The 72,089-nt window shown below is 35.6% G+C and overlaps 1 protein-coding gene across 4 annotated transcripts; it reads right to left on the bottom strand.

Moving 5' to 3' along the window:
• Positions 1 to 24,706: 24,706 nt before the first annotated feature.
• On the bottom strand, positions 24,707 to 44,856 carry LOC122041997 (EEF1A lysine methyltransferase 4-like). Of its 4 annotated transcripts, XR_006129133.1 has the most exons (10): positions 44,415 to 44,855; positions 36,185 to 36,298; positions 36,005 to 36,073; positions 35,876 to 35,895; positions 35,746 to 35,798; positions 35,588 to 35,618; positions 35,415 to 35,496; positions 25,408 to 25,463; positions 25,155 to 25,289; positions 24,707 to 25,051 (listed from the first exon to the last, which is right to left on the bottom strand). XR_006129133.1 is itself a non-coding variant. In XM_042601903.1 (9 exons), exons 1-9 carry the CDS (start codon positions 44,596 to 44,598, stop codon positions 25,035 to 25,037), a joined length of 705 nt encoding a protein of 234 aa, XP_042457837.1. In that variant the 5' UTR covers positions 44,599 to 44,856; the 3' UTR covers positions 24,707 to 25,034. The 4 variants fall into 4 exon arrangements, 3 of the variants coding, with proteins under 3 accessions (XP_042457837.1, XP_042457838.1, XP_042457836.1); XM_042601903.1 differs by lacking the exon at positions 25,408 to 25,463 and having other exon boundaries at positions 44,415 to 44,856; XM_042601904.1 differs by lacking the exon at positions 25,408 to 25,463 and adding an exon at positions 43,928 to 44,017 and having other exon boundaries at positions 24,707 to 25,289; positions 44,415 to 44,547.
• Positions 44,857 to 72,089: the final 27,233 nt, after the last annotated feature.

Below are 72,089 nucleotides of genomic sequence, written 5' to 3'. Positions count from 1 at the left end.
TTGAGAAAGACTGAATCCCCTACTTGGAATTGTCCATAAATAATTTCAAGTCCGAAATCTGATAACTCCTTCTGTTGTGGCAAGGCTAATGATGACAGGGACATCAGGGATGCACTGGATTTTCTGCTTAGTGCATCTGCCACTTTATTAGCTTTGTTTGGAAGCATAAGCTATAATTTTTTTTTCTTCTTGCATGAGTACAGCTCCTAGACCCATCTTGGAAGCATCACTGTAGATGTCAAAACTCTTGTCACTTTCTGGGACTGTCAGAATGGGAGTACTGATCAGTCTCTTCTTCAACTTTTGGAAACTCTGCTCACATTTATCTGACCATTCAAACTTCTTGTTCTTTCTGGTGAGGGCTGTAAGTGGAGAGGCTATTCTGGAAAAGTCTTCCACGAATTTCCTGTAGTACCCAGCTAAACCAAGGAAGCTTCTGATCTCCCTGGCATTCTTGGGTCTACTCCAGTTGTTGACTGCTTCTATTTTGGCTGGATCCACTTGGATACTTTCTTTAGAAATTATGTGGCCTAGAAATGCCACCTGATCTAACCAGAATCCTCACTTTGAGAACTTAGCATAAAACTGTTTCTGCTGTAGGGTCTGCAGGACTATTCTCAAGTGCGTGTCATGCTCCTCTGGGGTTCTGGAATAGATTAGAATGTTGTCGATGAACACAATGACAAATTTGTCAAGGTATTCTCTGAACACTCTGTTTATCAGGTCCATGAAAATTGCAGGTGCATTAGTCACTCCAAAAGGCTTGACCAAAACTCGTAGCGTCCATATCTGATCCTAAACGCCGTTCTGGGTATATCTCTTTCTTTCACCTTCAGCTGATGGTACCCAGATCGCAGGTCTATCTTTAAGAACATTGTTGCCTCTCTTAACTGATCAAATAAGTCATCGATCCTGGGAAGGGGGTACTTGTTCTTGATGGTCACTTGATTCAGAGCTCTGTAATCTATGCACATTCGCATAGATCCATCTTTCTTCTTGACAAACAACACAGGAGCTCTCCATGGTGAATGACTAGGGCGGATAAAGCCTTTGTCAAGCAGCTCCTGAAGTTGTTCTTGTAACTCGTTTAGCTCTGCTGGAGACATGCGGTATGGAGCTTTTGAAATTGAACTGGTTCCTGGTACCGGTCCAATTTCAAACTCCGCTTCTCTGTTGGGAGGTAGTCCAGGTAGTTCTTCTGAAAATACCTTTGGATACTCACAGACTACCCGAACATCTTCCTGCTTGGGTCTTTCTTGTTATCTTTGTCCTTCCAGTTCTGATTACTTGACTAGGGTCTCTATTTCCCCACTGTCTTGTCTTATATTTTGACTGGCTTGTATTGCGTTTGTTGTGCCTTGTTGCTGTTCAGATAGTGCTCACTAATGCCCTGCAGACCAACTTTTCACCAATCTATGGTCGGTGAGTTTCACTACTCACATTAGGTGTTATTTCTATTCTCAGCATTAGGAGCATCAGTCTGACTCGTTCTTTCACTGTACTTACTAACTCTAGGCAAAGGTGGGCTAGCCTATTAAATCTTTTAACCGCTTCTTCTACTGGTAGGTCACCTGGTCTAAATTCTATAACCTCCTCATAATGTTTATTGGTGATCCGTTGACGGAAGAACTCTTAGTAAAACTGTATCTCAAAGTCAACCCAGCTCATCTGGTTGACTGCTCTCTTACTCTTAACTCGCTCCCACTACATACAAGCATCTCCAGATAGGCAGAAAGAGGCACACTTAATGGTATCAACCTTCTCGACTTCTGGTCAGTCAAGAAGCTCCATTGTGCTCTCAAATGTTTTGAACCAAGCCTGGGTATCCCAGGGCTCAGTCGTACCTGAGAAGCTTTCTGGTTTCAGCTTCAGCCACTGGATGAGGTATGCTTCTTGTCTTTTAGATGCTGTGGCGACTTCCAGGACAGCTGATGGGACTTCAGTCACCACTGGGGTCTCCACATTAATGGTTGGGGGAGTGGGAGGAGCTGACTTCTGATTGGCCATTAGATTGGCAATCACTTGCTGCAGCTCGCTACTTGTCTCTGAAGTTGAGCAACAACTTCAGAGAGAATAGGCCCAGGGGTTCTGGGCTCTTCGTTCTCCTGAACTTGGTCCTCAGTATAAACGATACGGGGACGTCCTCTTCTTGACATCTAATTATGCAGGGAAAAAAAAAACTTGGTATCCTCTCTCTAACCCTTCTAATCATACATATATATGAATAAAGAAAAGGAAAACTAAATCTTCTATCTTACTTAAGCACTTATAAACAAATACTCTATACTGCAATTACTAATAAGGAAAGCAGAATAAAGAAAGAATTTAAATACTTTCTTACTTGGAAATGGCAAGGATGATGCTGATGTGTGTGTGATGCTGGAGAATGGAACATGGCTCTGATACCAACTGTAACGACCACCCTTCTTACTACTACTACTCTCTAAGAGTGACCGTTACCTATCTACTACTCTACTTAACCGGTTTATTAAAAATCTCTAGGAAAACTCTACCGAAAAATTTCGGCAGAGTCTCCCCTGTACCGGTGACCCCAAACTGGGATACAAACACTATATACACAACCACAGGCGGCTGGAAAATATTTTTCACAACCACGCAGAAATAATAACACGACACTAAAAGAAACTATTCTAGCAATAGAAAACTAGATAGCTCCAACAATAGGAAATAACTCAACTAACAATGCGGAATAGACTCAATTAATCAACATAGACAAAGGAAACAACTAATACAATCTCTATCAACTTAATAACTGAAAGAAAACTCAAAAGGAGTCTTGACTGTTTCCTTAGCAAACTCATGATCTCTCCATAGTCCTGGCATCACACACCGTCACAGCATCTCCTCGTCGCCTTCCTTCTTATACTTTAGCTTTCCTTTTCCTTTATCTGCAGTAGGAGGAAAGTAGTATCTATAAGCAAAATGCTTAGTGAGCGCTATCTAACTCATAAAATCACGATATGCATGTATATAAATAAAAACATGCTAAAACTGAATGCTAACATGTAAAGATACTCATGCTCATAAATAGCAAAGGAATCAACTAACTGAAAAGCTAACATGTATAGCTAAACATGCTCATCAACTAGCAAATCAATAACATGTAAGAAAACTAAACATGTAAAAGCTGCTAGCATAAAAGGAAGCTAAACTTACTGATCTTTAAAACAAAGCGAAACTTGTTTTACTTGTTCTAAGCTGATTCTTTTATTTTACTTGCTTAAAACTCATTCTTTAGTACTTTTATTCTTATGTAAAACTTATTTTTTTCTTGTTCATAAACTTATACTTTTAATACTTGAAAATAATAATCTTCTTTCGGGCCCGACATTGTACCACTTTGCGCGCATTCTTAGTAAGGATCGAGGTAGCTAATCCCGAAACTACTAAGATACTTCTAGGCCTTGTGCCTAGGGGCATCTTGGAGTCCATCCCTTGGACCTTGTGTCCGGTACATGCCATTTAAAAGTAAAATACTTGTTATATCTTAATTACTTCTTCTTTAAATGCCTTGGCATTTTAATAAGCACCTTGTGTGCCAAAAATCCCTAAAGTCTTGACTTTGGGATCTACTTAAGGCCTTGACTTTTCTCTTTCTTTTCTTTTTCTTCCTTTTACTTGTTAATACTTCTAAAAGTATTTAATAGGATTCTTATTTTTCCACTAGAATACATGGTTGTTCATGCTTGTTAAAATAGCAAATGAAAACTAAAGGAAACTGCTCACGTGTATCTAGTAGTAAAGGACTAAAAATAGGAATCAATACTGCTCATGTTAAACTGATAGCAAAGAAAATCTGCATGTCTAATAGCAATAGAAAAGAAGTCTACTCATACTTACAAATAGCTAAGGGGAAGCTAGAAAAGGAAAACTGCACGTCTATTACTTAGAGAAATCTGCACTGCTCTTCTTAATAAAAATCTGCACTCTAAAGACTTAATCAAACTTCACTATAATCTTTTAAAACTGCACTTTGAGGAGATCTAAACTACATTAAAACTTCCAAATTGATTCCAATTATCTCAGTTTCCCCACTCATCTAATATCAACCACTACTTTCTAAACTTTTTGTTTCATCATCAACATGATCTATTTATGATCAGAAGGATACTTACTCCAATTTTCCTTACTTTTTAAGTTCGTTCCTACTTCAACCAATATGAAGAAGTGATCTAACTGGAATTGTAACCTATGAATATTCAATCCAAATAACTTAAGTGCATATTGGAAAAATGTTTGCTTAAACATCATAAGTTCAGATTCTATTAAATCCATTCAATAGTCTAGGTGATCCACTAAAATGATCCTGCTCCTCTCTACTTGGTCTATCACTGCACAAGCTAAAGTCATTCAACATCTCTCACTTTACACTAAAGAGATTACACCATCACAAAGCTGCAGAATTCAAAATACATAAGCTATTCTCAATTATTCTCTAACCTCCTTATTCTATGCTTCAAAAGAGAATTGTTAACTTAAACACTCCCTAAATTGAATGCTCATGATGTTAATACAAGCAAAACCATATAGCACAGCAACAAAACTTGCTGCTCATGATATTTATGGGCTGTTCAAAACTAAATGGCACCAAAGAACTAGATCCGAAATCCAGAAATAAGGTTGTTCCTAATCAATGAGATGGCAAAGAACTAAAATGTTTCTTGTATTCTAATTCTTTTACAATAAGTCAGAACACGGTTCTAGAAAGAATCGCATCTATGATCTACAAATTCTGCTCAATGATTGAAATTCTGCATACATAACTCAAAGCTCAAAACTCCTGTTCAGTGCCACTATAAGAAAACAAAAAGGAACCGAGAAGGCTACATTCTCAAACAACTATACCCTTCCATGTTAAAATCCCAAACCTACTAATCTGGATTAGGTTTTCATGGCAACAAACTCCAAACAAACCGAACCACTACTCTTCCTCCTTTAACTGATCAGTACCACGGCAAGGAAAGAAAACAAATGATTGCTAGCTTCCTTACTATCCGAACATGCTTATTTAACAACCTAACCAATTCTTTCTAAAACCTCTAAACATCATAAGAAAGCAAGAACAACCTCAAATTCAAACTGTTGACCACTAAATCCGTTCAAGGGACTATCTGAAAACACAACCAACACAAGAGAGCATCATTGTTTCGGGTCACAATACCAAAATCATAGACAATAGAAGAACACATGAACTAAGATCTCAATCTTCTAATCTGCTTCGGAAAAAACAAGAAGAAATCATGAATCCAAATCCTCAATTCACGGCAGCAAGGAAAGAAAATCTCGGAGCTATCCTACCGCAGGTGAGTAGCAACTCACCTCGCTGTTCTTGAACTTACAACCGGAGGAAGATCTAGGGTTCGGATGATGTGAAGATCTCCGCGATCCCTTCCTATCCGCGTGTTCTCCTTGACGAGGAGACCACGAATCCGTGAACGGCTTCTGAAAAGAAGCCCTTGCCGGCCGCCGGAGAGGAACCCTAGGTCGGCTTCACCTTCCGCCTGATCTGCCGCCGTCGCACGCGAGAGGTGAGGAGAGGAAAAGAAATTTTAGGTTTTCCGAAAATCACTTTAGTCCTCACTTTATAACTAGGGTTATTTTCGGTTCCAACTATAGCTTAAATGGAATTTTTCTCCTTCTTTAATAACAAACGATCGCTAGCATAGTCGGTTGGCTGCGTTTTGCTTAAGGCTTGTGTTGCGGGTTCGAAACTCGGCTGCAACCATTTTCTGCCCATTAATTCTTGTTATTAACTTCTACTCATTAAATAAAATTCTCCCTTTATTTGATTAAGTAACAACTGCTAGCCCAGTTGGTTAGCTGGCCTTTTACCGAATCAACGAGTCTCGGCTTCAATCCCTCAGCCGCGCACTTTTAATTCCAATTTATTTTACTGTTCCTAACTACTACTTAAATATATATCGCTCCATATATGGTTAACAAATCGAGCGCAGCTCGGTTGGTTGGGCCGGTTTTGCTTGGGCCAGGGGTGCTGGGTTCGAAACCCAGCTTCTACAACCCTTTTTTTTTTTTTAGTTTATTTTTAAAACTTATTCTCCTTGGTAAAAATACCAAACGGACTCCAAAATTTGCATAAAAATACTCTAAAAATTCCTAAAAATCTTTAGAATATTTTAAAAGTATTTCCAAATATTTTTATGGACTTTTAGAACTTGAAATAGGGAAAATTGGGTCGTTACAGCCTTCATCATTGTATGATGTAAAGAAAAGCTTATGTGCATTAGGGATGCATTATGTGAAAATTCATGCTTGCCCTAATGATGGTATCTTATACCAGAAGGAGCATGAAAATTTGACTAATTGTCCTGTATGTGGGATGTCTAGGTGGAAGTTGGGTAAAAAAGGTACGATCAATGGAGTTCCTATAAAGGTCCTTTGGTACTTCCCGCCTATTCCAAGATTTCAAAGATTATTTTGGAACAAGGAGATATGTAAGGAGTTAACTTGGCATGCTTATAAAAGAGTACTTGACGGTTACTTGCGTCATCCGGCTGATGCGCCCGCTTGGAAAGTAGTGGATCACAAGTGGCCAGATTTTGCTGTTGAACCTAGAAATCTTAGATTGGCCTTATCAGCAGACGGGATCAATCCCCATAGTTTGATGAGTTCTGCATATAGTTGTTGGCCAGTTGTGATGATCACTTACAACCTTCCTCCATGGTTGTGTATGAAGAGAAAATTTATGATGCTGACTTTGTTGATTTCAGGTCCCAAACAACCGGGAAATGATATTGATGTTTACTTAGCACCTTTGATTGATGACTTAAAAAGATTATGGGATATAGGTGTTGATGCATATGATGGATGTCGAGAAGAGAATTTCTTGCTTAGGGTTGTCTTACTATGGACAATCAACAATTTTCCTACATATGGGAACATGTCAGGTTGTGTTGTGAAAGGATATTGTGCATGTCCTATTTGTGGTGAAGAAACATATTCGACAAGGTTGAAGCATAGTAGAAAAATGAGTTATACAGGCCATAGAAGATTTCTTCCTACAAATCATCCTTATTGAAGGAAAAAAAAAGCATTTAATGGGAGCCCAGAGCTTAACCCTGCACCGAAACCATTAACTGGGCATGAAATTTTGGATCGAGTTGAAAGAATTAATTATCGTTCGGGAAAAGCAAATGGGAAGTTTCAGTTAAAGCAAGGTGAAACTGTATCATGCTGGAAAAAGAAATCTATATTCTTTGAACTTGATTATTGGAAACATCTACATGTTCAGCATGTTCTTGATGTAATGCATATTGAAAAAAATGTGTGTGAAAGTCTGATCGGTACTTTGCTTGACATTCCTGGAAAATCAAAGGATGGAGTAGCTGCAAGACTAGACCTTGTGGAGATGAATTTGAGGATTGATTTGACACCAAAGATGGGGGAGAAGAGAACCTTTTTGCCAGCGGCTTGTTATACACTAAGTAAGGATGAGAAAAGAAAACTTTGCAAATCTTTGTTTGGAATAAAGATCCCCACAGGATATTCATCCAATGTTAAAAATCTGGTGTCGATGAAAGACTTGAAACTTATTGGCCTTAAGTCACACGACTATCACACTTTGATGCAACAATTACTTTCAGTCGCCATCCGTGATGTCTTGCCTAAACATGTTAGAGATATTATCACTCGATTTTGTGGCTTCTTCAACGTGCTATGTAATAAAGTGTGTCTCAAAGTTGAATGATTTGCAAAGAGAGATTGTGACAGTGTTGTGTTTGCTTGAAAAATATTTTCCCCCATCTTTTTTTGATATAATGATTCATTTAACCGTTCATCTTGTACGGGAGGTCAAATTGTGTGGACCGATTTGGTATAGGCAAATGTACCCATTTGAAAGATTCATGAAGATCTTGAAAGGGTATGTGCGAAATCACAATCGTCCTGAAGGGTGTATAGCCGAATGTTATATTGCTGAAGAGGCTGTGGAATTTTGCTCGGATTACATGTCTAGTGTGCATACAATTGGGATCCCATCAAGGTATCGGCAAGTACAACTTACTAGGCCTCTATCTAGCTCAATATTACACTCAACTTGTCATGATGAGTTGCATCAAGCACATCGTTATGTCTTGGAAAATGATGTTGACGTTGATCCTTATATCGAGTAATTCTCTTACTTATTAATATTTATTGCACTGTTCTTACGTTCTACTAATTAACTTATTAGTATTCCATTAGTTAACTTATCCCTAATCTGTTCATTAGGGAGCACCTGGAATTTTTGAACTCAAGCTTTCCTCATAAAGCCAAATCCAAAAAGTGGCTACAAGATGAGCATAACCGGACGTTTATTGGCTGGTTACGTGATCGTGTGAGAGCAGTTGGCAATTCCAGCTCTCAAATATCAAAAAGATTGAAGTGGATAGCGCGCGGACCTAGCAATCAAGTGTTGAAGTACTCTAGTTATTTGATTGATGGAGTTACGTATCATACAAAAGAGCGCGATGATACACGAGCTGTTCAAAACTCCGTAGTAAGCTTAGTTGCATAGACAATGTAAGTTGCTAGTGCGAAGGACAAAAATCCAATTGTGTCGTACATGACTTTCTATGGAGTTATTCAGGAAATTTGGGAACTCGATTATCACAATTTTCAAGTTCCGATGTTTAAATGTAATTGGGTTGAGAATAATACCGGTATTAAAGTTGATGACCTTGGTTTCACGTTGGTAAACCTCAACAGAATTGGATTTAAATCTGACTCTTTTATCTTGGGGAGTCAAGCAAAGCAGATATTCTACATTAAAGATCCTCAAGATCCTGCATGGCATGTTGTACTTGCCACTCCTACTAGAGATCACATGGAATACATAAATGGTGATGAGTTAGAAAATGCTACAATCCACTATCCAAGTTTCACAGGAGGGTTTATATCAATGGAATCAATGGGCGTTGACGGCATAGATGAAAATGAACCATCATGCGTTCGTGAAGACTGTGATGGGACATGGATTGACAATAATTAAGTGTAATCTATTGTTTAACCTGTGTGTAAATTTTGTTTGTTGATTTATTTTGTTAATATATTTATTCTTATTGTAATATAACTATCATTTGTCTTCATTCTTGCTTTATTTTCTCTATAATTTAAATGCCTAACAGGTTGATTAAATCAATTCACATCATAATTATTCACTTAATCCTAGAACAAGAGATCTACTCTAAACTAGGAGGATTGAACCACAAGACATTAAAATCTAAGCCAAAAACACCAAAACTCAGGAAAAGAAGGGAAGAAGGCTTATCATATATGAAGAGTGGTTTTTAGATCCAATCCAAGCTGCTGGAGTGATGGAGACACTGAATCTGTCTTTATAGTGTCCAAGAAAGTGCTGAAGAAGTCTAGATCTCGTCTAAGTTGGATCTCCCAATGGGGAGAACCTTCCTCCCTTGAAGAAGGGGAAGAACTCCCTTTAAATAAAGCTGGGAACGGGCCTGCCACGGCCCATGCCATGGTCGTGTGAATCTACATGGTCAAAAATTATCTTAGCTCTGGTCCAGTGGCACGGCTGTGTGGATTCATATAGTCGCAGCCTACTTCGTCTCTGGAAATTTCACACGACCGTGTGGATTCCACACGGTCGCAGCTTGCTTCTTCTCTGGTTCATTGACACGGTCATGTGGATTCCACGCGGTTGGGGCTTGCTTGCTCTACTTTGTAGCACGGTCGTGTGGGTTCACATGGCTGGAGCCTTCTCCTCCTCTGGGCATTTGGCACGACCATGTGGATTCCACACGGCTGGGCTCTTTTTCTTCATTTGTTCTTCGAGTCATCTACCAGCACCATTTTTACTCCAAAAGTGCATCCTGTCAATAAGAAAACACACAAAGAGCATATCTCTGACAAAGAAGGGTAATTATGTTGAAAATATAATAAGAGACATAAAAGTGCATAGATCAAGTGCAAATAAAGTACGTGAATGTGCGTCAAAACATGTATAAAAGTGTATATAATCTACGCACATCAACTAGCTCTATTATTTAACTAATAAGGGTTCCTATGTTTAATATTTTAAATCTTAGACTATTAGTTTTCCTATAATATTTGTTCTTATCCAACCGATGGTGTGAGAACTTTTGTCTATTTAATACTACACTCAAGTTCTCATGGAGTGTACACTACAATAAAAGTGACTTTCCATAGTTTGTCTGTCATCAACGACACATGGTTAGGGTGCATCGTTAATAATAGTTTTTATGGCATGACCAATTAAGTGTGTTGTAGATAATATTATATTTTTACAAATAATAGCATACAAAAATAATATGCTATCAAATATAATTTTGACAACACATAATGCACACTGTTAAAATTAAATATGATATGAATATTTACGTTACTATTACGTACCTTAGTTAGATGTTCAACTCCCAACTGAACCATCTAGACTTTGTTTGCCAAGACTCAACTCTCAACTGACTTACTGGGACTTGGATACCAAGACCTTAGCTCTCAACTAACTTTTTTTGAACTTGATTCACCTAGTTCCCAACTAGAGTTTCCATGTCTAGTTCTCATCTAGGTCTTTCGATTGCCTATCCCTTTTAGGACTTTGCCGGGTCTTCAGTTGTTTAGTTTCACTAGGACTTAGTTTTTACCTGGTTCCCTACTAAGACTTCTCCATTTGTTAAGTTACCCGCACCTGCACATTTGACTTAACTTCGTTAGATCACAATACAAGATAACTTTAAACTTAGCTAACCATACATCAAAATATGGATTCGATATAGTGCTCCCAACACCAACAATTTATAGATCTTGTTTCTTTCAAACATGTAAGTCTTGGCTCGTGTAATTCCATGGTAGAAAAATCTTCTAGAATACTTACCTTTAGATTTTTAGACATGTAATATGAATCCATCATTGGTATTCATTCTTAGGCTCTTAGGAAAGCATTGCTAGCGTATCTATAGATGTCGTGATTTGATAGTGTTTCATCAAGATTGCTAAGGTTGGTCATAATTTCTTTAAGTCTGGCATGGAGTTGTGCCTTAAATTCTCTCTTCTCTAGTCGGAGGTTGCTGAGTTGACTTCTTAGTAGATCACGCTTAGCTAACTTTGCCTCCAAGGTTCCTTTATAAAGTTTTAGAAATTTCTCCCAAAGTTCTTTGATAGAGTGGTAGGTTTCAATATTCTTTTTTTCCTACATAGGCAAAACACTAAGAATATGAATTCTATCTTACCATTGACTAGGAATTCCTCTCTTTATCCATTTGTGCTCCTTAGTTATCCTTCTTCATTCTTGGAAACTTACAATTGTATTTGATACATAAAATAATTTCAAAAATAATTTTAAGAAATACCTCTATCTTCTTTTTTATAGTGTGAATTCACCCTTAAATTTTGGCACATGTATGCTAGATCCAACCATTCTTCCACTATTATTAGGTCCTCCCAATCTAGGTGCTTAGTTAGCGATTAGTCCTCCTAAGTTGTCCTATTCTAATATCAAGTGTTAGTAAAGTGAGCACTAAGGATCGCTATTTGGGAGGGTGTGAATAACGAACTTGTAAATAAAAATGCTTCTTTCTCTTGCTAATTACTTAGCAAGGCCACACATACATTAGAGAAATAAAATGAACAAAACATAAAGAGGAGAGATAACATTTTTAGTTAATTCACAATCCCAAGGATTGCTGCATCTAAGGTCTATGCACACATCATTACCCACTATCTTTCTCCTTTTAGTAAGGTGTCAGTGGTGGAAAAATCTCTTATATAACGATTGTACTCAATTATTATATAACAATAGAGAAGTAGATACTTTTATAGGGAGTAGAACAACTAATTTCCGAGTGTGGTGTTTTAATCTTAATTTCCTAGTTTCTTTTATAGCATGTGCTCCAATTTGGTCAAGGTGTTTATGTGGCATGTTTAGTCTGCTACGAAGCTGCTGTGCCTAACAATTACTCTGAGAATTTCTGATCGTGGCCGACAGACTGATACTAACACACGAGTACTCCTACTTCTATTTCTAAAGTGTCGGTAATATTTCATTTGTGTACTTGATTATTGTAAAAGGACAAGTGCAGTGTGTCTAGAGGAATCATTTTTTTATTTTTCGCATTCTATTTGAATTGGTAAAAGTTTACCTATTCAGATAATTTTTCATTCGATTTTAACTTGAAGTTGGTACAACACCTCTCAAGTTCTTTTATATTTCTTTATCTCAAACTCTGCTAATCCAAGACCAAGTCTTGGCAGCTCTCTTAGTTTTCTATCTATAGCTGTGAAATGGGCCAAAACGAAGGATACTGTTGGATTGAAAAGCGCTAGAGGGGGGTGAATAACGCTCGTGGCTTTCACTTTTCGTATTCGAAAACGTATCGAGTAAATGCAGCGGAAATATAAAACACAACACAAAAGGACCCAAGTATTTTTACTTGGTTCGGAGCCTTGGGCAACTCCTACTCCAAGGCCCACACTCGTTAAGCGTTTACTTTGAGCAACAACTATAATTGCGCAAAATTACAAGTATGAAATACAAGTAAAACAACAATTATCTTATACCGACAATAGAAATAATAAATTTGAAGCTCCTGGTCGTCGGGGTGTTGCTACAGCTGTTCTGGATCGTCTCTTTAGCAGCACACGGAAGAAGGAACACTTGGAATGTCTTGATTCAAGCTGCTGGTCGAGACTACCTTATAAAGGTTGTTGAGGGCACCTTCAAGTCCCTTGAGGGAGCCTCCAATCCCCAGGTCAGCCGCGTGTGGATAAGGCTTGACTTCTTTGCCGCTTATCCTCTTGAAGGCACCTCCATACTCCTTGAGGGCGCCTTTAAGGCTGTCCGATGTGCCTCAAGCCTCCATGAGGGCGCCTCCAGCTCCGCTGTGCAGACTCCTCAGCCTTGCACCCGAGGCACCTCCAAGCTCCATGGAGGACGCCTCGAGTACTGTTCATCTAAGGCAAATCTTTATATTTTGTCCATGCAAGATATGTTAGTCCACAACACAACAACATATCCTGCAAAACAAACTTAGCACATAATCATAACATAAAAATAAAAGTCTTACAATCACTGGATTGTCCGGTTCTGACTTCAGATTTTCGACCGGAAACCCTAGGTCGAACCGACGCCTACTGTTCCCTCAGCGGGGAACGCATCCTCACCTACTCCACTCAGGAAAGCATACCTGTTAACAGACTGGTCCTCCAGACTGACTGGACTTTCTGCCTAGGGTTACCACCCCTAGGACCTAGGGTTACCACCCCCTAGGGTTTTCCGCCACCTAGGGTTAGCACCCCCTAGGACCTAAGGTTACCGCCCCTTAGGGTTTTCCACCACCTAGGGTTACCACCCCTAGGACCTAAGGTTACCGCACCTTAGGGTTTCCCACCACCTAGGGTTACCACCCCTTAGGACCTAGGGTTACCACTCCCTAGGGTTTTCCACCTGCCTAACAGCAGTTAGGACTTTCCTGCAAACCCATTCACACATGTTAGATAACAATACAACTTAACTTTGAAACCTTTGACATAATCAAAGCACAGGTTCGATCGTCGGATGCTTCCGGCACTAACAGATACAGCACCATCCGTCCTCCCCTCTTCAACGGCGATGACTTCTCGTACTGGAAGAAGAAGATGGAGGTGTACATGAAAACAGACTTTGACCAGTGGTTCAGCGTCACCAAAGGGTACAAAGAACCAATGGACATCGTCGGAATCCCAATGGACCCGAAAAATTGGAATCTGGAAATGAATAAAAAAACACAAATTGACTTCAAGGCACTCAACACAATCTAGTAAGGGCTAACAAAAGAAGAGCTGAACTGCGTCAGCCCTCACAAAAATGCCAAAGAGCTATAAGGCAAACTCATAGAACTACATGAGGGGACCAACGACGCAAAGGTAACGAAAAGAGACTTATATCTAAATAAATTATTTAATATAAAAAATACAGAAAGGTAAGATTGCCAGTCAGCTGCATGCGAGGATAAAGGATATCCTCAATGGACTTCACACCATCAGCCACCAGATGGAGAACTAGGATCTAATCAGGTATGCTCTAAACGCATTTCCTCATGCACGATGGACATCCATCGTGGATGCCTATAAGATTTCGAGGAACCTGTCTAAATTAAAATTAGATGAGTTATTTTGTGAATTAGAGTTGCACAAATAGACTAACACCAAAACTGAGAAGGGTATTGCTCTTATTGCATGGACATTAAAAGAAAAGTCCATAACCAAATCTGAACCTAAAATTGAGTCAGACCAAGACTCAGAGGATGAATAATATCTGGTGAACCTGGTAAGAGAGATAATGTTCATTAGGAGAAAGAAGAATTTCAGTAAAAAAGGCCTACAAAAGATCAACTCCACCTCCAATTCTAACAACAAGAATATGACCTACTTCGGATGCAACAAGAAGGAGCACTACAAGATCGACTACCCTAATCTGAAGAAAAAGAAGGTCCTCAAAGCGACGTGGGACGAATCATCCGGAGATGAATCAAATGGCGGAGAACCGCAACACATTAACTACCTCGCGCTGATGGCTTACAAATCAGAATTAGAGAATGAATCAGAAGACGGGTCTGAACCCGAATCGAGCCACGAGTCTGCACTCATTTCCGAAGGTTCCGATGAGATATACTCTAGTTTAAGCAAAAGATTTTCAAAATTACTGCATGTTTAAATAAGAAATTAACTAACTCTAAAAATGACATAAATGAACTAACAAAAGAAAATAACAAACTTAATAAACAATTAAAATCAACTTCAACAAATGAACCAATTCAAGCTAAAATCCCAACTCAAGTTCCAAAACTTGAGGAGGATAATCTCAGACTAAAAAATGAAATAATTGAACTAAAAGAATTACTACAAAAATTCATAACTTGATCCAAGTATCTTGACATGATATTAGGGTCACAAAGAGCTGTGTACAACAAGTTCAGACTCAGATACAAGTCTAGCTCAACCAACAAATCCTTTATATCATTAGTTAATCAAAATAAGACCCAAACTAAAGCTTGAGTTTCAAAAGCGTGTCTAACCACGCAAGTAGAAATCAACCAATATTATATACCTAAAAATGAGATCCATTATATAAAATCAAATCCAACTAAAACCTTAAATTCAAACCAAAACAAATCTTCATAACTAAATTCTAAACTTAAAAATGAAATAAAATCAAACAAATCAAATTACCATCAAGTCCACTATAATTATAAAGGTAATCGACACAAATCCAAAACTTAAAAATCAAACTCAACAATTTAGAGGGAGGCTCCAAATTAGTTGGCACCTCCAAAATAACAACTTACTCGACTGGGTAATTAGGACTAGCCAAAATAAAGACAACAGTTTAACTTGACAAATGTATTGATGAAGTTTTAGATAATAGTAGATTAGGAAAACTCTGTCTATGCATGTCTAGGAAGATATGGCTTCGACCTGATGCATTTGACTTAGTAGAACTAACTGAAGCTATCCTTTACGAATCCTAACTAGTTAGACCAAAATTTTGTACTAAGTTCAGTGGATAGGACTATTTAAAAAACTTCAAAGGCATGATTACTCTAATAATGTCCAGGTGACTCACCATAGCCTAGAAGTTTATCCAAAGAATGTCTATTTGTTGAACCCAAAGCTAAACCTGAATCTAACACAAAGTTAAACCAAATTCTAAAATTAAACTTAACTCATCTCACAAAATTATAGGATTCTCTGATTGAAAACGTATATCGGGTGAAATGACTAAGGACTTAAAATTTTAAAATTAAAAAAAAAAATTAAACTTAAAATTTAAATTTTAAAAAATAAAAATAAAAAATTAAACATAAAATTTAAAATGAAAATTAAACTTAAATTAAAAATTAAAAATTAAACTTAGATTTAAAATTTTAAAAATTAAACTTAAATTTAAATTTTAAAATTAAACATAAAATTTAAAATTAAACATAAAATTAAAATTAAACATAAATTTAAAATAAAAAATAAACTTAAAATTTTAATTTTAAATTTTAAATTTTAAATTAAAATTAAACTAAAATTTAAAATTTAAAATTAAACTTAAATTTAAAATTAAAAAAATAATAAACTTCAATTTAAATTTTAAAATTAAACTTAAATTAAAAATTAAACTTAAAATTAAAATTAAACGTAAATTTAAAATAAAAAAATTAAACTTAAAATTAAAAATTAAAATTATATTTAAATTTAAAATTAAAATTAAACTTAAATTTAAAAATTAAACTTAAATTTAAAATTTAAATTTAAATTTAAATTAAAAATTAAAAATTAAAATTAAACTTAAATTTAAAATTAAACTTAAATTAAAAATTAAACTTAAACTTAAAATTAAAATTAAAACTTAAAATCTTAAATTACAAAAAAAAAGGCGCCTCCTAAAGGCACCTCCGACACCAACGGAGGCACCCTCAGGAGAGGCGAGAAAAATCCCGCCTAAGCAGTGGAAGGTACCTTCAGACGTTTGAAGGCGCCCTCCATAACCTATGGAAGGCGCCTTCCATTAAGCTTGAAGGCACCTTCAAACAATGTTTTTCCAGCGAACAAAGGGCTTTCTGTTCGTGATCTCAGATGTGACAAGGTGCCTTCTAGCCATGATTTCTCAACGTTTTCATCCCCAAAACCTCAAAATGCCTCCTCGGTATAACCTCAACTTAGTTTATCTTGTCAATCCTTAGTTCTTATGTGTTTTCTTTGTCAATTTATGCTTATATGCTTGTATAAAATTAGGAAAAGACAACATGTTACCCCTAGGCCTAGGAATACTCCATCTACTAATGTCAGATTCCCTACTGAGCAGCTTAGATTATCTTTTTTATAGCATACATATGTTGTCCTAAAATCTAAGTATTACGCGTCTATCACATAGATTATTGAGCACTACCAGTTAGATAAACTGGTTTACTGTAGTCATGCAGTAAATCTCGATTTGTGTGCTCAGTTCTATAGCAACTTAGAAAAGATAGATGACCTGACCTCCACCAGAGTTTGTGGAAAGGATTTTCACTTTTCCCCCACCTTATTATATGATAGTTTAGGACTTAGGAAATCTGCATGCATATTTTTGTGCTACCCTGGTAGGAATCTACCATTTGGCGAGCCCTACTGCCATATTACATTAGATACTATCTATATGTATTTTTTTTGGAGGAGAGACTACCTACAATGACTAACTTTAGGTCACTCTCCCTTAGGGTCTAGGACTATATCCTATATTGAGTCCCGACCACATGCATTTTGCCTATCACATCTCGCGATGTTGTGATGATGTGACCCTCCCACTCTTTCTTTTTGTATGCTCTTTGTCAGCATCTAGACATTGACATTGCATTACATATATTTCATAATGTCATACATGCATCCAGTCTCATCATTAGGCATCAGGTTCATATGCCTTATTGTCACATCTTGACATACATATTTTCGACCATAGGAGTAGATATGACCCAGGGTACATCTAGTTCTCTTAGTGCATATGACGAGTTTGGTCAGCGTCAGCTAGCTTTAGTGCATATAGACATCATTGCTCAGGGGGTTCTAGCCAAGAGAGTTGGGTCGCAGCCAGCCATACCAGTCGAGGCCAAGGATGATTTTTCATCGATTTTCTAGCTGAGGAGTGGCCAAAGTTTACGGATGAGGAGCTCTTTAGATATACTCCGACTCCAACCCAGCCCTCGACATCACTATCCATCAAGGATCGACTCACTCGATTGGAGGAGTCATCCACACACCTTCGGCAGTCAGTCTCGGATGGATTCAGCGCACTCCGGGGGGAGGGGGGTGGGATGACCACCGGATTTACTTCTCTCCGAGATGACATGACCTCTAAATTTGAGCAGATACTTCAGGCTCTGTGAGCACCTGAGCGACCTCTACCTCCACCACCTGCCGACGATGATCAGACCTGATCACATTACATGCGCTATTATGCATTGTATATTTTTGACTTGCTATATATAGTCATTTTTTTATTTGTTAAAATTAGGAATTTATTTAATAGACTAGGACACTATTTTTAAAATTATTTGCAAATTCTAGGGTAAAATTTTTCTTAAAATTCCCTTATTTTTAGAATTTTCAAAATCAATTTTAGCCTTAGCCTAGAGCAAATATATAGAAAGCATGTTCCTATAAATTTAGGACTTGAGCATCTTACCAACACATTAGGACTACCTTATTTGTGTATTGCCAAACTTAGAAAGGGGTGAGATGTATAGGTAGATTGCCTGAGCTTAAGATGCATATATCAATGCATCAACGTAAGTTTGGACATTAAATACCAAAACTTATAGTGATCATGTTAAGTAATCCAGTTTAGTCAAACACTAACTGGATAAAAGGACTTAACCTGACTAACCAAGTGAACGCTGCTATCTTCTGATAGTTAGTTAGTAACTAACAGTTAGATAGTTAAGAATAATTTATAGTTGATTAGATGATTTTGAAATAATCTCAGGTTCAGGGGAGAATTGATTTTCAAATTTTTCTAAAAATTGTTTTTAAATCACACTTATACTTTTCATGAATCCACCTTTGAAAATATGTTTTGGAAAATTCTGTTATTTCTCAATTCATAAGTTTTGAAAAATAAATTTGACAACTATTTTAATTTTTTTTAAACTAATTTAAACCATTTTTTTGAAAATTGTTTTTGAAGAGTATTTCTTAAATTCTTGGAAAATGACTTTTATTCTTTGAAAATGATTTTTAAAAGTTTTGTTGCAAAACCTAGCATTTTCAAACTTTTATTCCTAGAAAGCTTATGTTTTTCCTAATAGTTCTTTTAAGCATCTTCAAGGTTTTTTAAAAGATTTTAAAATTTATTAGCCTTGTGAAAATCCTGATATAAGTATTTTTGACAGATGTCTTTAAAAATCAATTTGAAACCCATTTCAATATTTGAAAATTGCTTTGAAAGATGTCTTGTAAAAACCTTATTATTTTCAAAGCTTCTTAAAAATTGGTTCTATACTTAAGTTCTTTTCTAAAATAGTTTGTAAAGATAATAGTTTTCGAACTATTTTGAAAGTATTCAACAAGATGCTCACCAATACTTTTTGAAAACACTTTAAAAATTCTTTATGGTTATAAAAGTTTTTTTTAACTCCCCCAAGTAATCCTAGAACTTATCCTGTTGTCAAAATTTTTTTTACTTTACTTAGCATATTTTTTCCTTAGTTATCTATTCATGTTTTTGATGAATGACAAAGGGGGAGGATTGGAGATTAAGTTGGCAAACACCGAAATTCGAATAACTAACACCGAAATTTGAATAACTTAAATATCATTTGTCTATTTGAATAACTTAAATATCATTTGTCTATTTATGTTTGTATTTTTTCTTAACTTAACCCAGATTGTCATTACATCAAAAGGGGGAGATTGTTGGTGCAGTTTACACTAACGGTCTAACTCAAGTTTTGATGAATGATAAGTAAGCTAAGTTAGGTTTTGTGGTGGTCTAACCATTTGATTAAATGTGCAGGAGAAGTCCAAATAGGTCGACGGGCTGACCGGATATTTGACAGGAAATCCAGTTAGGTCAACGGGTTGACCAGATAACTAGTATGAAGTCCAAATACGTTGATGGGCTGACCAGATATCTGGCAAGAAATCCAGCTAGGTAAACTAGCTGACTGGATAGCTGGTATGAAATCCAGACAGGTCAACTGGCTGACCGGATGTCTAGCAAGTTGGTAAGTTAAGGTAAGTCACTAGAAGAGAGTGACCTTGTGAGGACGTATCCCGGTTGAGGGACAGTAGGCGTCGATCCAGCTTAGGTCCATTTAGGATCCTTAAACTGAGACCTTGACTAGTTCCTGGTCCTTGGAGGATAGGAACTAATTACTACTCTTTATTATTAATTATCATTGTCCTAATATTTTTTTTGCAAGTTATTTGGACTAACATTGTTTTGCAGGATAAAAGAGGCATATTTTCCTTCAGATGAACAGTGTCTGAAGGCGCCTTCAAGCAGTGAAGGCACCTTCGTATTGTTCATAGAAGGCGCCTTCTGTAAGATAAACTTGGACATCATCACGGATAAGAGGCAAGTCATTCGGGATAGAGTTTGACCAGTTGAAGGTACCTTCCACTCCTAAGAAAGGCGCCTTCCATAGCCTATATAAGACAGGCTCGACTAAGCAACCTTCAACAATTGATATTCGAGCTACTTCGCGTTCTTTTGAGGTTTCGACTACTCCGAGCTCCTGCTACGACTCTACTGTGAAGTTGCTGCGCCCGACAACTACTCCGAGAACTTCTGATCATGGTCGGCAGACCGACACCGACACATGAGTGCTCCTACTTCTATTTCTAAAGTGTCGATAACATTTCATTTGTGTACTTGATTACTGCAAAAAGAAAAATTTAGTGTGTTGCACTTGTTCGAACTTTGTTTGTACTCGATTTCTTCTTTTGAAGGTACTCAAAGAGGACTTTAATGGATTACCCATCGATAGATCCATGAGACCTAGGTCTTGGAGTAAGAATCATCGAAGGCTTCGAACCAAGTAAATCGCCCGTGTCTTTCTTGTGTCGTTTTAATTTCGATTTCATACGTACTTTCCGCTGCGCATACTTGTGATTTTAAAACCAACAAAATAAGTTTTTTGAAAACCACGTGATTCACGCCCCCTCTCACGTGCAATCGATCCAACAAACTCGACTATGACCAAGTCCGCCTAAATTGAATCTCTAGCCTCATCCCAAGTATAGTTCACTAAACTCAGCTACTCACCAATTTACCTTGTGTACACTTCCTCTCGACTTCTCATCCTTCGAATGCACAAACCCTTTCTCGCTCACTCCCTGTCCATCCTTTTTGCTTGGCCAAAGTACTCTTCCACCAAGCGCCTCATACCTTTGATGCACCAAGCCTGTCAATTCTCTTTCTTTGACATTTTTCTCGCTTGTTTGCATCTTTTGCATGAAGATTCATTGTGTCTAATACTCCTTGTCCTTTCCCATCCCTCGGGTGTCCAATACCACTCTTTATTGTACTCTATTGGATCTTGAATCATCAAGTATCTGTGTTTTATCCTAAGTCCTTGTACATTTATTAGAAAATCAATAAGGCATAACTCAAACTTATTTGACCAAATATCAAAGTTATAGTACACACCACTTGGGATTCCAATGATCTCCCCTCAATCATTCATGGTACTTACACTTACAACTTAATCTTCTAGAGCTATGGGGAAGCAATTGCCATAAATGAACTTAGGGTTGGTTGCCCCAATATGATGGTCTAAGAGGAAGGCACATCCACCACAATGAAAATATAATTGTCTTCTGAAGTGGCTCCTCTTAAGGAGATGGGTAATTTAATCTGCCCCAAGGGTTGTATGGCATGTCTCAAGAATCCATGGAGATTAACTTACTCCCTTAAACATTACACATTAACTAAGTTGCCTATGTTGATAAATATTCAAGCTACCTCAAAATTAGCCATGATAACTCGGATGACAAGGGAATTATTATGAAGTGTAGTCTTGCCTGTTAGGATTGGAAGTGCTAGAAGATGGGGTGAATACTGTTGACTTTCTTTTGATTCATTCTTGATTAGTATGCATTGGAATATAAAAGAACAAACATAATAAACAAGAACACACCTAGATTTATTTGGTTCGGCAACCTCCCAAGGTTTCTATGCTACAACTATATATCAAATGTGTGCACTAAGTTTTTCTCTTTTCTGGACACCTTTCGGAGGTGGAGAAACCTATTACAGATTTATCAAACACATAAAACAACAACAATAAAACAATATTTATAAACAAACAATGAAAGAAAGAGTTACTAATCACCTTTGGAAGTCATAAATGTGACTATACCTATCTTGACACTTCTTGGATCACATGAGGAGAACTTTGAAAACTTGAATGCCAATATAGGTCGTGTATGTGTTGATGATTTTTTATCTCAGGATCCTTCCCTTCTTTTATGGCCATCTGCCAAACTACTGACATGGCAACTATTGTTTACCCAAAAGACTTTCGATTGCTTGGAGTATTGTTGACTCAAATACCATTTTGATCCTCGTGAACCTTGAATCTCATTGGCGTGGCGACTTCCGGTTGCCTAGACCATCTTTGGGCAATTGGAACTTGGTTAACTTTGATTCATTAAAGATTTGACCTTGCACCTAGATTTTTTAGGCATCTAGACCTTTCGGGCCTAGAAACCTAGTCACAATGGATCGACACCTTGACTTAGTCTGATCAATCAAATCTCCTTCTTAGGTTGCCTGGATCTCTTTCGGTCACCTAAGATCATCTACATTGTCAACTCCAACTTTCTATAATACAGAGTTAAATAAAAAACAACATGCAACTTATAGCTAGTATTTGGTATACGCGACCTACAGGGCTTGCTTGGTGCATGATCTACCTAACTTACCGAGACTTATTACTTGATGGAATTTACTTCTCCAAGACTTTACCTAGAATTTACTCCTTTAGGATTTTTTTTTCTTATCGAGCATCCGGTCTCTCTTGACCTACTCAGACATTTTCCTTGCAATACATTTGATCACCCTTAATTTGTTTGAACTTTCCCTTGCCTACATCACTCTTTACCTTTCAGGAATGTTTACCTTGCCTAAGTCACCTTTAACTTGTAAGAACTTCTCTTTTTATCTAGGTCACCTTTAATCTGTCAGGACTTTTTACCTTGCATAAGTCATCCTTGATCGGACTTCTACTAACTAATTTTTAAGCATATGATCAACCTTGACATGCTTGAACCAACTAATGCAATTAATTGAACCACAGGGATAGATTATGTTAGCCCCTTGTGGCCGGCAAGAGGAGGGTGAATTGCCCTGCACAATAAAAATAAATACCTTTCTTGACTTATAGCTTTATCAACATAAACACTTGTACAAAAAAGAAATCGTAAGCAAATTAACAAGAGAAAGAGGCACAGAGATTTTACTTGATTTGCAATCAGGGGATTGCTAATCCAAGATATTGAAAGTTCACTATAAATCTTCTTCAAGTGGAAAAACCTCTTACAGCAGTTAAAGCATTTAATTACAAAGCTAAACAAAAGAATAATTGTTTACAAGTGTTCTGTTTAGCTACTGGGATCAGGGTTGTATTTATAGCTCTGATTGGGGCGCCTGGAAGGGTTCCAGGCACTTGGACATGGACAGAACTTTATCCACTTCACACCATATTACAATAGGTGAAGTCTTGATAAACTTTCTAGTTCGAGTGCCTAGACTTGCTCCAGGCATCCTGACCCTATTAAATCTGATTCACAATTGAGGTTGCCCTCGCGGCGCCCTTAGCACTCGAAGTGGTCCAAGCTCTCGGACCAACTCCAAGCGCCCGGACTCCGGGCGCCTAGAATCGCTCCAGGCATCCGAACCACAGTTAACAGGAAGTTGACTCTTTGTCCAACTTTCGCTCCAGCTCAGCTCGCTTGGGTGATTTAGGTCATCCGGAAGAGGACTCACCTGAACCCATTTTCTGGCCTTCTCGAGCAACATTCCGCTCCGGCTTCTCGTCCCTCGGAAACGTCGTGCGCCTCCTTCTCATCCGCCAGTGTACTCTTCTGTAGCACCTCGTCCCTCGGACACACTGAGTCCGTCGATTCTCTCTCGTGTCATCCTTCTCACTAGCTGCGTCTTTTGCTCAACTTCTATGTTATTAAGTTCCTGCATACTTAGACACAAGACATCAAAAGATAATACGATCTAATTCTAAATTGATTGATCACATCGAAACTATTATAAAATATTTATAAATCATACTGACAATCTTCCTATTAAATTTATTAACTAAACATTAAAATTTTAGAGGTCAATTGCATCAATATCGTGACCCAATGCCAATCACTAGTCCACCTTGTGCCTTGGCTAGGTGGCTGACAACCATGCATTCCCAATGACTGGATGCCTGGATCCTAGTTCGAGTCTCCATCTATAGTTCATCCCAAAATCATATATTGATCAGCCCTCTCAGGTCCAGTGATTATTGTAGGTCTAACTTAGAACAATCTGAGTGGAATGTCAATAATGTCAGTCAGTGAAAATAACAAATAGTATCTAACTGAGGCCATCACACCTTGGGGGAGTGTAGGGCACATAAGGTTGATGTTGCATCGGATGAGGCGAATGCCGATGTTCCAACTGTCTCTCCATTGTCATTGAGCCTTGTGGAACTCCATTGTTCTTGCTTTGCCTTCTGGATTTCCCTGACATTGATATATCTCTTGGCCTACCTGAGAAGCTCATTATAATCTTTGGGCGGCTTCTATATATCTATATATATCCTTCAAGAAAGCCTTGGTCAGAACCCAGGTGGCAAGGGTACTTCCACGTTGGATATACTCTCTCACGACTATCCCTTTTGTTTAAAATTAAATAAACTAAGAGGAGTTTGAGGTGTCTCTTACAACTAGAAAATGGCACAAGAGCACCATTGATATGAGAATATAATAGGAATCAAGCTCAATGACACGAAAAATTTATATAATTATTATTATTGTCATTTAGAATTTAGCCTGCGCGCCCAAGCTTAACACCGTATGGCAATATTATGGAATGCAAGCACGACCTTTAGTAACCTATAGCAATCCTTGTTGAGCCCGACGAAGCATGGCATATAAATAGATCAATCGGGCTAAGTCATGTTTGATCCGATAGGCCCGTTTTAACACCACTAATGCAAAGTGATGACTGAAGTTCAAGAGGTTTCTCCTCTAATTAATTGTTAATGGTTTAACTACACAAATATCTAAGTTGGTTCACTAACCACGATTATCATGGCCGGCCAATCACTTAAGAAAAGCAAATGATCTACAAGTTTGAGAACTTGGAACTGATGTTGCTGAAAACAACTCCAATTTTCAATCATAACTTGCACTTTTGATTCGGTCAGAATTTAATTCCTGTAACTTTAGAAGAGAAGGGAAACATATGGCGATGATTTGAGTGATTACGTTGCCCAGTGTTGTCATCTTCTCTTCTCAGACAACCCCAATAAAACACCACGAATATACCTTCAATGTTGATGCGCCGCTAAAAAGAATATGAATGAAGTGAGTTCTCAATGTGGTCAAAAGTAACCCCCCTTACTCTGGTGTCGTATGAAAAGATTCTGATAATCCAGGCATCTTCTTACACACGTATATGTAATGTGAGTCTGGATCCTCTAGAACAAAATCAACTGGAAGCTGACCCTTGTCCGTAAGTGGGACGGGCTCCATGATGGACTTCCTCAAGCTACATCCTCCAGCGCTTTTGTATCCTGGCCTAGCTGGAAAAGGAAAAAAGAAAGAAGAGAAAAGAAAGAAGCTTTTGTTACATAATCTCAATCTAGTATTCAGAACGATACAACCTAAATGCATCTGAGCATCAGATTGGATGATACATACAAGAAGTCATGCAATACTATCCATCGCTATATTTCATGAACACTTTTTTGATGAGTCTGAAATATAAGGAACAATATCAATAAAGATTAGTCTCTGAAAGTTCAGGAATATTTCAAGGACATATACACTTTGTGAATATACTAAAAGATGATGGCCGGGTTTATCCTACAAACTGCCAAAGAAATTTTGCAGAAAAAGAAAAGGAAGGCATTTGAGCACTAGCATTTGGACAATAACACGGTTGTATTTATCACTTCCTAGGCACCTAATCTCACTCAATTATACCAATGATCCATCTTAATCAAATTTGGTAAAAAGTCAGGAATATTTTATGACCATTTGTCATTTTCTTAATTTTCTGTTGGAAAGGATAAGAATAAAAAATTGGTTATGTTTAGTATAATCTTCTTGTATGTAAATTAAATGAATTCTAAGAACAAATTAAAATAAAATCTTTTTTAAAAATGTATTCTCTTTCTTAGCTTCTTAAAAGCAAATAACCATGCAACGAATCTTTCTTTAAAAACTCTAGAAGTGATAATGTGGTAGTAAAGGAAGAATTTGATGAAAAATAAATAAAACGAATCTATATATATATATATATCCACCTTTGAATTTCAGGGAGTAATATTATGCTGAATATGACATACATTAGGAAATAAGTTGTTTAGGTTAATGTAATACCATTTTTTAATATATCAGAAAAAGATCAACATATGCAACTTTTAAGATAAATAATAGTTTCTAATATAATAATTTAAACCGATTGAAGTTCAAAGTGTTACCATAAAGGGAGAAAAGGGTTAGAGTTCATCATTAAGCTATGTTAGCCCCAACTATTTAGGGTCAGAGTTTAATATATGAATCATTAGTAATATTCAAAGCAATTAACTATGTTGATTCATAATTTCTCTGTTCTCCCTTTATCATTTTACAACTTCCACACTAATGGATTAAATATATACATTTTATTTCTCTTTTAAAGATATCTATATCATCTCAATTTATTTCATTTTATTCAACCATCAAAAATACTAATTGTTGTCACATATTAGTGTATTGTCCTTTCTAGTACCTATTAAAACTATTAAATATTTTGTTTTCTAATAGCTCAACACTCAAACCTATACAATATGTTACCTCAATAAAAGTTTAAAGTTTTCTTTGTTAACCTATGAGACATATTCTCTAATCCATTTAGACCTACCTAGGGGTGAGCAAAAATTCAATTAAACCAACCAAATTTTAAAATTGGTTCGATTTATTCGGAAATTCAGTTTTTTTCCTAAAAAAATCCGTTAATTTGGTTAATTTGGTTCGGTTTTAAAATTTCTTAGTCGATTTTAACTGAATATTCACCCCTAGACATACCTATTGTCTATTAATGACATTTTCATTAATATTTTCTTATTGAATAATAGATTATAAATCCACCGTTCATGTGCATCCATTTTAACTATTTTATTATTTTCCTTTTTATCACAAAAATTACATTACAACGACAACAATAACAACTAATCTTTATTCCAGTAGGTGAAATCGGTATAAAAAATGCATTACAATACATATAATTCAATTTTAGTTTTACTTATCTTATAACGTTTAATTTTAAAAATACTTTTCCATAGTTCATATGTGATCTAACTACTCTTATCGATTAAACACAATATCTACATTAAAGGAAGACCCCTTCCAAGGATCGACTTTTATGCAAGATGAAACATACAGGGACCTGGAAAGATTTTCGTGCACCAATATTAAGGATGTTATATCCTTTATGAATGAATATCTATGACTAGACAGGGCGGCTATTCACAAGTTCTGAGCTCTCAGAAAAATTCTGGTCCAAATTACCCGGAGACCTGGGGAGGCTAGTCAAAGCAGCCTTTGAAGACAGATATCAAGGAAACCAAATAGGAGTATATTAAAAGTGGTTAGTTTAATCCTCTAAATTACTAGAACTACAACAACAACCACCAAATCTTTATCCCACTAAGTGGGATCTATCATCTATATTTAAATAAACTTTACATGATTTTATCATTGTTGATCCGTCTTCTTAAGTCTCTCTCTTTCTTGATTAATGTATGTATTTGTCATGATCTCATATTGCCTAACTAGACAATTTATTAGTCACTTAAATACATATCTATACCGTTTTACACTAGTCTCTCGGAGTTTGCCCTCCCTCACTTTCTTTTTAATGTTCTCATGTCCATCCTTGTATGCCCACATATCCACCTTAACATCATTTTCTTTACGACTCTAATCTTTTGATCGTGTGCTTGATTCATTGACAACATTCAACTCCATATAACATAATAGGTAATCGTTGTTTTGTAAAACTTTCATTGAAGCTTGAGGTATGTTATGATCACAAAAAATAGGTGGCACCCTCCATTTTAACCATCCTATTTGTATCCTATGTAAAACATCTCTATCAACCTACTCCGTCCTTTTATAAAAATGATTCTACATACTTACAGCTCTTGATAGATAACTCGTTATCTTTTATCTTAACAATTGTCTTACTTTCTCTATTAATACTAAACTTAAATTCTATATATTGTGTGTGTTTACTGTACCAAGTCAAAAACTTTTAACTTCCATTGTTTCTAGCTAAGATTACAACTTAGCATTCACTCCTTCACATGTCTCATCAGCCAAAATAATATCTATCTGTAAATAATATGCATCATGATAATGTATGTTAGATGTGTTTAGTGAGTTCATTCATGGCAAGTGTAAAAAGATATAAACTTAGAGTTGATCATTAATGTAACCCTATTTTTTTATAAGAAACCATTCAATTAATTTACCTAAGTTTTCTCTCTTGTCATTACATCTTTATACATATTCTTAATTGTTTCAATATATGCTATATTAACACCTTTAGTTTTATAGAATTCTCTATATAATTTTGCTTGGAACTCTGTTATAAGCTTTTCTAAGTGAATATCATATGTACATTTTGCTTCTTTTCCTAATACTTGTTGACCTTTCAAGCATAAATTCTAGTTGATTTTCATTCACCTTAGACTTCTTCCTCAAAGTTTTTTTATCAATCCTTCTCGAAGTTTCAAGAATGATTCATTAGTTTAATGTTCTACATTTACAAAATTTTATGTCTCCTTTGTTTATATACAGGAGAACTAAAGTATTTTCCCACAATGGATTAAACATTTTCTTCATTTTGAATATTAGATTGAATAACTTCGTAAGTCATTCAATACTCTACTTTCTTAGGTACTTCCATACCTCTATTGAAATATCATCCGATTGAACCATTTTTCCATACTCCTTTAATTTAAATTTCTAAGCTAAGTTGGCCATCTACACACATTCATTAAAAAATTGACAAAAATACCCTTTCATCGCTCTTTTATTTCCTTATTCTCTACTAGTACCCTATTGAATTCATCTTTAATGCATCTTATTTAGTAAAATCTTATGTTTTCCTCTCACTTTAGTTATACTCTATATATATATATATATATATATATATATATATATATATATATATATATATTCCCTTCTTTTGTATTAAACTATCAATACAAGCATCTGAAAGCTTTATTCTTGGCTACACTACTTTTCTTGACTTCTTTCTTTGTTACTATACACATTTTAATGTTTTTTTCATTCTTACAAATGTACTCTAACTAATAGATTGTTTTTCTATACTTCCTCACTCCACCATCAAAATTCTTTATTTGGTGCTACCAATCTTTTTGACTCACTAAGTATGCTCTTGCCCACCATTAAACTAATCTGGCAAATCAGCAAGTTAGGTGTATTTTTATACCTTTAAATATTGATCGTGCACATTTTTCATTTAATCATTATGGATACCGACTCGAAAACCTTCTACTGTTATAATTCGATGTCCTACATCCCAATATATGATGAATATTTTGCAGAGCTAGTTACTATTATAATTTGTGAATTAAATTTGATGTCATCGTATCCCATTGCATATTCAATTTGGCAAGTATTTCTCCTAATACTTGTATTGAAGTTGAGTCAAAAGGTCAACCCCTTGCATATTTTTCTGGGAAGCTTGTAAAGCAACTTTGAACGATCTAATTTACGACAAGGATATATATATATATATATATATATAGCATCTAAAAGGCCAAAGCAAGTTAAATAAAAGTAATACATAATGGATGGTGTTCATTGAATTATTTGCTTATGTGATCTAGCATAAACAAGGTATAAAAAATAGGGAACTTTGTGTCAAAGGTATACTTTGTTCTCTACGTTGAACACTAGATTGTGATTTAAATACATTTTGACTTTGGAAATAATGTGTTTCAAGCTTGTGAACACAATGCATTTGGAAAGTTCAATAGGCATAAAGAATTTTTTTTTAGTGTAAGCTAGTTGTGTGTGCCTGGTTGTTCGCTGAGGGAGGTCGAAGAGGCTTATAATGGAAAACTAATGGGACATTTAAAATGAAGAAACCTAAGAAGTTCTAGTTGAACATTTCATTTGGCTTCAAATAAACGAGATATAGTCAAGATTTGTGAGAAAGCAGGTCAAATGTAGATCTTTACTAATTGTATAAACCTTTACTTATTCCTAGTGAACTTAGTTGATATTGCAATGGGATTTGTTTTTAGGATTAACTAGGTCAAAACAAGATGTGAACTCCATTTTTATAGTTCTAAACAAAGTTTAAAATTTTGAGTTGTGTCGAACTTTCAATTTATGACTAGAACGATATGATCTTAGTACTGTATCATGTTGTGCTGATACAATTTTAGTACTTTTAAATTATAATATATTAATTTAAAAATTATTAATATTTGATTGCTATAAATCTTACTAATGAATTATATTTAAGATGTTGAACGTAGAGTTTAAGTTTTGATATTATCACATAAAATGTTTAATATTTATTAAGAAAAAGTCGATTTAAGATTAACTAAAGTCCAACGAGTAGACATGATGAGTAGATTTAAACTTAATTTATTTTGGATTTAATTTGATCAAATTAAAATTAAATCAAATTTACATATATAATAATTTATTTCATTAGCAGTGATATATTTTATAAAATTATTATTTTTTAATCTTTCTTAATAATCTATCTCCTACATCTTTTTCTATACCTTGTAGGAGGATGCAAAAGAGAAAAAGGTAATCATTAGGTTTTTTTCTCTATTTACATTGTGAAGAGAACTCTACCCGTGATGAACTAATCATGGCCGGTCCCAAGCTCGGATAAAGGACGAGAGTTACGTTCGGTTGCCTGTCAACGTTAAAACTATGAAAATGACTGGATCCATTAAACTACTATGCTAATGTTAGGTTGTTCCTTGAAAGGAACGCGTTATAACGTCTCGGCAAGGACCGCTACATCTCCAGAACTCAAGTGCAGTACTAAATATGCAAGAATTTGCGTTGCAAGAAATGTTTCAGGCTTAGGGAAATGTTCTTGGCGGAAAATATTGTTTTTAATTTTTATATAAAATTAAAAATTAAATTAAAATAGAAAAGTAAAAAAAAGGTCTCAATAGCCTTATAGTGCCGGTAGCAGTGTTGGTTGGTACGTGGAATCGTAAATTTCGCCAGTGTTGACCAGCACATCTCAATACTTAAATTCATGGTTCTAAAATAGCTTACTATATCCTTAGAAGAAAACAAACAATACTAACCATACTCCTTATTATATCCTTCAAGAGATCATGTAGCTTCAGGGCGCGTCGAGAAGAATAGTTTTAGATCTGGATGTTAAGTGTCTAAAGGAAACATGATGGCGCAAATTCGGCACAAAACTTTTATTTTAGATAACATGTTATCTATAAAATGATGGACAAACTAACGTAGTCGATACCGCCCGGGAAAACCCGGTCATGTCCGAGCCCCACCAAGGCCTTATATGTTGGGCGGATGCCCTCTATAATGATAAGGCCCCATCGAGTCCCGATCTCCTCTACCTACACTTCAGTAGTCTATCCCTGAGCAACGGTCAAACGAAAGTCACCAACCGCGAGCTGGTACATGACTTGGAGACTAAGTTAGAACATGTCAAGGGAACTGTGTAGAAGAACTGCCAGTGGTCTTTCCGAACGATGCCTCGCCAAGCAATGGATGCCACACCCTTCAGCTTAGTTATGGCACTGAGGCCATACTCCCCGCTGAGATAGGGATGGAAACTGTTCGAATCATAGCTTACGCCCAAATAACAATGAAGTTGCCCGACATGAAGAGCTAGATTTAGTGTAGGAAAACAGAATGCATACCTTCTCTAGAACTAAGTGATATCGCACACAAGTTCGTGCGCATATAATAAACAAGTGGTGCCTCGATCATTCCAGGTTAGACTTGGTTCTCTTAAAAGTGCAACCAAAACACCGCAATAGGCAAGCTAGGCCCTAAATGGGAAGGCCCCTACCATGTAGTAAGCCGCGCGGGATAGGAGTGTACTATTTGGAAGATGCTCAAGGGAAAGTGCTCCAGAGGCCCTGGAACGCTTACCATTTGAGACCTTATTATAGTGGATACTGTATTCTTAAGCGGGTCAAAAATTGTGAATGCATGGAGATCTTTAATACTAACTTGCATAGTTTAGAAAAGGATGAACTTAGCAGGAAAAGATGGTAAAATGATAGCCTTATGGCCTTACATAGATCATCTCCTTAGGGAAAACTTCAAAGTATAACGAGCGCGTAACCCTTAGGCATTATTCTACGATGAATCAGAGTGTGGTTGGAAGGATAACAACTCCATAGGCACATCATTTAGAATTTTATCTATGTTAAGGAGGGGGTTTCATCTTCTAGGGGATAACTGACGACCTTTAACGTTAAAGCCCAACTTTAGGAAGGCGAAAACCCGCTTTATAGGTTGTTTGGTGAAGACTGGGTTGTCCAAAATCGTTGCCTCTCATTCCTTCTACCATTCGGGAAGTAGATATGTTCATGGGTGAGGGAGGCTTTTAAGTTGGCAATTGTCCGGCCTGCTCCACCTCCCGCCGTGAAAGATTGGATAGCTCATCCATGACTTCTGCCCTCTCTGCCTCAGTTCTTCCCGCCTTCTCTTTCGCTATCTGAACTTGAGCCACACACACGATGCTTCATCTAGGGCGGTATGCTCTTTCTATCGGGTAATCTCCAATACACCCATCAACTGGTCTCGTTCCTCCTGAAGTGCACTTACCCGGGTTCTTTCTATGGCTGCCTTGGTTGTGGCCATCTCAACTCAAGATCTTTCCTCATTCGCTCAGGCCCTCTCTTCGTCCTCTCGTACGATGGCGGCTTGCAATTTTCCTTTCAAACAAGAGATGTAGCTTTTCAACTTAGTTGCAGTTGAAGCAGATTTGGACAAAGTCACGCAGCTTAGTCAACCTAATTCAAGTCTTAGATACTTAATTAATCATTTAAGGCCCATTTGTATAATGATGACTAAAGCTCAAAGTTAAGTAGTCTACTTAGAACTTTTCTAAATTAACTTACTTTAGGCCTTTTAGAGTTTTTATATCACCCTATAGCTATAAATAGGGTGCAATAGCCACACATGTATCTAATGCTTATTTTCAATTTAAAAAAATGGTGAGACTCTCACTTAATAGGTCTTCATTGAACTATAAGTTATCAAGGCAAGCCTTGTGACATTCAACTGACTTGTCAACCTAAATCCCTTAGGTTAAGGCGTGTTTTATCTCATATACTTCAGATTCGTGCTTTGCTAAAAACTAAGTTTATATTTTCATTTTCCATATTATTGATTTAGACTATTTTATTTTCATTTTCAATTTGTTATGGGTTCATGAGATGTTATATCATTAGGTTCATATCAATTGGTACCAGAGCCTCGCTACTTCCATCTAAATGGATTTAGTTATGTTTTATTCATTGAGTTTGAAGAATTGTCTTTTCTAGTAGATCATCACTTCTATTCTGTTCATTGGTTATTTATTGTTGTTTGTCTTGTTTAATATAAAAATTGGTGAAAAAATATAATTGTGGTTTTAAAAAAAGGGAGGTAGAAAGTTTAAAAAAAATGAAAAAGAAAAAAAAACAAAAGAAAGGTCGAAAGTTTCTTTAAAGTACAAAAAAAAAAAGGTTATATTAAAAAAAAAAGTAAGGACAAATTTGAGGCTTGTTTAAGTTGTGTTGCTTCTAAATCATTTGTGTTGCATCAAGAAACATTTTGTGACATCGGTTTATGTTGCTTTAAAATAATTTCATTATATTTGTTCCTTATTCATTTATTAATATATTTGTTCCTTATATTTGTTTCAAGATAAAATTTATTTAAGTATAGATGATGATATAGTAGGAGATAGAGCTCAATGGCGTAAAAGAATTCATATAGCCGACTCCACCTAGTGGGATAAGGTTTGGTTGTTATTGTTGTTATTCATTTCTTAGTTATCTTGCATATTTAGTTATATTTAGTTCTACTACATTTATCTTGAGTTATTTTGTTCCATGCAACTCATTTCCCTTTCTTGTTGTTTATCTTTTCTTTATAGTTCAATGAATTTGGAATTTCCTTAAGTTGGTTGAGCTTTTGCGACAAATTGTTTTTGGATTTAAGTGATTCTAGAAATGGATTTCTCTAATAGCAACAAGTGGAGGAGGAAAATTACTACAACAATGCACTTTAAGGCAACACCTAGAGCACATAAAAGGGCAGCCCGGTGCATGAACCTCCCGCCATGCGGATCCAAGGAAGGATCCATTGTACGCAGCCTTACTTTAATTTTTGTAAAAGGTTGTTTCCAGAATTCGAACCCGTGATCTTTAGATCACAAAGTAACAACTTTACCTAGAGCACATGGAAAACAAATTTGATTAGATCCTAGACTAATTGGAGAGAAAAGATGTTGTCATTGCTGGATTGCAACACATCCCTTATGTTATGTGATATAAGCTCTCGTTGTAGCATAAAGATGGTAGCATCTGTTGGTGAAAAGGGGAAGCAGTTAGTTGTCGGGGCTCATCATAGGGTGTTGAGGCTAACAACATAGGGGTGTTGGCATCAACTAGAGAAAGAAGTTGATGACTATGGTTTTAATCTAATTAGAATTATCTCATTTACCTAACAGAGATTAATTATGATATAATCTTACTTATTCTTAACTATTTAATTAATTAAGTTTAGAGATTCTAAAAAAATATAATAATTAATAAATTATTTTTTTCAAATTAATTTATAGAATTTGTAACTCATTTATCTCAAATTTAAATTTAATTTTCTCTCAATTAATTGTTAATTTGATCACCCACATTATAATTTTGTAAACAAACTTTTAATTATGTAATTTCACAATTGCTCTTTTTAATGTAATTAAGTTATATCTCAATTCTTCATTATGGGCATAATTAATTCTTAATTATCTAATGAATTAATTAGAATAATTATTAATTAGCATCCCCAAAAGCTTGAACATTATGCATGTGACTTTATAGACTTCCAAATTCAGTAGCAATGTACCTAGTGATAGAACTCTTTGATCTAGTTGGATGTGTTTGTCTAGACGAACATGTTTATAGGCGTAAATTGTTTGTTCTATCATATAGCCTAAATATATGATAGTAGTATTATTAAGTCCATGTTCTCGATGTACTCTAAAGATCTTTCAATAACATTCATGCTTTGAAATCATCTTACATAAATAAAAGAACAATTCTATTTTAAAGTGTTTTTCTTTTACAATTGGATTCTTTATAGGTCACTCACTAATAAATTAAATATCTTATCATCCTTATACATAATCGCGACTATATATTGACTTGTAAGACTCATAAATTGCTTAATGACATGTAGCTAAAGTTCACATAAGGTTAGTGTGTTTTTCACTAGAAAACGCAAGTTTCAAGAGGTGATTCAAGTTGGATAAATTAGTAGTTTATCCTTGCAATCTCTGCTAACAAACCAAGCTTTACAATGCCAGAAAGGATGGATTGCTTGTTTGATAATAAGCTTAACATTCTGCACAAAAGAGATATTAGAAAGATTATTCATTAGTGAAAGGGTAGGCTCATACTCACCTAGAATGTACAGTGTTATTTCCCAATTGCATCCTGGTTGATTTATATAAGGAATGCGAACTGATGGATCACCATAAGTTATCTACCAAGAAAGAAAGAACGCAGACATCAGTAGAGTTTTAACATTCAATGATTCAATAACATTGTCGAAATACTGAAGATCCAGCATTTACCAACATATAGATCCCTCCAGGTCTTAGAAGCCTGATTTTGAAAGAAAAAAAAAATGACCATGTGAAAATATTCAAAACAGGCTCTGCTAAATTTGACATCATACAATTTCTAAGCAATATAAAAAAAAATATGAAATTCTAGCTTCTGGAACCCCAACCTGTTGATTTCTTCTAGCATCCTGGAGGCACTGAGTGGAGCATCCACACCACACTAATTCAAACAATCAAGTTAACCAAAAGATGCATGCTTTTATTTGATCATTTAAAGCTTAGCTTAAGAATACTTACCATTAAAGAATCCAAAGTCCCTAAAATGATAAACATTCTGATTAATGACTGAAAGAACCGAAAAGGAAAAAAATGAACTCAAATATATTCTACAACAATAACAATAGGACAAAAAACATAGTTCATTACCTTTGTCCATGACACAGTCAAATGATCCATCATTAAAGAAGGTCATGTCCCTTGCATCCATTAGCATGTCTGTGTTGATCATAAGGATGTTGAAAGTTGAAACTAGTTCCTCCTTGCTGAGCAAAAAAATATTTCTCGAAGAACTTGCAAAACTGATAATAGGTACAGACAATAGGATACATTCCAATTGTGGGATATGTTCATACTTCTTTATCATCATTTCTATCACAACCGATGAAATATCGATGTTTGATATGCTGACATAACCATCCATCACCATATCCTCTGACATAACTGTAAGATTAGACCATCTCAATCAACTCATCCACACTAGGATAACGTAATAATTCCCAAGTATTAAAGGTAACAAGTTCTCAATATTTCTTTTTGTCTTATCAAACATTAAATAGTTAACAATTGATAAATCAGAAAATAGGTGTCAGATATTACTGCACAAAGGTAAAAAGCTAAAAACAGGTACTAAAATATGCTTTCCTAGTCATGATTTGCAAATAAGAATTCCACACAGGCATTGTTGATGTGGCATGACAAGTTAAGTTAATGGATTCTAGGGGCTAAAATTCCAAGGAGCAAAATTTTTAAATCTCCTCTACGACAGCTATGAAATCATTATTCAAATTGATGTCAAAACACATTGATAAACATCAATGAAAAACTCATGACATCAATAATCTCAACAAGGTAGTAAGCAAGTCTGACTGCTTCAATGAAGCCAGGCATACCATAACACCACCACTCCTATGCGTCCATAGAATTAATGCTAATCCTCCCTTCTTGAGACCCAAAAGATAAAGATTACAATTAGCCAGTACCAACAACCAACTAAACTTACACATTGCTTAGTAGCGCAAGCAAAAATTCTAGCCTATAAACATAGAGGCAACTTGATGTGGCCACGGTCTTAGTTACTCAATGGCTCATAGCCCGAGGAGATCAGAGAGACGGATTAAGTAAGCAAAGCATAAAGGGTAGCATGGGAAGCAAGCCAAGGTCCAGATGCATTCAAGGACATGAAATTTGATGAAGATGTCTTTATAGAAAACATAGTTGTATGGTGAAAGTGTAGTTATACTTGGAAAGCAAACTAAGGAGAGCATAAGGATAGCAAAAGCAGAGGGCACAAGTGCATCCAAGAAATGAGAAACTTGACAGGAGATGACTTTCTAGGAGAGATAGTTGTATGGTGGAAGTGCAAATGTGAGTGGGAGGCAAACTCTATAAGCAAAGCGTAAAGGATGGCATAGGAAGCTATCCAAGGTGTCAGGTGCATCCGAGGAACAACAAGCTTGAAGTGAAATAGTCTTCTAGAAAAGGTAGTTATATGATGAGCTGAGATTTAAGAGCAAATATATTTAAGCAAGGGTAGTTACTTAGCCGTTAGCCGTTAGATTGATCGTAGTTGACATACAAGTCAATTGAAGGAGTTCTTGAGTCAATTGAGGAGTCAACTAGGTAGTCGACTCAAATTGGGTTATATATCGTACAATCAACGTGTCTATGAGCAGTCAACTAATGAAACAATCGTCAAAGGAACACTCAAGATTAAAATGAATCGGTCCAAGTTGAGCAAGAGCAATTAGTTGATGTTGATGATAAGTTGGCAATGCCACAATGGACAACTTCAATGGAGTTGTAATCAGAGGATGGGATAAAAACTTCTATAAATTAGCAGAGTCAAGTTGATTGATGGTGTAATCTAGTCAGCTGAGCATCCGCACAACAAGACAATGTTAACGATTCAATTCGAGGAGGCTATTAAAAGGATTATAGGAGACAATAGAACGCGTTCATGCTAATATTCTATGATATTCTTGAGTTTTCCTATAAACCTTAATCTTCTATTGTAAGCCTCTTATGCAAGTCTTAAACATCTTGCACGAGGTTTATCCACCTTCAGTGCCACCAAGAAGGAGAAAATAAAGGCATTCAGGAGTAGTCCACCAAATGATCATAAGCATAAAGTAGGAGCCTTGAGGGCTTGTGTTAGCGATTGTGGTATGTGTCTTGCTTGTCTTATGTTTTCTTTCCTTTGTGGTAAATTTGTGTGACCATACTAAAAATTAACAAGAGTAGATTGAGTTTTGATTTGCAAGTATCCGATCACTATTCACTCCCAACCCCTATAGCATGCGGTCATCTCATTTGCATGCCTAATGGTCCCAACAAGTGGTATTAAAGCTAGCTTATTCTTTTACGAACCAACAAGAAAAGCAACAAAAAGGATGTAAATTCAAGCATCCACCCACAGATATTCAAAAGTGAATTTTCTATGTAGAAATGTAGAATTTAAGCATTATTCAAAGACAATTTTAATTTAATGCTAGTTATGGAAAATGGTTTTAGGGTGCCCAAGAGATATAGATCTCTAGATTTAGAGGAACATTGATAGACAAAGAAAAACAAATATGAGTACATGGTAAATAGAAAATTGAATATCACATTTTAAGCGTCACATCCACACTTGATATTAATCAAATCGAAGTATACCAATCCATGAAAAAATTATGGTATAAATTGGTAGAATTACATAAAGGCACGTTAGAGGCAAAATTGGCTAAAAGGAAAAAGGTTTAAAATTTTGAGCCATGCTAAAATTTTAGTTTATGACCAAAACAATACAATTTTGGTACATGTCGATACAATTTTGATATTTTTAAAATATAAATATGTTAATTAAAAATATTTTTCTTAATATTTGATTATTATAGATGCTTATTATATTTGAGATGTTGAATGTTGAGTCAAAGTTTTGATATTATCTCGTGAAATATTTGATACTTATTGAGTTAAAATCAATTTAGGATTAGCTGAAATTCATCTTAAAGAGATTAGAAATATACTATATTTATTTTTTTATTTTCTTAATAATATATTTCCTCCGTCTTAAAGAGGATTTTTTTTTCTATGTTTACATTGTGCACAAATGGAGGGAAACAATTAATCATCTTGTATTTATCTCATGAATGGATGAAAGAGGGTAAAATTATTCATCCTAAAAGAGCTAAAGTGGATTTTTTTTCTATCTGTTTACTCTCATGGACAAATAAAGGAGGGAAAAAATTAACAACGAAAGAGGAAAAAAATAACAACGAAAGAGGAAAAAAATAAGAGAGGAAAGGGAATAGGGAAGGAAATTGAAATTAACTTTCTAAAAAAATAAAAAATGAAAATGAAATTAAAAAAAACACACACACACACAATGGCCCCGCGGCAGTTGTGACCTCGCGATTGCCTTTGTGACCTTGTGATGTGAGGTTACTGTGTGGTCATGCTGCCTCCATAACCTCACGAGGTCACAACTCCATGATAGTGTCAATAGGTAGGTTGAATAGTAAATTATGCACGTGCTGACAAACACATGGTATTTTATACCGTGATAAAGATATCACGAGAAACTAAATAAATAACTTGAATTAGAGAGAGAGAGAGAGAGAGAGACCATAACGAAGCTCCATGCTAGACTCAAATAATTGATCACCACATTAGCAAGTATTGGGAGGACCATGTCAAACCAAGATATATTAAGGAGCGACATAAATGTATTTCCAAGAACATCTAAATGGGTCTCAATGAATGACTCATTCTCCATGTCAAGAAATCTTGAGGTGAGTAGTTTGGATGATATTTTTTCTACCATGAAATTACATGAGTCTAAACTTATAGACATATAGAAAAAGAAGAAAGTTATAGTAAAGATGATATAGCTCTTACAGGAACCCGACAAGACAAGGAAAAGACAAGAAGACATAAATCTTCTCTTCACCAGAATAGTTATCTAAGTCATTTTCCATGGTCTACAACAAAGAAACCTACTTGGTAAGAAAAATAGGTAAGGCCTTTAGGAGTTTGAATTTTGACAAGAAGAATATCAAGAGTGTTGAGGAAGAAAAGAAACAAAATGAAGGTAAGGTGTTTCAACTACAATGAAGAAGGGCACATAAAGGAACAATGCCCACTTCTAAAGAAAAAGGAAAAGCTAAAAAATCCAAAAGAAAGAATCTAAAAGTCATGTGGGATGACACAACTTACTCATTGGAAGAAGGCAATTATAGGGCTAGCATTGCTTTTATGGCAATAGATAATAAAGTCAGTACCTCATCTTCATCTGAAGATGAAAGTAATGTGAGTCCAAGTGAAAGGGGAGTTATATTCGATGAATCGGACAACATTATAAGTGAGGTAAAACATTTATCTTTTGAAGAATTCTTTGATGTCTTTATTGTTTAACTAGATGTTTATATAAACTAAGAAGGAAAGCTTTATATTTAAAAGAATTAGTAGGTGCCTTAGAATGTAGACTAGATAACTGATCTCCTAATAATGATTTGCAAAACTTTGAGAGTGAAAACAAAGAACTAAGGGAAAATGTAAAGTAAAAAAAAAAAAAAAAAACCATAGGTTGGCACTAGATAAATTTATAATTAGCTCAAACAATTTGGAGGAGTATATTCTAGTAACAAGGGGTAAACTAAGACAAAGAGGGTATGGATAAATTTCATTCCTACGAAATACTTGGTTAACTCAATTGACCCTAACCTATTTTGGGTGCCAAAATCCATTTTTTCCTGCTAGAGTATCCTAGACTTGTCGACCATAATGAATTACATTCAAGATCCATTTTATGGTTGACTTGGTATTTAGGGTAAAATTGCATAATCACATGGCTAAGTAGGGATACATTATTTTATAGGTCACATAAATCTTCAGGAGTAACATGATTTTTTTTTATTGAGAAACCTAGATATAAAGTGAGATGTTAGAATGACACTTATTCATTGATCATGATTATATGCTTTGAAAATTGACTATACATTTTTGAGTTGTTTTCAAATTTAAAGAATTCAAAAGAAAAGTTTTAAGTTACATGATTGATTCTTATTCAAATTTTGATAATAATGGTTATTTAAAAAAATTATGATGATTTTTTAAGAAAATTAATTTTCAATGTTACAATGACACAAACAAACGTGTTTACAAATTTATAATTTTTTCTAAATTATTTGGGATTTTCTAGTGAATTTATGAGCCAACCCCACCTAGTGGCTTAGTTGTTGGATATTGTTGTTTTCTAATGAATTTCTGAAATTGGCACAAAGGTATTGCTTCATAAATACAACCAATTATTTCAAGTATGCAATCGACTAGAGATGTGATCGATCAACTACACTGAGATGGAGTCAATTGAATCATCCTGAAAGTTGAATTTTTCAATATGTTTGCATTTAAATTTAGGATTTTCATTTAGATTTAGTTGAAAACATTGAACAAAGAATTTATAGAAAGGGTGTATTGTTTAAGAGACTTAATTTCCTTCATGATCCACAAAGATTTTGAATTTAAATTCCTGCCTTAACAGGGAGATTCGTTAAAGATGGAGCCTAGGATTAGGTCCCATTTGTAATTGTTTAATTTCATTGCATATTGCATATGTTTAGGGCGGTAAATGAGTCAAACTTCATGGTGTTCAAGCTTCTTTGATAAGGTAATCAAGCCAAGCCGAACCTAAAATGAACCAAGTCGTTGAACTGCTTGGTTTCTTTTTTACGAGCTTGACTTGGTTCAAGCTTGGCTTGAGCTTGGTTCATGTAAATGTTATTTAGCTCTCAATTCAAGTTTGTTTGATTGCTTTAAAATTTTACAATTTAAACTTATTTGGTTAGTTATTAAGCTTGATATACAAGATTGTTTGTTCATTTTGAAAGTTTTTTTAACTATTTATTATATTGAAGGTTATCGATGAACATGGTTCGCAAGCTTTGTTCGTAAACATTGTTCATGAATATTGTTCACAAACTTTATTCGCGAATAGTTCACAATCCTTATTCATGAATTTTAAAGAGCTAAACACATATGCGTTCAAGCTTGTTCATTTAGTTTAACAAGTTATTCAAACTTGTTCATTTAACTAACTTTATATGTATTGAACAAACAAAAACAAGCTCTTACCAAACCGAATACCAAGCTTATTCATGAACATTTGGTTCATTTACAGCCATATGTATGTTGATTTCCTTATTGTCAAACATCAAATAGGAGAGATTGTTAGTGCAATTGTGCCCCAAATGTTGGGGTTCAACCATTGGTTTTAATGTTTGGACAAGTGATTTAAGTTAGATCTTACCTTGTGATATATGTTTGCATGTGCTTGTACTTTGTGGATAGACACATGAAGACAATTTAACCTAGCCAAGATCTTAGTAATCTGACTGCTCATCGTTCATGGAGATCAAAGAAGGTTGGTATGAGACAAGGAAGCAAACTATGTAAATAGGGAGTGAAGGAAAGCACGAGAAACGAGTGAAGAACTCAAGTGCATCTAAGGGACCATGAAGCTTGACAACAAATAGCTTTATGGCGGAGGTAGTTGAATGGTGGAAGTGTAGTTGTACCTAACTGGTGGTGCAACTTAAGTGAACTCAGCCATTAGAGTGGTCATAGTCAACATACCAATCAATTGAAGGAAATCAATTGGGTAGTCGACTTAAGCTCCATTACACGTGAATAGAATTTTTTATTTGGGAAATCGAGTAGTCGAGTTAATCAAATTAGTCGACTAACCATTGATGTTGATGATCAATAATGCTATACTAAACAACTTCAACAAAGTTGTAATAGAAGGATCAGATAACTACTACTATGAATCAGTCCACACAAGAAGACTGTTAACGATTCAATTTGAGGAGGAGGAGGATATTAGAAGGATTATAGGGTTGCAAAAAATATAGACAACCAAACATATACACACTAATATTCAAAGTAATCTTGAGTTTGAGTTTTCCAATAATCCATATTTTTTTATTATAAGTCTCTTTTGCAAATCTTAAATGCCTTATGAGAGGTTTCTCCATCGCCAGTGCTACCAAGGAGAAAACTTAGAGGCATTCAAGAGTGACACACCTCTTCTACAAATCCTAAACGTCTTGTAAGAGATTTCTCCACCTCTAGTGCAGTTTAGGAGAAGATTTAGAGGCATTTACGAGTAATCTATTAAAGGATCATAGGCCATAGAGTAAGAGCCTTAGGGATTGCTAAATCACGTAAAAGCTTATGTTAGAAATTGTGGTTTGTGTCTTGCTTGTCTTATGTTTAACTTTCGTTGTGCTAATTTTGTGTGATCTTTCTAAGAATTAGTAAAAGTAGATTGAGTTTTTGTGCTAATATAGGTATTCGTTCTACCTAATGGCCCCAACACATTTGAGAATTGCTACAAATTGTGATTTGTGTTAATGTGAGTTTCTGTACAATGTATTCTTATATTCTTTGTTTATGATATTGAGTTGAGAATTTTTTTTTTTATACTTTCATGAGGCAATTCCATTATAGAATGGAGTCTCAACAACTCAAGTGTTTGCACTATGTGCAAGAATGATGTAGCAATGCAAATTTCAAATCTGAGAATAAATTAGGTAAAATCATGCCTATCATTAAAAATCCAATCATGTTATTGAAATGAAATGGTTGAGGCAACAATGTTCATATCGATTAGAGGACATAGAACACTTTGTTCGTTATACTTGTGATGATGCTTACCAACAGAGAAAGTTATATCAGAATAATGTTGAGCATAAACTTGATTTCTTCCCCAATTACAAAAGAAAGTATAATGACACATGTACAAGTGGTGTCACTCCAAGTCAGTACGAGCTTCGAGAGCACCAAGATTTTGAGGCTACATTGATTCACAAGCCTAATTTAACTCTTACATCACAAGTTATAATTTTTTCATTGCAAATTTAATGTTAACTTCTGATTTCAAAAATTCCAAATGATTTGAAATCATTAGTGAATCCTGACATTGATAAAAAAAAAAAAAAAAAAATTCATTCATACCCTCTCCTTCTTTTATGATAAAAATTGTATTCAATCTACTTTCATATTCAAATCAAAAATCAATTAGCCAACCTTGTTATGAAGTTTCCTCCTAAACTTGATTCAATGTAGAAGTGCACAAGACCAAGTTGAAGGTCCCAAACCGAATTATGATTTAGCAACCTAAAAACCACAGTATCACTATTACACATATCTTGCTTCTATTTTACACATCTAAAAATTTTGATGGAAAGAAACTTATCCAAGAAATCAAACAAATTTATTTAGCGATAAGTAAAGGGCATACAGAACAATAAGAAATTCTCGTTTCATAGAAATGGAAAGTAGTTTCAGTTCACATTTCATGGGGATATAGAATAAAGCTAAATAAATAAATCCTAGCACTATCTCTACCATACAGGAATAACTTTACCGATTCAAAAAGAAATAATTGCTCAAGGCCACAACTTTGCTGAGATCAAAACCTTTAAAATCCAAGCTTAAATCAGAACTAGGTCAATTCAAGGAACATGATCCAACCAGGCAAAAATTTCAAAGTGAAAGAAAATAAACAACTCACGGGCGTTGCCGCAGCCGACCATGAGGACGCGGGAGGAAACAGGTACGTATTTTCTGATGAAGGGGCGGAGAGCGGGGTAGCGCTGGTACCAATCGAAGGAAGCGGTGCCGTCCGCCAGGTAACGATCGTCCCAGTAGAGGGCGTCCCCGTAGCTGCACTCGCTGCGATGCGACGACGAAGACATCGTGACCGTCTTCCAAGACCGTCGATGCTGCCGGCTCTTATCTGCTTCGTTGGTCTCTTTCGTACCTCTGCTGCTGGCATCGATGCTTACTATCTATTTATGCATCTATCCGTTCATTTCACACGCGTGCATCGGCCGTAGCGGCCGCCGTAACCAGTCGCCGTCAGCTCTCCTCGCTATCTCCCTTTTACTTTACTCTCCCAAGCCGTCTTCGCTGGCTTCCGAACGACTACAAGAAAAAGAATGGAAGTTCCAGTTGTCGAAATACCCGATCTTCGTACCCACATCATCATGGGACAAAAATTAAGACGTTTAAAAAAATATTAAAATAATATTTTTTTATTTCATTCAAAAATATAGTTGCTAAAATATTATTAAAGTAACTTTAACTAAAACTAAAATTGTTATTAGTTCACCAAACTTATCACAAATGCAGTATTGTTATATTATTATTTCCAGCAACTTACCAATCAACATAGCTAGTTTTGTATATTATCCAAAAAGTATATCCATTTTTAAATTGACCAAATCATATATTTCTTCTCATTTTATTTCTTATAATACCTCCTCTTCTTTTACGGTTCATTTTGAAAAAAAAAAAACTTCGCACCACTTTTTTTCCTGAAAAACATAATCTCCTCTTTGATCTTTGTCAAAAGAGTTCACTTACGGAGTAGATTGATAGCTTGTTCTCCCGCATGTTGAGTTTTATCTAAGAGCCTACGATTATCACACGAAGTAGGGTTGCTGTCGTCGAGACTGCCACCGTGATCAAAAAGCACCTTCGTAGCACAGGAAAAGATGTGTGGATTGCTGGCACTATCTTTCTTATCTTTATAGTTCCTCTTATCATTGATATGGGTTGTGAGCAGTAATTGAACAAGTTGGATATACAATAGTCAGCCCTCCTCATCGTCCCCACCACCTCGACACCCCTCTACACCACCACTGTATCATCCAAGTGAGAAAAGGAATGAGATGACTATGGTCTAATCTCATGCTTAGATAGGTGATAATAGTAATTCCTATTTAAGGTAGTGCATTAAATTTGATGAATCAAAAATACTTCCTGAATTTCATTGTAGATAGCTTTCATTATTCATTTTATGATTCTCTTAAGATTGACTAAAAATTATAATGACCTCATAACTTATTTGTTCTAAGACTATAGTTTTAAATTGGTCTAATCTTTTTCATATAATAATTGATTTATTAGACTTTTTAGTCACTTTGATAAGATATTTTAGTGTTAGAACTTTAGCTTTCTAATTAATTACTTAGATTGGACTAATTTTCTTAACATATGTAAAAGTTTCATTAATAATATGTTGATTGTTCAATTCTAATTTTTTTATTCTTATATTTTATTATTGATATTCAAATGTTCTACCTTTTAAAAATAATGTGGAGAAAGAATGGCATGGCCGTGGAATAAATTATGTTATGAAACATCAAAATCTTGTACTATATTTGAATAATAATACTAAGAAATTATTTATTCTTATAATTATAATAGCATTAATCTTCCTCTATTTCTTTTTCTTCTAAATTAACATGAATATCTTTAATTGTTATTTGTAAAATATTTATTTCTTTTTACAAAAGACTAAGAATAATAAAAAGATCTTAAGCAAAAGGTGATTCGTCTGTCCCCAGCATGCTCGTCAATCCTTCTTTAAGCTAACACAGAGGAGGTAAATCATTGGTAACTACTAGCCATTAGTGTATGTGGATAAGGAATGAGGGAAGGCATGCTTGAACATGTCGAATTTCGACCCCAAGACCTCATATAGCAATACTCCATGTCTAAACCACCGCCCCGTCCTGCATACCAAGGAGGACCATTTGAGTTATGTTACTGCAGAAAATTATCTAGGATGCTTGAAAACACTAGAGAATTTGATTTTTTTTTTTTTGTTAGATGATATGGAGAAGTTTGTTTTTCCTCGCCAATAAAATCACAAAGCCTGATTAATTTGTTATGGATCTTAAAGATAAATATTCATAATATTTTATTGTTATTGTTGTCTACATGATTGTTATTGATGCGTATAACTAATTATTATTTTTTCTAAATTATTGTGCTCTTCTTGTGTAATATTGTAATGTGTATTGTTATTGTAAAATTTTATAAAACTATCATTGATATTTTATGATATAGCAGTTGTAAATTAATGCTAGTATGATAATTATTTTTTATTAAATTATTATTATTATTGAATTATTGTAGTTACCAGTTTATTTATTTTAAATTATTATTTAGTATATTATAAAATTATCTTGTACTTGTATTTAAAAATATTATTATTTTAATATATATTGGTAATGAAATTATTGGTAAGATTTTATCATACGACTTTTTTTATAAAATGATATTGAGTATGACATATTAAGGAATGAATTTGTATCGTTGGTTTTGAAAAAAAAAGTTACTCTTAATATGATGTCTTGAATCTATGGTTAAGGATATGATTATAGTCGGGAGAACTAGATGAGCACATAGATTCTGGTTTTATATTATTTCGAATTCTCTAGGTCCATTAGTCACTTTTGGGACAAAACTGGCTAATGAACCTAAGACATTCTAAAAATAAAAAATTTATCAAATTGAAACTCGTTTAGAGATTTTCGATTTGATATATCATGTGCCCCATAATTCAACCTGAATCAAAAGTTATGGTCACTCAAAGTTACTTGTAGTTATATCATCTACAATTTCTTAGCTACTACAACGTATTATTGATTTTCAGAAGACCAACAACAACTTGTTGATTTTCAAAGGACCAACAACAACGTGTTGTTGTTCTTCAGAAGATCCACAACAATGTGTTTTATTCTTTAAAAGATCAACAACAAAGACCAGTAATAACGTGTTGAACCGTAAACTTTGTTATGTCATAATTTTTTATTTAGATTAAATTATGAAACACAATATATCAAATTGAAGTTCGTTAAGAAAATCTTGAATTTGATATATTATGTGTCACGTAGTTCAACCTGAATCAAAAATTAAGATCTCTCAAAGTTTATAATGTGTTGCTAATCTTAGAGAATCAACAACAACGTGTTGTTGATCTTAGAAGATCTACAACAATGTGTTGCTAATACTCTAAGATCAACAACACCTTATTGTTAATCCTCTAAGATCAGCAACATGCATATTGTAAACTTTAAAAGGTCATAACTTTTGATTCAGGTTGAATCATGAAATGCACAATATATCAAATTAAAACTCATTCAGATATCTTCGATTTGATGTACTATGCTTATCGTGGATCAACCCGAGTCAAAATTTAGTCTTTTAAAATTATCCAGCATACATATTATAGCAACTATAAAATCGTAGATGCTGCCCCTAGGGCATAGTATAGACGGTGGGTGCATGACATCTCTAGCGTAATAACCAAGGGTCGATTTTCAAGAACTGACAACTTGCGGTTTACTCTACCATGCACCTAATGTCTGTGTACCTACATTTACCTCCCTCCATATCCATGGGGTCAGCACTAGGGGGATCGTTAATGTAACGGATCAATATTTTTTTTATGAAATCATAGTTGCTACAACTATAAGTTCAGTTTTAAGATGTCATAACTTTTGATTCGAGTTAATCCACAAAATGTACAATATATCAAATCAAAGATCTTTAAATGATCTTCGATTTAATATATTGTGTGCTTTATAATTCAAACTGAATAAAAAGTTATGACCTTGCAAAGTTTAGTATGTGTGTGTTGCTAATCCTACCTGATATAAATTATATCAAGCCCACGTTGGGATTTTTTAGCCGATTGTTCTAATAACATTTTAACACCTCTGGAGAAGCCGAAATAAACAATGAGGATATCGTTGGACTCTTTGCACCCTCAGAAATCTACAAGACCTAAAATGAGTCCAATCAGACCTATCTAGATCTATTAATGGATTTTGACTGAAATCCACTAATAGACATAGACTGATCTAATTGAACTCATTTTAGGTCCTGTGGATTTTCGAGACTATAAGGAGTCCAATGGTACTCTCCATTGTTTATTTTGACTCCTTTAGAGGTGTTAAAATATTATTAGAATAATTAGCTAAGAAATCCTAATGTGGGCCTAATATGAATCATACAGGCCCACGTTAGGCATGATATGTTTCTATATTAGACACACATTGGGATTTAATGCTGATTGTTCTAGTAATATTTTAATGTCTCTGGAGAAGCCGAAATAAGCAATAGAGGGTACTATTGGACTCCTTGCAACCTCGGAAATCCATAGGACCTCAAATGGGTCCAATTAGACTTGTTTAGGTCCATCAGTGAATTTCGGTCAAAACTGACTGATGGACCTAAATATGTCCAATTGGACTCATTTCAGGTTTTATGGATTTTTGAGACTGCAATGAGTCTAACGATGCCCTTCATTGCTTATTTCGACTTCTCCGGAGATGTTAAAATATTATTGAAATAGTCAGTTAAATAATTCCAACATAAGCCTAATATGAATCATATCAGGTCTACGTTGGGCTTGATATAGTTTCATTATCAGGTAAGATCAACAATACATTGTTGCTGATCTTTTAAAATTAACAACACGTACGTATTAAACTTTGAAAGGTCATAACATTTGATTCAGTTTGAATCATGAAATACACAATATATTAAATCAAAACTTGTTCAAAAATCTTCGATTTGATATATTGTGCGTCTTATGGATCAACTAAGTCAAAAATTATGACGTCTTAAAGTTAAACTTATAGTTGTCGCAACTAAGGTTTCGTAGCTGCTAGAATGTGTATGTTAGGTAAATTTTGAGAGACTATAACTTTTGACTTGGGTTAATCCATGAGACACATGATATATTAAGTTGAAGGTATCTGAACTAGCTTCGATTTAACATATTATGTGTTTCATGATTTAGCCTAAATAAAAAATTATGACCTTTCAAAGTTTACAACATGCATACTACTGATTTTAGAGGATCAGCAACAAGTGATATTAGAGTATCAGCAACACGTTGATGCTAATCTTCTAAGATTAACAACACGTTGTTGATCCTCTAAGACCAACAACACATTGTTGTCGACCCTCCAAGATCAGCAACAGGTTATAAACTTTGAAAAATTATAACTTTTGATTCAAGTTGAATTATAGGACGCATAACATATCAAATCTAAGATGTCTTAACTAACTTTGATTTGATATATCATGTGTTTCATAATTCAACCCAAATAAAAAATTATGACATCTCAAAGTTTATGGTTCAACAAGTTATTGTTGGTCTTTGTTGTTGATCTTCTGAAGACCAATAACACGTTGTTGCTAATCTTATGAAGAACAACAAAACATTATTGATGGTCCGCTAAAGATCAGCAACACATTATTGCCAGTCTTCTGAAGATCAACAATATATTATAGTAACTAAGAAATCATAGCTTCTATAACTGCAAGTTATAACTTTGAGAGATTATAACTTTTGATTCAGATTAAACTACGTAATGCATAATATATCAAATCAAATATCTCTGAACGAGTTTCGATTTTATACATTTTTATTTTTAGAATATCCTATGTTCATCAGTCAGTTTCATCCCAAAAATGACTAATGGACCTAGAAAACCCGAAATGATATGGAATCAGGATCTATATACTCATCTAGTTCTCTCGACTATAACCATAACCTTAACTGATATGGGTTAGGTTTAATAGGTCCCTGGTGAAAAGGGAAAGGAGATGGCAAAGTTAAGAAGATAGATCAATATCGACCGGGATATACCTTAAGAGAGGAAGGTCGATCCCGACCAGATAATACCTTGATGAAGGAAGACCAATATTGATAGAGATATCCATCAAAGGAGTCAATATCGACCAAGATATACCTTAAGGGAAGTAAGTCAATATCGATCGATACATACTTTAATGAAAGTAAGCTAATATCGATCGAGATATACCCTAGGGAAGGTAGGTCAATATCAACCGATATATACCTTAATGCAAGTAAGTTAAATATCGACCGATATATACTTTAATGAAAGTAAGCTAATATCAATCGAGATATACCCTAGGGGAGGCAGGTCAATATCGACCGATATATACTTTAATGAAAGTAAGCTAATATCGATCGAGATATACTCTAGGGAAGGAAGGTCAATATCGACCGATATATACCTTAATGCAAGTAAGTTAAATATCGACCAATATATACTTTAATGAAAGTAAACTAATATCGATCGAGATATACCCTAGGGGAGGCAGGTCAATATCGACCGATATATACTTTAATGAAAGTAAGCTAATATCGATCGAGATATACCCTAGGGGAGGCAGGTTAATATCGACTGATATATACTTTAATGCGAGTAAGTTAAATATCGACCGAGATATACCCTGAGAAAGAAAGGCCAATATCGGTCAGGCTTAAGCGTGCAAGATAAATAAGGCAAGATGATCTAGAACGGCATGATTAGGCATGGACTGGTATTAGTTAAGTATACATGATCGCCCAGGAATGAAAAGATCTGAGGCTTTATAGAATTAATAGTGTATTATTGAACGATTAGTTGAATAATCATAATAAACCGACTGAACAAGGTCTGGGTTTAATATCCGGTCAATACAAAACATAATATAATACCAAGCTGTCTACAACATAATAAAGACAGGACGAACAGGTAGACTTATAATTAATTTAATAAAGATATCTGTATGTGATTGTATAACAGATTTACCTATTTGACGGGAGATATGCTTCTGGACTTTTCTGCAGGTACTAGACGACAAAGAAGGTACATCTGGGGTACAAAAAAGATTCCTTAAAAGCCATTTACCACAAGTACGCAGCTTACATCATCTCATAACAAACTCTAACAAACCGGGGTCCACTTCATGACTACGGAGGTTATATAAAGTGGTATAAAAAGGGGAATCCTCTCCGTTGGCCAGGTAAGTTCACATTACTGCTCGCATTCACAAATCCTAATTCTCAACTACTGTTCATCTTCTTCTTCTTTCTTTCTTCCACACAAAAAGAGATCACTGACTTGAGCATCGGAGGGCCTAGCCAGGGATTTCCACTCCGGTCTTAGGTCACTGACGATAGTGTTGGTTCGTCTCTCATGCATAGGAAGTCGTGGAAGCTCCGGATATCTGTTTTCTTCCGTTAGACTTCTATCTCGTCATTGAATCTTCACAGGAGGTGGGCATTCTGTGACTTCATTCTCCCTGATCCACTTTGGGTTTCTCGGATCAGTATTCAGCCAGGTATTACTCTTCATCAACAGTAGGTTTTCTCCCAGGTTTCCATTTTATCAAGCTTCTCAGACAGGATCATTAACCATAAATGCAATACACCATATTGAGAGCATTTTTTTCAATACTAACAACACAAATTCATTCCTTAATATGTCATACTCAGAAAAAGTCATATGATAAAATCTCATTAATAATTTCATTACCAATATATATTATAATAATAATATTTTTAAATATAAATACAAGATCATTTTATAATATACCAAATAATAATTTATAACAAACAAACTAATAACTACTATATTTCAACAACAATAATAATCTAATAAAAAATAATTATCATACTAACATCAATTTACCATTGTTATATCATAAAATAACAATAATAGTTTTATTGAGTTTTACAACAACATACAAGAAGAACACAATAATTTAAAAAACATAATAATTAGTTATATATGTGGTGTAATTATCCCTAGGTCAAAGTTGACCAGTTTAGCTCAAGCTTGAGCTTTGATATTTGACAATATATGGAGATTGCATGTGTAATTATTTATTTGAGAGATTGTTGATGCAATTCTCCATTAGTCAAAGGTTGACTAGTTTGATATGAGAGAGTAGTCAAGTAGGTCAAGGTTGACTGGATACTTGACTCGGAAAGTCCTAACTTGAGGTTAGGTAAGGGCAAGTTTGACGAGATGGTTGGCAGAAGAAGAAAAATCAAGTGGATCATGGAGGACCGAACACTTGGTGTGAAAAGTCCTAGTTGTTGTGACCGTTGGAGGTCAACTAGAAGGGGAGTTGAATAGCCTGCACAAATAAAAACAAACTATCCTTCTCGAACTTTCAAAATAATACTTGCATAAATAAAGTAAGCAAATAAAACTAAAAGAAGAGGCAAAGGGATTTTTACTTGGTTACAACCAGAGAGGTTGTTAATCCAAGGAATGAGTCACACTAGAATCTCCTTCAGGCGGAGAAGCCTCTTATAGCAATGACGTATAAATAAATATAAGCTAAACTACTAAAAGTAAGCGCACAAGTATTGAGTACACAATTCTTGAATTGATTGAAACACTTCTAGACCAAAACTGTATTTATAGCCTTGGTCGGGGCGCTTAAAAGGGTTCCAGACGCCTGGGAGGGGATAAAATTTTATCCCCTTCGCAACGGATCACGTTTGACCATGATCCAGTCAAAACTCAATTCTAGGCGCCCGGAATGGTTCTCGGCGCCCGGATCACTATGGTCAACAAAGTTGACTTTTGGTCCGGGCCCTCTGCTCCGTTGCTACTCGCCTTGGTCCGGGTCTTCCGCTCCGGCTCTGCTCGCTTGGGTTATTTCAGCCAACTGAAATAAGGCTCACCCGAACCCAATTTTGGCCTTCTCGAGCAACCTTCCGCTCTGACTTCTCGTCCCTCGGAAACGTCGCGCGCCTCCTTCTCGTCCGCCAGCGTACTCTTCCGCAGCACCTCGTACCTCAGACGCACCGAGCCCGTCAGCTCTCTCCCGTGTCGTCCTTCTCGCTAGATGCATCTTTTGCTCGACTCCCTGTGCTCCTAAACTCCTGCACACTTAGACACAAGGTTAAAACATCACAGGACCTAACTTAACTTGTTGATCACATCAAAACAACCCTGGGGTTCCAACAATCTCTCCCTTTTTTATGTGAGCAACCTAAGTTAAGCTAGGGTAAATGGACAAAAAAAAAGAAATAACTAATATTGCAATAAAGTACAAAAAGATAGAAAAAAATTATAGTCTACCTCTCCCTAAACTTATACTTTTCCTTCTCCCCCTTTGATCACATAAAAAATTAGGGTTCCAAGAAAACTCTAAGGGAATAATTTTGAAAACTTTGAAAAAAAAAAATTCTAAGTTAAAAATTCTAAGTAAAACAATATTCAAAGTTAGAGAATTTTGCAAGAAAATTATTTTTGAAAATAAGTAAAAGAAATTGAGCAAAATTTCTAAGTTCAAAAAAGATTCTACCCTTAGTCAAATTTTTTCTAAAAAAATATTTTTGAGAGATTTCCATAATGTTAAAAAAAATTTTTAAAGCATTTATCTAATTTTAATATTTTATCATAAAGTTAATTAAACATTTCATTTCAATATTTTGGCTTCCAAGTAATGGCGAGACACTAGACCTTCTTGGTTATTGAAGCAACAACCACTTTCTTAGACAAAGCCTCATAAAGAAATTTAACGTTTAATTTTTCTCACTGAAAGCACTAAGTCTAATTTTAAATTTTAAGTTAGACACAACTTTGGAACCCAATATAGGTTCCAGCCAACTGGATTAACTAAGAATTTCTTAAGGACATATTTCTTTGAAATATTTTTAATATGTCCCTTATGATATCTAAAATACCAATTTAAATTATTGAATTTTCTAAAATTTGTTTTATTTGAACATGCATGATTTTTCAAGTCATTTACTTGTCTTTTCGAATTTTCATTTTCTACTTTTAATTTGTCTAACTTTTCTAATGAACAAGACTTAGCTAAAATTACTTTTAAATTTTTAATTTCTTTTTCAAATTTACAGCAATCCTTAGTTAATAATTTAACAAATTTAAATAATTTATCGAGAGGAAGAGATCGTACTTGACTTACCTTGTCGATCTCGTTATCCTTGTCTCCCCCTGAACTGCTGCTTTTTTCCAACGTAGCTTCCCCTTCATCGATGCTCTCGATGCTCATTTCGGACGAGCTTGAATCGTAGTCCTCGTCTTGATAACTTGCCATTAGTGCAAGTCCGGAGAAAGCTTCGACTTCCGATTCGGATGACGTATCATCCCACATCGCCTTAAGATAATGTGTTTTTAGATAGACTTCTTTCCTTTGTCTCTGTCCTTGTTCCTTAGCTTGGGTCAGTTGTCCTTGACATGCCCTTCTTTGTTGCAGTGGTAGCATCAAATCGTCCTTTTCTTTCTATCCTGCGGATGGTTAGTTTTTCTAGATTTACAAAGTTTCTTAAAACGTCTACCATCATAACCATTTCTTCATCGTCGAAAGAAGACTCTGACTCAGGTTCGTCTCTCGATACTTTGAGGGCAATGTTGTGCTTAAACTCCTTCGTACCTGCACATCTTGATTCATGCACTTCAAATGTGGAAAATAATTCCTCTAATGAAATAGTTTCTAAATCCTTAGAAATATAAAACGCATCTACTAGAGATGCCCATTTTGAATTTCTAGGAAAAGAATTGAGTGTGTACCTTAGTGAATCTCGGTTACTTACCTTTTCTCCAAGATTCGAAAGTCAGGTGATGATTTCCTTAATTCTCGAGTGCAGATGTGCAACTGTTTCATCTTCTTCAAGTCGCAGGTTGGTGAGTTGGTTACAAAGTAAATCCCGTCTTGCGAGCTTGGCTTCAGACGTCCCTTCATGCAGCTCAAGGAACTTTTCCCACAGTTCCTTTGTTGAGTCGTAGTTGCTAATTCGGTTGACTTCTTGTGGCGGAAGGATGCTCATCAAATGGAATTTTGCTTTGCCGTTTGCCACGTAGTCGGCCTGTTAGGATGTATACTAAAAGCCTAGCTTTTGGTATAAACATTTATAAGAATCACATTGGTCAAGTGTCTACATTTATATATACCAAATGTAGATGTTCAATTAATTTATATTGTAGATAACATAGTGTGTGGTGTCACACACAGAAGATCGTGTTATCGGTTCTTTATAAATTATAAACAGTAGCTCACGACCAAGATGGAAAGGAACAAACCATTGGAAGGTCGTAGTGTAATTAGGTATTAGTTTATCTTAACTATATAATTACACTAGTACACTTAGAGTGTATTGAGTAGGACCATTAGAGGTCGTTTCTTTTTATACTGACTTTATAAAGGAACAAAGACCTCAGTTATTATGGAAGTATGTGCTCTTAATCCTAATATAATAACAAGCACATATATTTGATATTTATTTCTTTAATTTATCAATGGGTGAGATTTAGTTCGATAAATCAATAAGCTCGATAAGTTGGGAAATGATATCACTTATAGTGTGTGTTGTTGATTATAGAAGGAAACTGTGTCCTAGTGATTTAGGTTGATAATGTCCCCAAGAGGAGCTCATAAGGATTGTCATGTTAAACCCTGCAGGTGGACTTAGTCTGACATGACGATAAGGTTGAGTAGTACTACTCTTGGACTAAGATATTAATTAAATGAGTTGTCAGTAACTCACTTAATTAGTGGGCATTCGACATCTTAAACACAGGGAGACTAACACACTCATAATAAGAAGGAGCCCAAAAATGTAATTTGGGATTGGTGCGGTAGTTCAATAATAGTTCTTTAGTGGAATGAATTATTATTGATGAAATTAAGTTATATGTTCGGGGCGAACACAGGATGCTTAATTTCATCGGGAGACCAAAACCAATTCCTCCTCTCGGTCCCTATCGTAGCCTCTTGTATATAGAGATTTATACCCACCACATACCCACCTTCTTACCCAACCAATAGGGGCCGGCCAAGCCAAGCTTGAAGCTCAAGCTTAGGGCCGGCCAAGCCTAAAGGTTGAGCCTTAAGGTGGCCAGCCAATAGCTTGGAGCTCAAGCTTAGGTGGCCGGCCACATCATATTAATAAAGGATTTTTATTAAAATTATTTCTTATGTGGATATCATGGTTTTAAAAGAGAGTTTAAAATTTAAAATTTTCCTTTTATAGCTTTCTACAAAAGATTAAGAAAAGATTTGAAATCTTTCCTTATTTGTAGATTGAAAGGAGATTTTAATTTTGAGAAAACTTTCCTTTTTAACCATATTCATGATTTAAAAGAAAGTTTAAAAATTAAATATCTCTTTTATAAGTTTCTACAAGATATTAAGAAAAGATTTGATATCTTTCCTTATTTGTAGATTAAAAAGAGATTTTAATTTTTAGAGATAACTTTCCTTTTTGGAAATTATCCACATGTTTAAAAGAAATATTTTAATTTATAAAATTTCCTTTTTATAACCCACCATGAAGGGAAAAATTATTGGAGAAATTTTTTATAAATTTTCGGAAACAAATTAGAAAGTTTTAATTTTTGTTTTAATTAAAACTCTCCTTGTTTTGGGGAAAGGAGTGGCCGACCATGTAATTGGAAAAAGAAAATTATTTTTTAATTAATTAATTTATTCTTTTTCATGGCAAAAGAATTAAGGAAGTTTTTTATTAAAATTTCCTTATTTGCCAAGACCAAAGATTATAAAAGAGGGGGTAGAGGTGCCTTAAGGGCTAACGACTCTATTCTTTTCTTCCTATCTTTTTCTCCTTGGTGTGGTCGGCCCTTAGAGGTTCTCCCTCTCCTCTTCTCTTCTTCTCTAGTGGCCGATTTTATCCCCTCTTGGAGCTCTTGATGGTGGCCGATTCAAGCTAGGAGAAGAAGGAAAGAAAGGAGGTATTGTTTCTTGCATCCCTTGGAGCTTGGTGGTGGTGGCCGGACCTCTACTTCTCATGGAGAATTCTTGGTGGTCGAATCTAGCTTGGAGAAGAAGGAGCTTGGTGATTCTCATCTCGGAAGATCGTTGCCCACACAACGTCTGAGATAAGAAGAGGAATACGGTAGAAGATCAAGAGGTTATTTTGTTTACAAAGAAAGGTATAACTAGTAATTATTTTCCGCATCATACTAGTTTTCTTTGAATAGTTATTTATGGAAATACCAAACACAAGAGGCATATGATTCTAGAGTTTTCGAAATAGTTTTTTCGAGTTTGTGTTTTCTTCTTTTTCGAATTTGTTATTCGATTGTTCTTTTTGGTTAACCTAGAGTTATTTAAGGAAATAAATATTAGCTTTCCTTAAAAGGCTTTGCCTAAGCGGTGGTGGTTGCTCCCATATCCAAGAAGGCCATGTGCCTCGCCATGCAGTCCTGGAAGCCAATTTTAGAAATTAATATTTATGGAATTAATAACTTAGGTATATTTGAATCAATAGTGTTAAGTTCCGCTTGCGATTTAAATCTAAACCATTAAGAACAGATAAGTTAAATTTGGAATCAATGATGTTAAGTTCCGTCTGCGATTCCTAATTTAACTTCTAAAGAACACAATAGGTTATTTAAGGAAAGGTTTGACACTTGTACAAAAAATTTTTGTACAGTAGAACCGGTACAATTTTCTTAGGACTAACCAACAATTGGTATCAGAGCTAGGGTTTGCCTCTGTGTGTTTGGTTTTCAAATTAGGTTATGCACATGTCATACATAATTTAGGCAGGATAATAGTAGGATGTGCTAACTTTGTGGTTGCAGGCTCCAACTATTATGGCATATTTTTATTGTGTGTGATTGGACCCTTGGACATGTCAAGGAAATTTAATTGTGTGTGCATGATTGTAAAATTAAATACAGCAGGAGCTGTATTAGTTATTAGGATTTTACATTTTTTATTCGATCTAGAATATATGTACTTTCCTTTATGGAATATAGGATCGATGTATGTAAAATTCTATATTTGTCGCGGATCGTATCCTTGCGAGGCGTGGTGTTATCGGAGGACCAGAGGCGCAGCGGAATAAGACACAAGATAGATGCGACAACTTGACCCGATAGCGGTGACTAAAGATGGCAGCAGCTAGGGTTGGAGCACACGGAGGACAGTGATGAAAATGCCATAATAGTTGGAAAATTAATTTCCATGTTTATTGCTTTTATTTACTGTGATGTGTGTGTATGCATGTGTTATATGCTAACATAGGTTAAAATTCCTCACCTTAAATAACTAAGTGGGAGAGGGATTAATATATTATTCTCACGGTCTCCATTACTGGTTTGTAAGTGATGCAACAAGTTTACGTGTTGGCTCTGAGTGCCTCCCTCCACAACGGATGAGTTTGTTTACGGATCACTAGATCAAACTTCCTTAATGGATGGTTATAGGAAGTTATTTAGGATGTGTGTGATCTTCTCCAACTGAAGGGGCACAATTCTATTTAATGGACTTACTATCAAGTAATGGTATACACTTAAATATATTTAATAGTATCCTCCCCAACGGAGTCACTACTATCACTTGTTTGACCAAAGGGAAACCAATTATTGATTTGTCATAAAACTAGATTGGCAAGATAATAAAATTAATAAACCCCTCTTACAAATGTTTGAATTTGTATACGTCCACACTAACGTGGCATACAAGATTCATGGTGTTTGAGGTAATTTTATTTGTCAAAAAGTTATATTGACAAGATAGTCAATGGGTAAAACCCTTCTCTTACAAATGTTGATTTTGTATACGTCCACACTAACGTGGCATGCAAAACTCACGGTGTTTTGAGGTGTTGGTAAATTTAAATAGTATTGTTTGAGGAATCAATATTATTTTAAATTTAGAGTCTTGACCAAATATTTGATCAAAGACAGACCAACTATTAATTTTATTTGTCATAGGTTGACAAGATAATAAAATTAATGGATGAAATCTCTTTTTAGAATTTGTATACGTCCACACTAACGTGGCATACAAAATTCACGGGGATTTTGAGATGTTGGTCTTGACCAAATATTTTTGTGATTCTTATGATGTTAGTCAATCCCCTAGTAGTTATACTATAGAATAGACTTAGTTGTCCCAATTATAATGATTGGAAAACTTGGACATTAAGGTAGACTGTCCTCTCAGAACTGAGAACAATAACGGTGTATTTTATTAGTTGTTGAAACATATTTAGTGGTATTATCTACCGGTACCTGGTGTGTAGATACAGGAACCACTGATTATGTCTGCAATTCATTGCAGGGGTTCCAGAAAATCTGACAACTATATAAATCACCGTCCACATGGGCACTGCTGTAAAAGTACTAGCTATTGCAGTGGGAGATGTTTATCCTCTGATAGGAATAAAATATGGATTTTTGAGAAATTGTCTTTACATATCAAGTTTAGAAAGAACTAGTTTTCAGTTTCTAAACTATTCAAAGAACTTGATATTCTGCCTCTTTTAATAACAAAGTTGTTATCAAGATAAAGAGGGAAGTGATCAGTTCTGGTAGACAATTTATAATCCAATAACTCCCACGATGCAATAAATGGAAATTATAACACATCTTCTAACTTTAAGAGATAGCAACCTTCGGAAATGAACCAATCATATTTTTGGCGTCTAAGGCTAGGTTATAACCAATGAACTCTTGGGTTCATTGGTAGTGGAAATCTTTCCAACCTGCGAATCTTATTTGGAAGGAAAAATAACTAAGAAGCTTTTAAGGTCAAAGGGGTATAGAGCCAAAGATATGTTGGAATTGGTTCATTCTGATTTGTGTAGACCTTTGACTATCCAGACAAGAGGTTGTTTTGAATATTTTGTAGACGATTATTCAAGATAAGGATACATTTACTTGATGTGCTGTAAGTCTAAGTACTTTGATTAGTTCAAAGAGTACAAGGCTGATGTAGTAAAATGTCAAAAGTAAAAGTATCAAGACACTACGGTGAGATCATAGTGGCAAGTACCTCTTAGGATAAGTTTAGGAGTCACTTATCAGAAGTCGAGATTTAATCCCAACTAACTACACCTGGTACACCCCAACAGAATAGTGTAGTAGAAGGTATACGACTCTTAAGGAAATGAGTAGATTGATGATGAGTTATTCAGAAAATTACCAAATTCATTTTAAGGATATACTCTGGAAACGGAAGTGAACATAGTACCTTCCAAAGTCAGAACTCTCTACTCATATAGAATTGCTGAATAGGCGTAAGCCTATTTTGAAGCATATTCGGATTCGGGTAGTCCAGCATATATGCTGAAGAGAGACAATGATAAGTTGGATAGGAATTCACTTGTTTGTAGGTTATCCTAGAGAAATGAAAGTAGGTTTATAGTCTTAAAAATCAGAAGGTCATTGTTAGCATCAGGACTATGTAATAAACCACGAGCCCATAAGTAAATTTGTTCTTAAGGAAATAATAAAGGACATGTCTAATCTAGTACCAACTGTACAAGATGAAATATCACAAGAAACTGCAACACGTATCACAAATGATACACAATTATAGAAAGTGCCTCATCATAGTGGGAGGGTTGTTAGGCAACCTAAGAGATTCATGTTTTGGGAGAGTTTTTGGACCTGATCCCTGGTGAACATGAACCTGATTCCCATATATATGACGAAGCGCTCCAAGATAAAGATACAACATCTTTGTAAAGAGCAATGAATACAGAATTAGAATATATGTATTCTAATAAAATCTGGGAGCTTATAGAACCACCAAATGATGTAAAAGCTATTTGGTGTAAATAGGTCTACAATAGGAAAAGAGAGATAGATAGGAAGGTGGAAACTTCCAAAGCAAGGCTTGTTGAAAAGGGAAACCTTTTACCGGTAGCCATGTTTTAGTCCATCCGGATTCTTTTATCTATTGCTGCTCATATGGATTATGAGATTTGGCAAATGGATGACAAGACAGTTTTCCTTAATGGAAGTCTTGAAGGAAACATCCATATAAAGCAACCAGTAAGGTTTATTGCAAAAGGCAAAGAACATCTTGTGTGCAAGCTCAATCAGTCTATGGACTGAAGCATAGCTTCAAGGTCTTGGATATCTGGTCTAATGAAGTAATCCAGACCTATAGATTTATTCAGTGTCCAGATGAGTCTTGTGTATACAAGTAGTGTGATGGAAGCGTGGTGGTATTTCTAGTATTATACGTAGATGACATTTTTGGTAATTGAAAACAATATCAAAGTGTTGTTGGAAGTAAGGGTATGGTTGTCCAAACAATTTGATATGAAGGACTTAGGAGAATGCATATATTCTTGGGATCAAAGGGATCGCAAGAAAAGAATATATTTTACTTATCCCAAGCTTCATAAATCGAAACAATCTTAGCTCGTTTTAGCATGCAGAACTCCAAGAAAGGTTTCTTACCTTTTAGGCATGGAGTAGCTTTATCTAAAGAGATGTCTTAGAAGACATCAAAGGAAATAAAGGACATGAAGGCAGTTCCTTATGCTTCGGCTGTAGGAAGTCTAATGTATGCAATGTTATGTACGAGACTAGATATCTGTTTTGTCGTGGGCATGGTTAGCAGATATCAAAGTAACTCTGGACAAGGACATTTGTCCGCGGTAAAGCATATATTGAAGTACCTTATAGGCACTAGAGATTATATGCTAGCTTACAAGGCAGATAATTTGGTCCCTGTGGGTTGCACGGATTTTAACCTCCAATTAGATAGGGACAATAGTAAGTCGACCTCGGGGTTTTGTGTTTACTTTAGGAGGTAAAGTCATTACTATGGAAGAGTGATAAACAAAAGTGTTTTTTCGGACTCAACCATAGAAGCTAAGTAAGTGGTAGCCTCTAAGGCAGTCATAGAAGCTGAATGACTCAGTAACCTCAATATGGACTTAGATATGATTTCTAGTTTACCCAAAGATTATTACAGTTTATTGTAATAATAGTGGTGCAGTAGCAAACTCGAAGAAACCATGAGTCCATAAGGCAAGTAAACACAATAGAGTGCAAGTACCACCCAATACGAGAAATCGTATAAACGAGAAGAAGTTGTTGCCGCCTAGATTGCATCAGGTGATGACCTATAGATCCTTTCGCTAAGGTCCTTAAGGCAAGAGTTTTTTATGGGCATGTTGAAGGGTTGGGAATCGATGTATGGCAGCATTTATGGCAGCATAGTCTTTTAGTATAAGTGGGAGATTGTTAGGATGTATACTAAAAGCCTAACTTTTGGTATAAACATTTATAAGAATCACATTGGTCAAGTGTCTACATTTATATATACCAAATGTAGATGTTCAATTAATTTATATTGTAGATAACATAGTGTGTGGTGTCACACACAGAAGATCATGTTATCGGTTCTTTATAAATTATAAACAGTAGCTCACGACCAAGATGGAAAGGAACAAACCATTGGAAGGTCGTAGTGTAATTAGGTATTAGTTTATCTTAACTATATAATTACACTAGTACACTTAGAGTGTATTGAGTAGGACCATTAGAGGTCGTTTCTTTTTATACTGACTTTATAAAGGAACAAAGACCTCAGTTATTATGGAAGTGTCTGCTCTTAATCCTAATATAATAACAAGCACATATATTTGATATTTATTTCTTTAATTTATCAATGGGTGAGATTTAGTTCGATAAATCAATAAGCTCGATAAGTTGGGAAATGATATCACTTATAGTGTGTGTTGTTGATTATAGAAGGAAACTGTGTCCTAGTGATCTATGTTGATAATGTCCCCAAGAAGAGCTCATAAGGATTGTCATGTTAAACCCTGCAGGTGGACTTAGTCTGACATGACGATAAGGTTGAGTAGTACTACTCTTGGACTAAGATATTAATTAAATGAGTTGTCAGTAACTCACTTAATTAGTGGGCATTCGACATCTTAAACACAGGGAGACTAACACACTCATAATAAGAAGGAGCCCAAAAATGTAATTTGGGATTGGTGCGGTAGTTCAATAATAGTTCTTTAGTGGAATGAATTATTATTGATGAAATTAAGTTATATGTTCGGGGCGAACACAGGATGCTTAATTTCATCGGGAGACCAAAACCAATTCCTCCTCTCGGTCCCTATCGTAGCCTCTTGTATATAGAGATTTATACCCACCACATACCCACCTTCTTACCCAACCAATAGGGGCCGGCCAAGCCAAGCTTGAAGCTCAAGCTTAGGGCCGACCAAGCCTAAAGGTTGAGCCTTAAGGTGGCCGGCCAATATATAGCTTGGAGCTCAAGCTTAGGTGGCCGGCCACATCATATTAATAAAGGATTTTTATTAAAATTATTTCTTATGTGGATATCATGGTTTTAAAAGAGAGTTTAAAATTTAAAATTTTCCTTTTATAGCTTTCTACAAAAGATTAAGAAAAGATTTGAAATCTTTCCTTATTTGTAGATTGAAAGGAGATTTTAATTTTGAGAAAACTTTCCTTTTTAACCATATTCATGATTTAAAAGAAAGTTTAAAAATTAAATATCTCTTTTATAAGTTTCTACAAGATATTAAGAAAAGATTTGATATCTTTCCTTATTTGTAGATTAAAAAGAGATTTTAATTTTTAGAGATAACTTTCCTTTTTGGAAATTATCCACATGTTTAAAAGAAATATTTTAATTTATAAAATTTCCTTTTTATAACCCACCATGAAAGGAAAAATTATTGGAGAAATTTTTTATAAATTTTCGGAAATAAATTAGAAAGTTTTAATTTTTGTTTTAATTAAAACTCTCCTTGTTTTGGGGAAAGGAGTGGCCGACCATGTAATTGGAAAAAGAAAATTATTTTTTAATTAATTAATTTTTTCTTTTTCATGGCAAAAGAATTAAGGAAGTTTTTTATTAAAATTTCCTTATTTGCCAAGACCAAAGATTATAAAAGAGGGGGTAGAGGTGCCTTAAGGGCTAACGACTCTATTCTTTTCTTCCTATCTTTTTCTCCTTGGTTTGGTCGGCCCTTAGAGGTTCTCCCTCTCCTCTTCTCTTCTTCTCTAGTGGCCGATTTTATCCCCTCTTGGAGCTCTTGATGGTGGCCGATTCAAGCTAGGAGAAGAAGGAAAGAAAGGAGGTATTGTTTCTTGCATCCCTTGGAGCTTGGTGGTGGTGGCCGGACCTCTACTTCTCATGGAGAATTCTTGGTGGTCGAATCTAGCTTGGAGAAGAAGGAGCTTGGTGATTCTCGTCTCGGAAGATCATTGCCCACACAACGTCTGAGATAAGAAGAGGAATACGGTAGAAGATCAAGAGGTTATTTTGTTTACAAAGAAAGGTATAACTAGTAATTATTTTCCGCATCATACTAGTTTTCTTTGAATAGTTATTTATGGAAATACCAAACACAAGAGGCATATGATTCTAGAGTTTTCGAAATAGTTTTTTCGAGTTTGTGTTTTCTTCTTTTTCAAATTTATGATTCGATTGTTCTTTTTGATTAACCTAGAGTTATTTAAGGAAATAAATATTAGCTTTCCTTAAAAGGCTTTGCCTAGGCGGTGGTGGTTGCTCCTATATCCAAGAAGGCCATGTGCCTCGCCATGCAGTCCTGGAAGCCAATTTTAGAAATTAATATTTATGGAATTAATAACTTAGGTATATTTGAATCAATTGTGTTAAGTTCCGCTTGCGATTTAAATCTAAACCATTAAGAACAGATAAGTTAAATTTGGAATCAATGATGTTAAGTTCCGTCTGCGATTCCTAATTTAACTTCTAAAGAACACAATAGGTTATTTAAGGAAAGGTTTAACACTTGTACAAAATTTTTTTGCTTTGTTGAGTCGTAGTTGCTAATTCGGTTGACTTCTTGTGGTGGTAGGATGCTCAGCAAATGGAATTCTGCTTTGCTGTTTGCCACGTAGTCGGCCTGCTCCTTTTTCATCCACTGGTAATTTTCTTTACCTTCTGGTACTGTAAAATCGAACTCCATTATTAATAATAAATCAAAATCGGTTTTAAAAAATACCTGCATTCGCTTTTTCCAGCTAGCGAATTCCCCTTCGAATTTTGGCGGGTACATGCTTGGTCCGACCATTAATTTAGTGCTTCGTTCGGCCGTTAGTCCTCTTGAAGCACCCTCCTTTTTCATCCACTGGTAATTTTCTTTACCTTCTGGTGCTGTAAAATCGAACTCCATTATTAATAATAAATCAAAATCGGTTTTAAAAAATACCTGCATTCGCTTTTTCCAGCTAGCGAATTCCCCTTCGAATTTTGGCGGGTACATGCTTGGTCCGACCATTAATTTAGTGCTTCGTTCGGCCGTTAGTCCTCTTGAAGCACCCTCACTCTAATACCACTTGTTGTGACCATTGGAGGCTGGCTAGAAGGGGGGTTGAATAGCCTACACAAATAAAAACAAACTACCCTTCTTGAACTTTCAAAATAACACTTACATAAATAAAGTAAACAAATAAAACTGAAGGAAGAGGCAAAGAGATTTTTACCTGGTTACAACCGGGGAGGTTGTTAATCTAAGGAATGAGTCACACTAGAATCTCCTTCAGGCGGATAAGCCTCTTACAGCAATGATGTACAAACAAATAGAAGCTAAACTACTAAAAGTAAGCGCACAAGTGTCGAGTACAAAAGTCATGAATTGATTGAAAATCTTATGGACCAAGGTTGTATTTATAGCCTTGGTCGAGGCACCTGGAAGGGTTCCAGGCGCTTAGGAGGGGATAAAATTTTTCCCTTCGCAACGGATCGTGTTTGACCGTAATCCGGTCAAAACTCAATTCCGAGTGCCCAGAATGGCTCTGGGCACTTGGAATGGTTCCGGACGCTCGGACCACTATAGTCAATAAAGTTGACTTTTGGTCTGGACCCTCTGCTCCGGTGCTGCTCGCCTCGGTCTAGGTCTTCCGCTCCGGCTCCGCTCGCTTGGGTGATTTCAGCCAACCGAAATAATGCTCGCCCGAACCTAATTTTGGCCTTCTCAAGCAACCTTCCGCTCCAGCTTCTCGTCCCTCGGAAACGCTGCGCGCCTCCTTCTCGTCCGCCCGCGTACTCTTCTGCAGCACCTCGTACCTCAGACGCACCAAGCTCGTCGACTCTCTCTCGTGTCATCCTTCTCGCTAGCTACGTCTTTTGCTCGACTCCCTGTGCTCCTAAGCTCCTGCACACTTAAACATAAAGTTAAAACACCTCAGGATCTAACTTAACTTGTTGATCACATCAAAACAACCCTGGGGTTCCAACACTAGTGAGTGAAACCAGACAATGAGAAAGTCCTGTGAGTGAAGTCAGGCGGTGAGAAAGTTCTAGTGAATGAAGATACGCAGATGGAGAGTCCTAGTGCATGAAGCCAAGCAAATGGAAAGTCCTGGTGAGTGAAGCCAAGCAATCGTAAAGTTCTAGTGAGTGAAGCCAGGAAATTGAGAAGTCCTAGTAAGTGAACTAGGCAGTGAGAAAACCCTGATAAGTGAAGTCAGGTGAAAAAATCCTAGTGAGTGAAGTTAGGTGAGAAAATCCTAGTGAGTGAAGCTAGGTGGAGAAGAGTCCTGGTGAGTGAAGCCAGACATTGAAAAATCTAAGTGGGTTAAAGGTTGACCGGACACCTAGTGTTTGGAAGTCCAAATGGGTCATGAAGGACCGGATACTTGGCATGAGGAAAAAAGTTCAAATAGGTCAAAGGATTGATTAGACACTTGGTGGAGAAGTCCCAATAGGTCATGATTGATTGGATGTTGGGCAAGGAACCCTAGGACTCGAGTTTAGGAGATAGGGTTGCCAAATCGATTAAGGTAAGTGATTCAACTCTTGGTAATCAATTAAGGGATAATCTTAATTGAATAAGAGTTGTTCTTTGCAAATCATATAATGGTGTTGAATCGATCATGCTAATTATTCAGCATGGCTTAAGCGATTAGAGTAATCACTTAAGGCCTTTTCTATAAGGAAATAGAAGCTATGGTAAGCATTTAAGTAGGGAAGCTTAATCACTCATGGTGTTTCTTGCGATCAAGAAGAAGGAAGTGGAATCGATCAAGCTAATCAATTCCACCCCTCTTAAGCAATTATCACTTAAGGTTTGAAAATATAGTTGTTCTAAGTAGGTTGCTGACGTGGTAATTGCTTAAGACATCCTTAAGCGATTAAGGCACTCGAAGAGCCCTAGAAAAGGGTTGATGCGAGTAATGTTTCAATTCACTCACACTCACGATTTCTCAACAACACTTAACACCAGTTCTTGAGATTTGGGGGAGACAAGTGTTGCTGCATTCCACCTTCAAAATACAGATTCGAGCAACAAGAAGAGAGCAAGATAAGATTTCACTTTTGTAATCTCGTGTAAGATTTCATTGTGTTTATTCTTGCTCTTCTTGGTCTATTTTGTATTGTGAGCTTATACGAGGCTTCTTCACCTCTGGATTATTTCTGAAAATGAGTGTTTTCATAGTATAGATGTGTGCACTATATAGATCCTTAGATTAATCACCTCAAGGAGGTGGATACTAAGTGAATTCTTTGTGTTAGCATTGGAGGGTTCTTTACTTCAAGTATTCCATTGCAAATCATCTTCATTGAAGCGAGCAAGCTATTCAACCCCTCTGGCTTTCCTTGGTCCTAATAAGTGGTATCAGAGTAAGGGCGCTCTTTGTTGGAACCCCGTGATAGTTTTGATGTAATCAACTAAGTTAAAGTTAGATCCTGTTGTGTTTGATCCTTATGTCTAAGTGTGCAAGAGCTTAGGAACACAAGAAGTCGATAGAAGACACAGCTAGCGAGAAGGATGGCATGGGAAGGAAGCCGATGGGCTCAGTACATTCGATGGGCGAGGTGCTACGGAGAAGTACACCGGTGGACAAGAAGAACGTGTGCGATGTTCCAAGGGATAGAAGCCGGAGCGAAAACCTGCTCGAAGAGAAGGTCGAAAAATGGGTCTAGGTGAGCCTTATCTTGGATGGTTGCGATCACCCAACCGATCGGAGCAGCAGAAGAGTAAAAGGAGGCTAGAATTACTGCTGGAGGCGCTTTTAAAGTGAATCGAAGGCGCCTCCACACATTCACTGTGGAAGGCGCCTTCCATGGATGGAAGGTGCCTTAGATGAACAGTACATGGAAGGCGCCTTCAACTAGATTGATTTTAGACGTTGCCAAAGGATAAAACTTTATTGGTGCCTCGCTGGAGGTGCCTACCAACCCTATGGAAGGCTCCTTCAAGCTACGGATAAGATTTTTCAGGGGCTATAAAAAGACTCCTGGACCTAGCAAAAAGATAAGAACTCTTGTATTCTTTTTCTAGCAATAGTCTGAGCAATTAACGAGTGTAAGAGGCTTCTCCGCCTTCACCAAAAGAGATTTTTAGAGCTTTCATTGTCCTTAGATTAATAACCGTCGAGGTTGTAACCAAGTACCCCCTGCGCCTCTTCATTCATTTTCCTGTTGTTTATTTTAATTATACTATTGCTGTTAATTTGAGTTGAACGGTCGAGAAAGGTGTTTGTTTTACTTTTTAACAGTTAAACTCAACCCCCTCTTGTCAGCCCTAACTAGTCCAACAAGTGGTGTCAGAACTAGGACACCTCAGAAGGACTAACTGTATGTTAGTATTAGCCCTAGTACCAATTATGAGATGATTGTAAAGGGCACATTTTGTATTATATATCATTATTAATAAAAGGTAAAGTTGGTTATTATATTTATTTCAGTTCAGTGTCAATTGAATAAGTATAATAATGTCCTTAGGTAGTAGGTTCTTATCTACAGTATATCAATTGATTGAATTGATAGTGAGATATTGTAGAGAACACTACTCTTAACTGTTCCTAGTCGAGCATTAATATACAAGGACAATATTAATGCGTTGAGACTAGCATGTAGGTCAACGGATAACTTGATCTCACAAGTCATGGATATGAGATATCAGGTTGACACATGGGTATATATTAGAGAATATATACTGAATGACCTGTCATGAGAATGTTTCATGAATCATCGTATGAATGTCATAAACATTCTCATATGACTATTGGTATAAATAGTTCTTAGACCTGAAGTCACTATGGTTCCCTATATAAGGAGTTATATACTTTGGTATCGTCAAACGTCACCCGTAACAGGGTGGACTATAAAGTCGATCACTGGGTATGCAATGAATTATGTGGAGGGATGTGAGTGATGTAGATGAGATCTATCCCTTCCATATGACGGAAGTGATATCTGTGAGCCCCTTGATTAGTAGGACACAAGAAAGAATGGGCATGCGTAAATGAGTCAATATGAGATATTGAACTCATTTGTTTGAGTGTGTCTACTTAGAGATCAAGAAACACAAAGATTGATAAGAGGATGACACAGTCTATGCCTCATTGATCAATCTAGATATCAAAGATAGAGGGACCAAATCATACAAGATAATAGCCACAGACAGGTTAGGTCGGATCTCAACTTTCTCGTCACTTGGGTAGCAATGATGCCTTGCTAGATGCACTCATTGCTTATGTATCTAAATGGTGATATGGGTACATTGCCAATGTTACGAAAACTTATAGGGTCATACACAAAGAACAAGTTGATATGGAGATAGGTTCATGTGATGAATCATTGAATTAAGTGTAATCCGAATTTAACTCATTGAGTTAGACTCAAAGGGATCCAATTGTTGGATTGAGTCAAGTTGCAAGAGAATCAATGAGTTGGACTCATTGGGTGAACTTGAGTTCACCAAGGAAGTTTAATGGTCAAAATTGAACCATTGGATTGAATGGTTAATTTTGAACCATTGGATGGAAAGATGAAAGGGAAACCCCTTGGTATTCATGTGATGAGTATATATATCATTTGGATGATAATTTTTGTGATGATGAGAAGGTAAGAGACCTTTTGCATTCTTCTTCTTCCTCCTTGCCTCTCTTAGCCGAAACTCCTAGTTCAGGTTGCTAGCACAACCTTAGGTGTTTTGATCTCCATCTTGCTTTGTTTGTGAGACAATCAAAGACAAGGCTTGTTCGTGTGGATACCATAGAGGTGTGGACGTGCGATCGTGCTGAGATCTAAGTTGTCGGGAGATCGTGTGCATGCATCAAGGGTATAATCCTATCATGTAACTTAGTATAGATTATTTGTATGCAATGTTTCTTCCCTTCGCATGGATTTGCTGGATGGAGGATCTAGTTAATTTTCGTTGCGCTTCCGCGTGTTAGCGCGCTAGATTTCAACACTGCAGACTGAAGCAACGAGACGATGGGCGGTGCAAGCATCCACCCACCAAAATTCGAGGGAGACTTCATGTAATGGAAACACCGAATGGAGATATTCTTTAAAACAGATTTTGAGATTCTGTTAATTATGAAATATAGTTTTGTAGTTCTGAAAGACAAAGAAGAATAACAGTGGACGAAGAAGGAGCAGACCAATTTCGTGGTGAATTGTAAAGCAGAATTCCATCTGCTCAACATCCTTCTGCCCCAGGAAGTCAATCAAATCGGCAGCTATGACTTCGCCAAAGAGCTCTGGGAGAAGTTCCTACACCTCCATAAAGGTACTTCAGAAGCAAAGTTAGCAAGGTGATGCATCCTCAGAACCCAACTAACAAACATGTGGATGAACAATGAATAAAAGGTAGCGTAACTCCAAGCACGAATCAAAAACTCATCACTCAGCTCAACAATCTTGGAGAATCAATAACGAACTGAGATTTAATCTGGTATACGCTCAACACCTTCCCAAGAACTCTAGAATGATCATCCTTAGTAGATGCATACTACATCTCTAAGGATTTCGAGGTAAGTACACTAGAGAATTTGTTTTCCACTTTTAAACTTCATGAAACTCGATATGCATATTCTAAAGAAATCGAAAAGTCGAACAACAATCTTGCCTTGAGAGACAAGAAAGAAGTTCTTGACTTCGAAGCGTCGATCGACGAAGATGAAGCGGCGCTACTAGTAAGAAAATTTAATAAATTTATTAAATCTAATAAATTTAAATCATAGATGATAAAGCATTATCAAAACAAAAGAACGGTATGATGCTACAACTTCAACGAAGAATGGCACATCAAGGATGACTACACAAAATTGAAGAACAGAGACAAGGAAAAGAATAAGAAGTTAGCTTGACCCAAACATAATCTAAAAGCCACATGGGATGAATCGTCGCCCTCCGACTCCGAAATCAAAGCCTACGCCAGACTAGCCCTAATAGCAGACCATCAAAAGGAAGACGAAACTAGCTCAAAAATGAACATCGACGAAGGGTGAGGATCATCAGAGGAAAGCTGCGATGAAGGGAGAGCATCAGAACTAAAAGTAAGTGAGATATGCATTCTTTAATTTCACTCGAACAATCTTTTCAGTTCATTAAAGTTCTTTCTAAGGATTTAGTAAAATTAGGAAAAGAAAACAATGATTTGAAAAAATAATTACCAAAAGCATGCCCATTAGATTTATTTGATAATTTAAAAATAGAAAATGATAAACTAAAAACAGAAATAGAATACCTGAAAAATTATGCATGCTTAAAAAATTTAAATATTAGGAGATATAATAATTTGAACTGGTATATTAGACATCACCAAAGATAAATTAGGAATATTCCTAAAAATTATGTACATCCAAAATTTTTTATTAATCTAGTAGGTAGGAACTTATATTGGGTTCCAAGATCATACCAAGACTAAAATTCTTTTAATTATAAAAGAGTTAAATTGAATATTAAGTAAGGATTTATCTAAGAAAGTGGTTGTTGCTCCAATATCCAAGAAGGTATAGTGCCTCGCCACAACCTGGAAGCCAATTATTGAAATAAATATTTAATTAACCAAGTGTTAAAC

This window comes from Zingiber officinale, chromosome 2A (assembly GCF_018446385.1).
Source record: "Zingiber officinale cultivar Zhangliang chromosome 2A, Zo_v1.1, whole genome shotgun sequence".
NCBI classification, from domain to species: domain Eukaryota; kingdom Viridiplantae; phylum Streptophyta; class Magnoliopsida; order Zingiberales; family Zingiberaceae; genus Zingiber; species Zingiber officinale.
This window is presented reverse-complemented; position numbering and strand designations above follow the sequence as displayed.

Excerpts from the sequence above, each read along its gene's own strand:
- LOC122041997 (XM_042601902.1), bottom strand. The coding sequence starts at position 44,598 with ATGTCTTCGTCGTCGCATCGCAGCGAGTGCAGCTACGGGGACGCCCTC. Across the intron at positions 36,074-36,184 it reads ACATATCCCACAATTGGAAT|ACATGCTAATGGATGCAAGG; the intron begins GTATCCTATTGT and ends TGATCAACACAG. Across the intron at positions 35,896-36,004 it reads TGACTGTGTCATGGACAAAG|GGACTTTGGATTCTTTAATG; the intron begins GTAATGAACTAT and ends TTATCATTTTAG.